Source organism: Erythrolamprus reginae, unplaced genomic scaffold (assembly GCF_031021105.1).
Source record: "Erythrolamprus reginae isolate rEryReg1 unplaced genomic scaffold, rEryReg1.hap1 H_2, whole genome shotgun sequence".
Classification (NCBI taxonomy): Eukaryota; Metazoa; Chordata; class Lepidosauria; order Squamata; family Dipsadidae; genus Erythrolamprus; species Erythrolamprus reginae.
This window is the reverse complement of record NW_027248473.1, coordinates 51,134-123,222: the sequence shown is the minus strand read 5'-3', so window position 1 is coordinate 123,222 and position 72,089 is coordinate 51,134. Positions and strand designations below refer to the sequence as shown.

Sequence of the window (72,089 nt, the reverse complement as noted above, 5' to 3'; positions counted from 1 at the left end):
TATTATTATTATTATTACTACAGTATTATTATTATTAATTGGATTTTTATGCCGCCCTCTCCAAGGAATCTGAGGACTTGGATTGCTTTGGGTCTGTTTTGTCCAATACACAATAATACACAACGAAGGTTATAGAGGATATAATCAGGTAGAATGTATTAAAGGGGGAATAGAGGAGAAAATAAAGGAGTGAAATATAACTATGAGAGAATAGCAGAAAAAGATATAGGTATAGAAGAGAAGATATAGGAGGGACAATAGGACAGGGGATGGTAGGCACTCTGGTGCACTTATGTACGCCCCTTATTGACCTCTTAGGAACTTGGTGAGGTCAACCGTGGATAGTCTAAGGGTAAAGTGTTGGGGGTTAGGGGATGATACTACAGAGTCCGGTAGTGAATTCCACCTTTCGACAACTCGATTACTAAAGTTGTGTTTTTTACAGTCAAGTTTGGAGCGGTTAATATTAAGCTTGTATCTGTTGTGGGCTCTTGTGTTGTTGTGGTTTTAATCAGTATTAATACTGATTGTTTCCTGATAGCTTATTTGTATCCTATGACAATCATGAAATATTAATTAGTAATCATGTAGCTCATGATTCTTGACAAATGTAGGGCGTATGCAGCTATGACAAATTCCTTGTGTGTCCAATCACACTTGGCCAATAAAGAATTCTATTCAATTTTGAAAAAATTGACCCTCACCAAAACCATGCTATAAGGATTACATCAAGATTATTCTGAAACTAGAAAATGATCCTATGAATTCTCTGCGCACTTGCCCAATATTTTTGTTAAAGATTGGCGCCAAGTTTTTAACAGGTACTTTCGCATGATGATTACGGAAGGTATTAACTTCAATAACTCATTCAGCACAACCTATTTTATAAAGGTATGTCAAGCATCGGATAATGTTAGATTACCGATAGATATATAAGTGTTCCATGCCGATAAAAATGGAACAACTGTTTTAGCTTCATAAAATAAAGAAAAGTGCTTTGCTATTCCGTTAATTACATTTTTGTATTAACATGGATTTCCAGTGATATACTTAGTACCAATATTTGTTTATTTATTTAAAAAAATTACATTGCTGCCCACAAAGATGACTTCCAGTAGGAATTCCATCATTAAAATTGATTAGACATAATCAAATATTTAGGTGTTATTGAGGCAAGAAATTAAAAACCTTAAAGAATGTTAAGTCGGTCCTGCATGGTTTCAAAATGAAATTAATTCAAATATAATCTTTGATTTGCCAGAAATTGTTTTAAAGAATTTGGGTGTCAACTTCAGTTTGCTGAAGTACAAAATAATTATTTGTTCATGATTTTTCTAATGTCTGTAAGTTGTTAGAACAGTTCAAAATGTGAATGTAATTTTGAATTACAAGTTGCAATGTACCATTATATTAAGAGTTATGGATATACAGTATGTCAAGAATGGATTCTATGCAGTGTGATTCATATGGAAAGATAATGCTATTATAGAATGTTAGTACGTATGGTTTTCTTATATAGTAGTTTTTGTACTGTAGATTTTATTGATTTTTTTAGTTTTTAAAAAATCAGTATTATATTTATAACTGTTGTTAGCGTCCCAGAGTCCGTTTTGGAGTGAGCAGCATATAAATGCGACAAACAAACAAACAAATAAATAAATACTGCACATTTATGGACAAGGATTATTGATATGTGTTAATTCTCTGCCTATGAATTAGCATTTTATGAATGCAATGGAAGGATTAGCCAATGTACTCAAACTTTAATATATTCTCTCTCTCTCTCTTTTTCTGTATGATAAAGCAGCAGAATTAAATTGGTAAAATATGCCATTTAAAAAAAAAATTAAATATATATTTTTTAAATCTTTTGTCTATCTTATATTTTTCCATCAAGACCTATAAAGCCCTTCATGGCATCAGACCAGAATATCTCCGGGACCGCCTTCTGCCGCATGAATCCCAGCGACCGATTAGGTCCCACAGAGTTGGCCTTCTCCGGGTCCCGTCGACCAAACAATGTCATTTGGCGGGTCCCAGGGGAAGAGCCTTCTCTGTAGCGGCCTCGACCCTCTGGAACCAGCTCCCCCCTGAGATTAGAACAGCCCCCACCCTCCTTGCATTTCGCAAACTCCTTAAGACCCACCTCTGTCGTCAGGCATGGGGGAATAGAAATATCTTCCCCAGGCCTATACTGTTTATGTATGGTATGTTGTGTGCATGTTTTTTAAATTATGGGTTTTTAACTTTCTAATTATTGAATTTGTATTTTACACTGTTTTTCTGTTGCTGTTGTGAGCCGCCCCGAGTCTGCGGAAAGGGGCGGCATACTAAATAAATAAACAAACAAACAAACAAACGAATAAACGAATAAACGAATAAACGAATAAACGAATAAACGAATAAACGAATAAATGAATAAATGAATAAATGAATAAATAGATAGATAAATCAATCAATCAATCAATCAATCAATCAATCTGTGCAGATACTCAAAATCTGACTTTTCTTTCTCTAGTTCAGCTTCCATGTTGTGGGGGTAGGGGTGCTCACAGAATTCATAGGATTTTTTCCTAGTTTTAAAATAATCATATATTTAAAAAGTGTCTGAAAACTCATTTATATCCAAAGAAAATGTGCCATTTTTCTACTCCATAAATAGAAGAAGCTAACCAGACATCTTCCTTCAAAACTAGTCAGGTGGGATAACTGCTTGGAGACATTTGAAAGAAATAAGCAGGCCATAAGGAATACACCTAATTCCATTATTTTCAGGCTTCATTCACTCTTTAGTTTTTCGTATGAGGCAGCTGCCTGGCTCTGCTAATTATATAATCAAAGCCAAGAAATTCTGGAGCTGTCTTGGTTCTTTTCTTTTCCTCTCTTGGGTGCTTTGTTGTGGCATCCTTTTTGGGGGGATGATGGCCTCTTTCCCCCCAAATAACTTGCCCTATAGCCCTGATTGACATCTTAACTTCATATAACAATGCGGCATCTCAGTTATGCTTAAGGGTATTTCATCAGAAAGCATCCTGCTTTTAAAAACTCTTAATGTAACCCTCAGACACGGGACTAAAAACTGGTAGAAATAAAATTTGAGAAATGACTTTTCCCGGTGTATAAGCCTATTTCCCGTGATCAATATATTTCTCACTCTGCTGCTAGGACATAATCCTTTCCATCACAAGAGGCTGGAAGATGGGTTTGAGATGGCTCTCAGATGTACTGCTCACTAAGCTCCAAGTTAGTTAGAACAATTAATCAATGGAACAGCTTGCCTCCAGAAGTTGTGACTGCTCCAACATTGGAAGATGTTGGATAACCATTTGTTTGAAGTAGTGTAGAGTTTCCTGCCTAATCAGGGGGTTGGACTAGAAGACCTCCAAAGTGCTTCCAACTCTGTTGTTGTTTCAAGGAAACAGGAGATGTAATCCAAATTGCAGATGTCCACAGGGGGCAAGAGATGAATCATGCATTGCGATATTACAACATCAACCGTTACTTATGTATTTGCACCAGATATTTCAGGCAAAAGTACAAAAAGCTGGTTTGTCACTGTTAATTGATACTGCTATAGTCTGTCTTTGATGCTGTCTCCCCATCTTCTTTTGGATTTGCCCTGTGTTCTTTGACCTCCTCTTTTAATTCATGCTTTATAACATCATGAAATTGATTTAAACTAAATGTCAACCACTCTAAACTTGATTGCAAAAAATACGACTTCAGCCATAGAGTAATCAACGCCTGGAATGCACTACCTGATTCTGTGGCTTCTACTCCTAACCCCAAAACCTTTAACCTTAGACTATCTACAATTGACCCCTCCCCCTTTCTAAGAGTGTGCGTAAGCGCACCACTGTGCCTACCATCCCTGTCCTATTGTCTTCTTTTGTTACTTTTTATCATTACTTATCTAATGTTTTATTTGTACAAATTACCACCCTATAATTGTTTGATAAAAATAAATAAATAAATGAATAAACAAACAAACAAATAAATAAAACAAGAAGCAATGGGTGGAAACTAAACAAGGAGGGAAGCAAGTTAGAACTAAGGAGAAATTTCCTGATAGTTGATAGTTAGAACCATGTGTGTCAAACTCACTATGTCACGTTGATGCCACATGATAAATTATGATTTTTTTGCCTTCACGGAACTGGGGTGGGCATGGCCTGCAGGTGATGCATCGGGGCTAAGGGCTGCCAGTTTGACAAGTTTTGTTTTAAATGTTTGGCACTGGTAGCATAGGATGGGGATGAACATGCTTTGTATGAGATTATTCGTTGTGCTGATTGGTACTCCCTTATGTTGTAGGAGTGAAGCAAGTTGTACTAATACTTGCTCTGTCTTACTGCAGTTAATCTCATTTTGTGAATAGCTGTCATCACAGCTGATACTAGATTCCTGATTCTGGAAGGCCACTAGCTATCCTGAGACATTCTCTATTAAATCAGTGTGTCAGGGCCAGCAGGAATGGAGACAGACTTAGAGGCGAACAGCAAACAGCAAACCTTTATTTCAGCACCACAGAACAGAACAGTGAACAGGCAGCTTGACAGTCACAATTCAAAGTGTTGGTTATGACCTTTAAAGCCCTACATGGCATTGGACCAGAGTACCTCTGGAACCGCCTGCTATCGCACGAATCCCAGCGACCGATAAGGTCCCACAGAGTTGGCCTTCTCCGAGTCCCGTCGACTAAACAATGTTGTATATATTTATTTATTTATTTATTTATTTTGTCCAATACACAATGAGGGTTTTAGTGGGTATATATCTATATATACATAATAAAATACATGATGAAGGTTATAGAGGAGATACTCATAGTAAAATATATCTAAGAAATAATAGAAAAGAAGATAAAGTAATAGAACATATCAATGAAAGAACAGAAGAAGAAATGTAGGAATAGAAGAAAGGTATAGGAGATATAGGAGAGCAATAGGACAGGGGACGGAAGGCACTCTAGTGCACTTGTACTCGCCCCTTACTGACCTCTTAGGAATCTGGATAGGTCAACCGTAGATAATCTAAGGGTAAAGTGTTGGGGGTTTAGGGATGACACTATGGAGTCCAGTAATGAGTTCCACGCTTCGACAACTTGATTACTGAAGTCATATTTTTTACAGTCAAGTTTGGAGTGGTTAATATTAAGTTTAAATCTGTTGTGTGCTCTTGTGTTGTTGTGGTTGAAGCTGAAGTAGTCGCCGACAGGCAGGATGTTGCAGCATATGATCTTGTGGGCAATACTTAGATCTTGTTTAAGGCGTCTTAGTTCTAAACTTTCTAGGTCCAGGATTGAAAGTCTAGTCTCATAGGGTATTCTATTTCGAGTGGAGGAGTGAAGGGCTCTTCTGGTGAAGTATCTTTGGACATTTTCAAGGGTGGTTATATCTAGGCAACTCCATTAAGTTCAGAACCACCATTTTGAGACGGTCTCAAGTTTCTCAGGTTTTCTGTTTCCTTCATATTCCTTAGTTTGGTTTCATTTTTCATTTTGTCTGCTGATGATTTTGGAGAGCTAGCGTATTATTCTCTTCTCCTAGAAAGACAATAAACTTGGACTTGATTTTAATGCCTTTTGTTGGGAAGTAACCTCACTTTATCATAGTGTGGCAAATGGAGATCCCTTGCAAGTGGTTGGGTGACAGGCTACAATAACTATGTGATTCTCCAGGGGTGGCCTGATAACAGCGTTCCAATACTTGAGGGGCTGCCACAGAGAGGAGGCGGTCAGGCTGTTTTCCAAGGACCTGGAAGCCACAGATGGAACCTGACCAAGGAGAGATTCAACCTGGAAAAAAGGAGAAACTTTCTGACAGTGAGAGCGATCAACCAGTGGAACAGCTTGCCTCCGGAAGTTGTGAGAGCTCCAACACTTGAGATTTTCAAAGGGAGATGGGACTGCCATTTGTCCTAAATGGTTTTGGGACTCCTGTTTGAGGTTGGGTTGGACTAGATGACCTAAAAGGTCCCTTCCAACTCTAATGATAATCTAATCTAATCTTGTGCTTCATACTGTTTTTTGGTATATGGGTAATTATTTTAAAAAAGGCCAAGCATAGCTGGCCATCCATCTCAACCAGTCTTCTTGCTTTTGTAACTGATTCCATATTTTATAGATTATATAGATTATTATATGCGTAGATTATAGATTATTATAGATTCCATATTTTTGTAACTGATTCCATATTTTCTCACATTTTCAAATATACCTATGAGGTCCAGAAACTTATAATCAGGAACTCCATAATAGTAGGATACTAAAGAAGCCAGCTTCTGCATGCCCTGCCATCTTTAATAACTACGTGTTATATGTACATACACTCTTCAACAGAAGAAGAGTCTATTTGGGCTCAGATTCTCCTTCCCCTAGTCTGTTGGGCCAATTGCAAGCAGGGTTCAATTAGGCAAACAACAACAAATATGGAAGCTCCTCCTTATACAACAAGGGCCGGTTTGGAATAGCTCTGCTTCCTCCATCCTTGCCTTCCCATTCTCTCTCCCCCTCCCTCCCTCCCTCCCTTTCAAGAAAGTTTTCTCACAACCCTCTTTCTCCATTTCACTACCCCATTCGTTCCTCCTATCTACATATCTTGCCACACACGGCATTTATTTCATTTTTCTGTAAAATGCACGTCAGCGATACGGCGACCTTCTTCTCCAGGCTGGGGTTTCCAGGCTTACATTCAGCCCTGAACATTGATACAGTGGTGGGTTTTAAAGCTTGCTGTTTGGGGGGTGACTACGTGTGTTTGTGTGTGTGTGTGTGTGTGTGTGTTCACGAGCGACATTCGTCCCAAAAAACCTACGGTTCATTTGTCTAGCGGAATATTAGCGTTTTATCCACCCGAGAAAATTCTGGGGTTCGGGGGCTCGCACGCGCGTGCATTGAGGATGATTACGCCTTCCGGATGCCTTCCTTGGGTCGCCTCTCTGTTCTTACCACCCCTTCCTATTTCGGCAGTCAAGCCATTTCTCTCTGCTAAGGGCAAAATTCTACTTGCGTTCGGCGATGTGTGTTCGTGTGTGCTTCTGCGTGTGTAGGGGCGGGCTCTCGCTCCGGTGCCAGGCGGGGTTTTCAATCCCCAAAGGAGATCAGTCGTTCTCAGAGAAACGGGGAAACCCACCCTCGCTCAAACGCCCAGTGGCGGGAGGGCGGCCGCGCGCGCGTACACGCGCGTGCACACACACACACACACACACACACACACACACATACACTGGTTCTTCCACTGAGCAGCACACATCTACCTTCCACCCCTCGGGAACCGTGACTTCTCACTCCCTCCGCAGCGATTTCTCCTGAGCTGCCCAAATTCTGACCGAGGGGACCCGGTAGTGTCCGTCTCCCGCAGACATTCGCACAGCGAGTCCAACCTTGACACGCGTGGCGGTGATCAGCTGGCAAATTTTCCGCGTCTTGCCCGGGCATGATGGGGCTCCTTGCGGAGGGCTGGGGTCACCGATTTCGCTTTCCGGGAGGCTCCAAAGCCTTTGGATTCAAGGGATAATAAAAAAAGAGAAGGCGAGGGGGGGGGGAGGGAAGGAAGGGAGAAAAGCCGCAATGCCTGTTGCTTGGACGGGGAGCGTGGCGGATTCTGAAGACGCCCCTTCCACCCATTCGCCTTGTTTCTTCGCCCCTTGGGCTGCAGGTTTCCGGAGGACCGAGAAAACCAGTGGCTGGAGGCAAAAGGCGGCAGCAGGTGAGTCCCATCTTTCCTCCGCCCCGCGCGTGTGGAACAGACGAATGAGGCGAGCAAAAGGGGCTCTCCGAGGGCCCGCGCTCCCGAAAGCCAGAGACAGTTTCAGAAAGGCGGCGGAGGCGCTAGGCTGCAGTATGAACCGGCTGCTGCAACTTTCCCGCATCCGTGAAAGTTGCATCTGAGGACAAACTCTTCCCTCCCCCCTCCATTCCCTAAGCCCCCACATAGACAACCGTGAACCTGAACCGGTATTTACTCAGAAGCAAGCCAGCCTCGGGCACTCTTCCCTGGGAGCCGCTTACTTCCGAGGAAAATCGCAGTGACCGGGGCTGCACATCTCAGACCGCTGGGAATCCTGCAGAGGAGCCATCGCGGGGCAACGGGGTCACGCCGCAATCCGAGGCAGCTCTGGCTACTCAGACGGAACCTCCCCCGTGGGCCTTGTGGCTGGTGCAGGCAGCCCAGGATCGCATCTTCCGCGATCTTTGGAAAGGAGTGGGAAGCTCCGAGGGGGAGGGCTGTCGAAGGGCCACGGTGCCTGAATTTTCCGGAGGGGGCGGGAAGGGGGTGTGTGATTTTTCGACCCTACTTCAGGACCCAGGTAAAAGGCCGCCAGCTGCGGAACGCAATCCTGAGCCTGATCCAAGCAGGCTTCATGCTTCCGCCTTTCGTCCCGCTCCCTGTGCTTTCCTTATCTGAACTTCTAGGAACGACGTAGCTTATTGTGCTATTGTCAACTAAAGCTGGGGAATCTCCTTACACTGAGCTAGCGGCGAGTGTGTGCGCGTGTGCCCCGCGCGGTTTCTATTAGGGAGAGAGCTGCTCTGGTGCCCCCTTGTGGCTACCTTTCATATAAAATTATTTTATTTTATAAATAAAAGACTATGGCTTTTTAACCTTTATTTTGAGGAAGAGCGGGCAAGGGAAGGAAATCAAGATTTCGACCGTGAGAAAGCTGATTTTCACCTTCATTCGCACTTGGTCTGATGGAAATCATTGTAGCAACATGATTTAAGTTAGTGGTTTTTCACAGGGGGGTTAAGAGTTTTAATCACCCTCTGTTGTTTGATATAGCTTTTCCACATTCTGGCAAGTTGTGCTTATATTTAAAAAGAAGCTAAAGGCACTGCTTTGTGAGTTATTTCATAATAGCATACTAGAGAGTGGCCAGTTTGTAGCCGTTCCTCCTAGCTCTTCATCAAAGTATCAGGAACATGTGCATGAATATATAGACACAGAGAGAGCGAGATTTACACACACACACACACACACACACACACACACACACACACACACAGAGTCTTACACACACACACATACACCAATCCTCTAAAATAAATAGACTAAATGGAATAGCAAGAATAAAGTACTGAAATGCCACACCATTTAAAAAAAATGAAACGTAACATGTTTTTCTTTCCTTCAAATTTGATTCTCAGCGTAGCCTTCTCTAATGACTTTTCCCTTCCCAGACGTGTGGAGCCACATCTCCCATCATCCACATTCTGAAAACCATAATGCTGGAGGTAGAGGTGATAGCCCCATGCGCGATGCAAGGTTGAAGAGAAATGATGCATTTGTAAATCACATGGTGCAAACCTCATTCAAATTTTCCCCCATTCATGTGTGCAGGACTTTCTCCCTACATAGGCATATACATTACAGCATTAGCTTGCTGTACCAGAAAATGTACTCATACGTCTATCCCTGTTTGTAGATGTACTCATACTGTACATCTTGGAGATGTATGTACAGATGTATGTATTCATACATCTTGTATGACGTACTCATGTATATACAGATGTACAGATGTACTCACACATCTATCCTGTTTAAGAGCAATATTATACTAGGTGGTGTTTTTTAAAAAGAAAAATACCTCCTTATTTTATTGCAGAGGAGTTCCATTCTGCAGATTAGGGCCAACAAGAAAAAACGACATCAGAACAGCCACAGCATCAAAAAAAGGAAGGAAAGAAAAAAGGAGGAAAAGGAAAAAAGGAAAGAAAAATAAAAAAGAAAAGGGTGTGTGTAAGAGATGGTTTTGTTCTGCTACACCAAAATCTGCAATTCGATACCTTTTGAACTTAGACTTAAAAAAATTATTAGCAAAAGAAATTGGCAGAGATGTGCCTGCTGCAGTCTGGAAATGTCACAGGACAAACACTCCAGGAGATACGGATGCTTTTTATATTGGTTCCAATGGAGCTGTGAACAATGTCTATTTCATGTAAAAATAGCATCCTTGCACTGGGTCAGCTCTTCCTGACAACACTCGCAGAAATAAGGGGTTTTGCGTATTGTGTACATTAAGCAAAGCTCATGTCCCTGCTCAGGGGCTTATTAAACAGCCGGTTCAAGACAGTAAGAATTTAGGGAAATTCAAAATGTTCAGTGCAGCCTATCTAAAACATTTTAATTGCCTCTCTTGTTCAAAAAGCTCCCAAGGCAATTTGCAACATTCATAAAGATACCAAGGCTGGCACCGGGTAGTACAAATGAAGTAATTAGGTTTCAATGCTTCGCATCAACCTCCTCCTCCTTCGCATCCTGTTGGGACTACAGCTCCCACAATCCCAACCAGCACAGCCATGTTGGCTGGGGAATTCTAGGATTGCAGTGATATAACATCTAGTAGGCACTAGATTGAAAACAATGAGATTTATTTCTGAATGAAGTTGCCTTTGCCGTCATCGCTTTGTCAAAACATTAATTCAGGTGCATCTTACATGGAATCCTAGAAAAAGCTTGCAGGAGACAAGGCTTGACAATGAAAGAACATTAATGTAGCAGACAAAAGTTTTCTTGCGGAAGAATGACACATAAATCCCAACTTTATAAACGCTACTGACCTACTACAGGTTTGGAAGAAGAAGGGCCTCATATTTGAGCAGGTTCACATGAGAAAAAACGGTCCTATATACATCAGGATCCTGGTCGTCTCATACGATTTAGACTCACTCGCAGTTGAAATGATTTGGCATTCCAATGTTCACTCTACCATGTGCCCATAATTTTCAGACTTCTGATTTGGTGTCTTCAAAATGTTATGGTGCACTCCTCATTCCTAAAGGCCCAGGCATGGAGGGCCAATCTCTTGAGTGTATAATGCAGAGGATATTCCAGAGGGTAAGTTCTGATATGTCTCAGTGCACAGATAATTATCTCCATCATTCCTTCTCCCTATTCTCCATCATTCCTTCTCCCTATTCAGCAGAATTCTGAAAGAAAGGAAAGAAGCAACAAAATTGCTCCTTCTATAAACCTAGCTTGCACAATTTTCCCATGACAAAAAACCAGGAACTACTACTACTATTACCTACTGGGAGTGCCTACTGCCTTTAGTAGGTGTAAGGTACAGGCATCTTCCTCTGTGTCTCCAAGAAGAGAGTGGAGCGAGGCAAGGTATCATCAACACTGTTACCTATAATAGATGGCAGAGGTGTTACTGAAGACACTTCACATGATGGCATCAAGTAGGGCATCAGTAGCTATTTGGACAGTTCTGCCCTTCTTTTTACCTACTGCTCTTCCATTTTCATACGTAGTGCTCTGCCTTTGTAGTTTTGTGTTGCTCAAATAGGATGCTTGCTAGATTTGTATATGTTCTGACTCTACTGCTGCTGTCTTCAGGGATTCTGGGCTCCTGCCTTCCCAGTGATGACCTTCCTCCTTTGGGACAGCTTACCCCTGCATATCTGGACCACCCCCTCCTACCTGTAAAAACATGGCTCTTCAGGAAGGCATTTGGAGATGAGTAAGATCACGCTACCCCCAATATGATGAGACGTTGGATTATAATTGTACTAATTGCATTTTGCTTTTAATCTTATTCTTTTGATATGGAAAGCCACTCAGGAAATGCAGCAGCACACCATTTGTTACAATAAACATTATAAATAAATCTAGTTAAATGTTTAGAACTAAATTATTAGAGGGTGTACACATTTAATAGTGGCTTCAAAGAGATAATATCAGCTGCTGAGAGACAAAAGTAACAGTCACTTATGTTTGTCTTAAATCCCAGAAAAATAAACCTATTTTACTTGAATGTCTATTCACCTGACTACAAAATGTAAATTAAAATTTAAAATCTGGCAGCTGCACCGTTACTTATTTGTTGCTCACCTTTGAATAAGTACATAGAAGCAATTTGCTGATTTTCTGCCTTTCCAAAGTTTGTGGCACACCAAGGCTCTGAAAAGGTTAAAAAATGAACCAAGTTCAGATTTGATCTGTCTCATTTAAGTATTATTACCTGATTGTGTGGAAAACATTTTGACTCATCACTGCTGATCACAAAAAGGCTACCAAATACAAGCTGCAAAAATTCGGATGATCCCAAAAGGGCAGCCAAGGGGTTATATGGTAACCTCTTGGTCATCAGGTATTTAGTAGCTCAAATCTTGTAAGCTTTGTTACTGGAGGTTGTTCTACCGTTCCTATTTATGCCAACCAAAAGTAAAGGGCCAGGCTAATACTCTATTATAGTTGAAATGTTGCTTTGAAAAGAAAAAATATTTTAATAAAGATTTTTTGTTTGTTTGGCTAATCAAAATGAGTAAAGTCACAGAAGTGTTTCTTAACCTGAGCAATTTTCAGATGTGTGGACTTCAACTCCCAGAATTCTCCAGGCAGTGTGTTGACTTGGGAATTCTGGGAGATGGAATGGACACATGTGAAGATTGCTGAAGTTGAGAAACACTGATGCACAGAATACTCCCCGTTTCTCCTTTGACACCGGCAGCCACTTTAGCTCTCAAGTCCAGCTCCTGTGCTCTTTTCTTGATAACAAGGCTGTGCCTCCACTTACTTCCTTACTCTGTCAATAGCTTTAGTTCCTTTACTTCCTGAATTACATCAGAGCTTTGCTGTAAATGGCTGCCCTGGCCCGCTAAGGTCTCTTTAGCTACTGCCTTGAAAACAAGGAAGTACAATATACAATATGTGTGAAAGCCGTAATTTCCTAGACCTAAAGCCCCTTAATACACATTAATTTCAAAGGGGCGTGCTCCAAGCCTCCTTAGTAACCAGAGTGGTTAATTGGCCAATCTATTGTAGGCAGGGATTTCCTCACCACTCTGGGTGCTTTTAAGCACAGCAATCCATCATTTATAAGGACTAAAATTGAATCTCTTTCATCATTTAATGGGATTGCCTTTTTGGCAAAAAATGAAAGGGAGGAAAGACCCAAACAACTTTGCTTGGCTCCTTTGGTGGAATTCTAGACTCTTAACCTTTTATAGTTCTGCTTGCAAGAGCTCTCCCTCTCTGGCTTCGTGGATTGGGCACAGATCCATCGAGTACATCTGGGGAAGCCACTAGGCTCTTCCACTGATTGCAGAGTATTCATTTAAAAAGTACAGTACGTGCCATAACATTTTGCTTCCTGACTGTTGCACGCACCTTCTTTCCTTCCTCTTTCGGAAGAAAAGTTACAAATATTCTCAGCGTTCTTAAAGGCGAAAATATAAAAATATGCAAGCAGAAGCTAATATTCAATAAGGTGCATTTGAGAGGGAGTTTTAGCCACTGATTCCTGATTACAAAGATAATATGCAGCATTAATCGTTAAGTCTAATTTATCAGGCTTGAGTGTAATGTATTATAGGAAAACAAAAACAGGCGGTCCTCAACTTGTAATAGTTCAATTTACAAAGCCTCCCAAAAAATGAGTTATACAGTGATACCTCATCTTACAAACGCCTCGTCATACAAATTTTTCGAGATACAAACTCAGGGTTTAAGATTTTTTTGCCTCTTCTTAAAAACTATTTTCACCTTACAAACCCACCGCCGCCGCTGGGATGCCCCACCTCCGGACTTCCGTTGCCAGCGAAGCACTCGTTTTTGCGATGCTGGGATTCCCCTGCTGGGATTCCCCTGCAGCATCGCAAAAACACAGAAGTCCGGAGGTGGGGTTTCCCATGGAGGGGAGCCTCAGGGGAATCCCAGCAGTGCAAAAACGGGCGCTTCGGCTGGCAAAAGGGGTGAATTTTGGGCTTGCACACATTAATTGCTTTTCCATTGATTCCTATGGGAAACATTGTTTCGTCTTACAAACTTTTCACCTTAAGAACCTCATCCTGGAACCAATTAAGTTTGTAAGAGAAGGTATCACTGTAGTTGTTTTTCATGCTTATGACCACTGTAGCACCTCCATATTAATGTGATCAACATTTAGATGCTTGGCAACTGATTGATATTTATGGTGGTTACAGTGTCCAGGGTTATGTGATCTGCTTTTGTGACCTTCTGATAAGCAAAGTCAAAGGGGAAACCAAATTCATTTAAAAAACTGTGTTATTAATTTAAGAACTGAAGTGATTCACTTAACAAATGTGGCAGAAAAGTAATATGGGCAAAACTCACTTAACAAATCAGCAACAAAAGTTGGGCTCAATTGTCATAAATCAAGGACTGCCTGTATCATAGTTGCTAAATTATACTTTCATACAAGTTTTCCCCATTAAATTTTCCCTTTTCAAGGCTAAAACCTATGGCAATTTAGGATGAAGTTGGATCAGTAGATATTACTTTCCACGCCTTTTTAAAAAATAATGGGAGGAAACAACTTCTGAGATGGATATGGTGATTCTTTTTTGTTTATTATACTTATTATTTTATTTACTTGCTAATTGTAAAAAAAAATCTGAATGATGCTGACATGACAGATATTTCAATCTGATTTGCAGTAGGGAAATTGTTTTGGACACATTAATGAATGACTCATATTCAGAACTGGAAAGGCAAATGCCTGCCTCTGTTGGTTCTGCTGTACTATCTTATCTGTAGGCAATTTAACATACTGTATTTTTTCAAAGACGCATTGGAGTATAAGACGCACCTAGATTTTAGAGGAGAAAGCAAGGAAAAATATATTCTAAACCAAATGGTGTAGTAATATATTATTTAATAACATACCAGTGTAGCAGAATACTTTTTACAAACATGTATACTTTTTACAAACTTTAAACTTGACAGCTTCAAGACTGGTGGATTTCAAGACCCAGAATTCCTGCTCCAGTCATGCTAGCTCAGGAATGGGAGTTGAAGTCCACAAGTCTTGAACTTGCCAGCTGTAAAACTAGTGGACTTCAATTGCCAGAATTCCTTCTCCCGTCATGCTAGATGGGGTAATTAGAAGGGAAAAACAGCCCAATTTTTGCGAAAAATGTGCCGTTTTCCATCTTTGCCCCCGCAAAAATTGGGTAGGCAAAGGATCTTGGAAGCTTGCAGGGAATATCTGGGTGCTGGGGGATGGCAAAAACATCCCCATTTTCCCAGACCCTTTGCCCACCCCATTTCTGTGAAAAAGTAAATTACCTTTTTTTTTTTTTTGCAAACGTGGTGCCATTTTTGCCATCTCCGAAGCACCCAGGAGTTCTCTGCAGGCTTTGGGACAGCAAAAATGGATGTATTCGGTGTATAAGATGCACTGACATTTCCACTCTCTTTTAGAGGAGGGTGCATCTTATACTCTGAAAATATATGGCATAGGTGAAATCACTTGGAGAGTTTGCAAGCCATTCATATGGTAATGACAAACCCCCAGTTATTTTTCTCTTTCCCACTGAAATCCAATAAAGTTGTTCCAATGTCTGAACCGATACCTGGTGTTTAAAATAGCTCGAAAGAGAGTGAACACATTAAAGCTTAATCCACAAGACAAGAGAGATGTTCTTGGAACTTGATAGGCAGTGACATTTCTGTCCAAGACAAAGGTTGAAACTGCTCCGTGGGTATATTTCACAAACAGCTGATTTGATGCCAATAGAACTGGGTCTACCTCTCAGCAGATTTTTATTTCCTGCTAATGGTTATCTTCCCAACCTCAAACTCACCTGATTGGTTTTTTTCCCTTTTAGAATTTATTTTGGGATTTACAAAATATTGTATGGATCATCAAAACTTTTCAAGTCTACTTTTCAAGGCTGTCTTACAGGGGGGTTTTCCCTTCAAACTACAGTCTTTTCAGACCAGCAGTGGGTTTCTCCCAGTTTAGCCTGGTTCTGCGAACTGGTAGTGGTGGTGGGAAGCATGTGCAGAAGCATTGTGCACACACATGAGTTTGCACGCAAACATTGTGTGCACACATGAGTTTGCACGCAAGCCAGTAGCAACGGGTTTTAGAACTCACTACTAGTTCAGACAGAGTGGGATTGTGTTCCTTGGAGGGCAGGAGCTTTATTCCTTATTTCTTTGTTTAAAATATGTTGGAATAGGAGAAGGAAAATATTCAGAAGCAATGGTCCAATCTTTATTTTCTTATATAACATATCATCTGTAAGCTCCCAAAATAAAGGACGTGCCTTTTCAGCAGGTCTTTCCATTTTAAATACAAAGCCTACTCCAGAAATGGTGCTTATAGAAAATGTTTCTCGCCAGGCTCCCGTGCAACTGATTTTTTTTTAAAAAATATTTTTTTAATTAAATAAAGGTTAAATGGGAATCTGACGTATTGCAAAGCAAAGTGGCAGATTCGAACCTCATTCTATTTCCAAGAATGGGTTTTTTTAGGAAATAAAAGTGGTAAGTAACTGCCACCTACTCAGGAAAAAAAAAAGATGGAGCTAAATTGTAGTGGTAAACATTTTGTAGGACCAGATATGATGGTGGAAAATATAACCTTCTGTTTCATAACTGATGTGATCTGCCATGGGAACCATTCTGTGAAGTGTACCCATGATAGACCTTTGGAAAAAATCTGCTCACAAAAGGCTCTCGGAATTCCGAGTTAGTTTTTCTCCAACTTGTTAAAAGTCTTCTGTTTCCTTTCAGAATGATACTTAGGAGTATGCCCAGAGGGATGATGATAACAGTCCCTTGTACCCAGTTAGAGAGTGGAATGGATAACTGAAGCTTCCCAACAAAATATGTTCTGGATATTATAGAGAAAATCTCTACAGTGACTGTGAAATACTTTACATCCTGGTCGTTATCGTAATGGATTTATGTTGTAGTTACATTGTGCTAATCTTTGGCTGTTCTAACAGGCTGCCTGCGCTATGCTTTCTTCAAGCCAGCTAATTCTCCTGTCAAAAAACAATTGAGATCTCTATAGCCTGAACAAAGAGTTGATGGCTGATTCGCATCATGTTCTCAATTCCTGGTCTAGTCACCTGAGCTGATGTAGGTTTCACCTGCAACCAGGACAGGGTTTATCCATCTGCTAGGTGGTGGAATTCAATACTCTGGTGTGGCATTTAGGAGTCGGTGATCTTGCCAGAAACTTGCTTTTCACATTATGACATTGTGAATAGAATTATAGCCTTGCCTCTATCTATCTGTGTATTTATCATCTACCTCCCTCACTTCCTCCCTCTATCATCTCCCATCTTTTGAACAGGAATTGGCATGCATTGTGTTCTTTCCTTTGTTATTCCCCACAACAACAATCCTGTGAGGTAGGTTGGGCTGAGAGAAAGTGATGGGTCCAAAAGTCATCCAGTGAACCTCAATGGGCAAAATATGGAAGGAGGCCCTCTTAATATGTACATGGGATTCTCAAGTTATTATTATTTATTCGATTTTTTATGCCGCCCTTCTCCTTAGACTCAGGGTGGCTTACAGCATGTTAGCAATAGCACCTTTTTAACAGAGCCAGCATATTGCCCCCACAATCTGAGTCCTCATTTTACCCACCTTAGAAGGATGGAAGGCTGAGTCAACCTTGAGCCGATGATGAGATTTAAAGCGCTGACCAAGTTAAGTTGGAAAGTGTTCATTGGGTATATTTTTTTTTTAAAAAATAGCTAATATCTGGGAGCGTTTTGCTGGAAAAGTGTAACAGACAGATGAATTTATTTATTATTTATTTATTAATTGGACCTACATGCCAAAAAACAAATAAATAATAAATAAATTGTCTGCAAATTAACATAAGTACACGGAGGTGGCTCCTATGTACCTAGATATATATTTTAATCATCTTACTTACTGAGTGCACATTAAACTAAGTCATCTTATTCAATGAATGGGACAGTGCTCTTTACTATCTTGGTCCTGTCCCACAAGACCTTAGTCCCATCAAGGTCCTAAGCTTGCCTAAAACTCCATGTGTCTCTCAAAGTAGGAACAGTCACTTCACTCTCCCTGGTTAGCAGAATTTAGAATGTGAACCCATATTTGAAATGATAGTTAAACTTCTGCTAACAGAAAATGGGTTCATATAGCAAGTTCAATTTTGGGTAAACCTTGATCACAGCTCCAACTACCCAATTAATTATGGAAGGTGACTTAGCCTTTATGTGAATGTAATGAGATTCATTCCGGTTGATGAGATACACTCTTGCACTTCAGTTTTGTCCAATGTGAATCAATTCTGCGTTAATATAGAAAATATACCTAGACCACATACCTTTTGTTTGGATAGTGGATATTCTAAAGTGTTGGTTCATACCTAGCTTTCCCCCGCCTGTTCTGTCTTCCACAGATAGCACTCCCTAAGTCATAATCTCCAGGACTTCCTAAGAAACAGAGAAAGCACTGGAAGGAACAGATGACAGAGTGGATACACAGTCACCTGGTGCCCCAATATGCCTTTTCTGGACTGGTTCCTTTACCACTCGGTTGCCATGTGGTTGCTCCTCCAGAGTTTTGTTTTGATGGCCTTTTGTTTCCACTCAGCCACCACGTTTCCCAAGGGGTGTTACCCCTCCACCGAAGATGGCTTCAAAACTTTTCGCTGCAGTAAAGCTCAACTTACAGTTATCCCAAAAGATATACCCAATGATACCAACAAGTTATACTTGGATTTTAACCAGATTTCGTTCCTTCCCAATGACGCCTTCCAACATTTGCCACTCCTAGTAGAACTAGACTTGTCCCACAATGTCATAAGCCGCATAGAAGTTGGAGTCTTTAGGGGCTTGTCGGAGAACCTGCATTTACTGGACTTGTCTTCTAACAAGCTGGTGTCGATCAACAGAGATGTCTTCAGTGCACTAAAAGCCAAAGTCAACTTATCCAACAATCCTTGGCTCTGCGACTGCACACTCCAACAGCTCGTTGAAAGAGTAGAGCTGGTTGCTGGTACCTCTGATGGGATTGTGTGCGATGCCTCTGCGCGGAAGGAGCACATTGGCAAGCCTTTTCTGCAGTTGATTGGAGACATAGATTTCTGCAACATCTATAAAAAGACCACAGACATCGCCATGCTGGTCACCATGTTCGGCTGGTTCGCCATGGTGATCTCATATTTAATCTACTATGTCCGGCAGAATCAAGAGGATGCCCGACGACACTTAGAGTATCTCAAGTCCTTGCCCAGCAAGCAGAAGAAGTCAGAAGAGTCATCTACAATTAGCACTGTAGTGTGACCAAAATTAATAATCCTTTCACCCTCACAAACCCCTAGGAAATTATTGTCCATTGGAGTAGATAGGTTTTACATCTACTTCCGGTGGATCGTGTCTGCTAGATGCTTGAATGCACAATGGCTGAAAAGACTGTTATTAAACAAAGAATGAAATTTTTAAAAGACTCAAGGAAGTAAGGCCTTGCTTATATAAAAGGCCTCTCTCACTTTCATTCCTGAGCAATGAAAAAAAAACACAAGTAATCATAAATCATAGCCATGGTTGAATTCACTGGCACAATTCAATGTATGGAATAGTGCCATGTTATGTATCAGTTATTTCTCAGTGCTGCAATGGAGGCACTGTCACACCCAGACTTTGCGAAACCTCCCAGCTCTCAACTTGTATTATTCTGTGGAGGAAGTTCCCAACATATAATGTTCTAGAAATGCCAAGAATTGGGAATGAGATGATTCTGTTGTTTTCTCTTGTTGTCCCAAGAATTTTGCTGCAACCCTAACTTACTGGAGTCAAGAGCTTGCCCAACCTGGTTTCCATTAATTGTGTTGGGTTTTTAGGAGCTGTCCTACACAGTGGTAGCATTCTAAGTTTTGGGAAGGCAGAATAACAACAACAGTAGTAATTATTATTATCACTATTATTACTATTATTGTAATAATTACTACCATCATCATTATTAATATAATATTAATAAGAATTAAATATTAATATTTATTATTATTATTATTATTATTGTAATAATAATTATCACAATCATTAATAATATAATATTAAGAATTAAATATTAATAATATTTATTATTAATAATAATAATCAAGTACTGTTATTCATGTGCAAATAATCCCAAATTCAAATACTGATGCTACTCCTTGAACACAGAAGTTGATAATCACTTTGAGTTTCCTCTCCAATGCTCCATATCAATATGTTTTTAAAAAATTCTTATTTGCAGGAATCTTAGTATATTAAGTATAGAGGGAGGGAGAGAAAGAAAGAAAGAAAGAAAGGTCAAAGAATATTTTAAGCCACTCTTGCCATTTTTACTGCTCTTGTAAGATTCTTTATGGGGCCTATTTAGAAATGAAAAGTGATGCAGCAAAAATTCAGAAAAGGACACAGAGAAAACATTCATAATCAACTTGGTTGAGAGAATATCAGGAACAAAAGGAGCTGCAGACAAGGTACAGTATCTGCTTCTGCAACCAGGTCAGCTAGCTTTGAAGTTCTGCACACAACTGTTTTGTGTGTAGGGGAAGGGGCAGCACGTGGGTTCAGCTGCTTCAGAACTTCTTTGCCCAACACGTGGCTTGGTGAAGCCTTGTGTTAGGTAAGAACCTTGTCTGCCAGCCTGGGTTGTAAGAAAATAGAATCTGCCTTGACTTCACTTAATCAAGAGGTGATTATGCTTTTCACTCATTTTCTTTCTCGTTAAAAATGGTTGCATCACGACACCCGTAAGAGAGGACTTCAAAAAAACCTAACAGTTGAGAGCTTTGTTCATTCTGATGAAATAACTTAGAAAACTAATGATTATTACACAGAAATCATCAACCAATAGCCAACATTATTTAGCTGGGCACCTATAAGCAACTTATGTCACACGACCAAGAAATGTATAGCAGTTGTCTTTTTTTTTTTTCTCCTTCTCTCAAGGGGAACACTGCACACTTTCTTTGGCTAAATTTTATGGACTTAAAGTGGAAATTCAAACACATGTCATTAGTTTTTAAAATGGGTCAATTTTTAAATATAACCTGTAGCAATAGCTGGATATCCATTTTGCTGGAATGCTTCACCTGCTCATGAATATGGACTTATGGATCACTTATATAAATACTTTGGATAAGTAGTCAAACATGAACTGGAAGATACACCTACAATATATGTAAGGTATAGAATAGAATAATGAGGGTTATGTTCTTCAATACCTTTTTTTAAAAAAACAAAACAAAAACAGTTCTAGAATCAAATATGAGAATAACTTAACTGGATTCCAAAAGAGCATTGCATTCTTTCCATTTGTCAGCAACAGAAATATAAACCTGTGAAACAAAGGAAAGGAGGGTGGGAGGGGAGCCATTCACATCTTGCATTTTGTTATTTCTTCCCTCCTAGAAATGGGCCTCCTTGTGTGAATAAGAATCCAACACTTGAGCAATGATTAAAAAAAAAAAGTTTTTATAACAGCTTTCCTCAAGCCAGCATTTTCAAGATGTGTCAGATACAACCCCCAGCAGTCTCAATATGTAGCAGGATTGGGGAATATTAAGAAATACAGTCTTACATGGTGCCTGTCTGGACTGTGGCTCATACTGGAACTCTAATACAATTCACCCTCTGTGGTCAGCATTGTTGAAATAGGGCCACTCTCAGTATGGCTAGTGCTTGATGCCTGTCTATTCTTCCTACCTATCGTCATGAATGTAAGCCAGATATTCTCACATCTCAGCTGTGACACCCTCCATAACTCCAGTTATATGAAATGTGGTCAGAATTGACAAGGTTGAGATCCTTGCATTGTGCTACTCGCATAAATAGGTTCTTTTTAAAGGAAACAAAATTATCGAGGAGTAACACTTGGAATGGCTCCAACTAAAACGTAATGTCAATAGAAAATGTAAACAAATCTGATGTCTCCTGCTACCCAACTTTGCCCACCTTTGTGTATCAATATCAATTATATATATATAGGTGGTGCCATTAGTTAAGAGTTCCCTAAATACCGGAAGAAGCAAACAAATATGGAGAACTTTAGGGAAGTTTGCTTGGAGACTGTTTTTATTTAATCTGGATATTGAGGTTCTTAATATTGGAGATGGAGCTGTGGGCAATGAAACCATCTATGTGGCATATCATTCAAAACTGCCATTATGACCTGGAGGTCCACCTGTATTCCTCATGTGCCTACCTGGTTTGTACTTGAGGGAATTCTACCCTGCCAGGTTACTAGACCATCTTACACTCTGCTCTGGCCCATGAGGGTAAGAGGTAGAGATTGCATCAACCTGCCATACTCTCAAGTGCCCTTTATTGAGAGCTTGCCTCCTCAAGAGCTTTATGGTCTAGTTTTTCAAGGCAGAGCTTTTTGTGGGTGGACAAGTGTTGTGGGTTTTTTGTTTTTTGTTTGCAAGTCCTACCTACTTTGTAACAAAATTCTTCCCTTGATTTTCAAGAGGTTCCGTCTTCTGTTTCCTTACCAATAAAAGCCAAAACGCCTTCATTGGAAGAAAGAGATTGTGCTGCCATTGTGTACCATCAAACAGAAGGGGCACTGGTCACCAAATGTCCAGACGAGAACTGACCTGCTACTGTGACCAAGTATCGAGGAAACACAGGATGAGAAGAATGTACACGCTCTCTTTCTCCATTGATAAGCAGCCTTATGCCTTGAGCTTTTCAAACTTAGTACCTCTTCTCTACATTCCCAGTATGCAGTTGGACTCCTCGAATGGGATGCTGGTAGTTTACAAAGAGCTGCGCACAAAGAAAACCTTGAGAAATCAGAATGCTCACTGAAAACCTTTACACATGCACAAAGGGGAGAAAACAAAGAAGCTATGTAATAATCAAAATATTTCCTGTTTTCCCTTCCCCAACAATGTTATTTATTTAATTTTCTTTTCCCATGAAAAAAGATAAATAAACAATAATTAAGCAGGATGTATTGGATGGTGTCATGTTCTCTGGAAAGAAATCCTTGTTTTCACACAGCTGAACTGATGGGATGGACCAAGATACGTGGGTCCCTTTAGTGGGCAAAATCGATCGATAGATGATTGATGGATGGATGGATGGATGGATGGATAGATATCAATTTTGTAGTCCACTTAGATATAGCCACATACCAAATAAAAAAATAATACTAAATATTAATATAAATGTCTCCTGTTTTTGCTACAAAATTAATTCAGTTTTGAATCTGAGAACCTAACATGCTATTGGAAAGGTATGGATCTTCTGATTGCGTCCAAAAAATTCTGCAAAGGGAAGTGCATACTAATTCGATAAATAAGAAAATTAACTGCTTTTGTGTTGGCATTATGAAATTAATATGAATTGTTCAAATTAGTAGTCCCCCAAAAAATCAGCTTAGAAAATTGGCTAAAGTACAAGGTGGATGACGTACATGAGATGAAAGAGGTCTTGATCTTTGTTTCCACTAAAATAACTTGTCAACAGGAAAATATTAATTAAAAAAAATAAAATTGCTGAGTAACAAAAGAAAAATGGAGTAAAGTTGCATACATTCCACAACAAAAATGAAAGAACAGTAACATAGATGACAGCAACACCTGAAGCTTAAAATACATGGCCTTTTTGGCACTTCTTATTTCACCTCAGGTTACGGGTTATATGCTTTGTACTGTACTCAAATTACTGCATTTATCATCATCTTTTCATGTGTATGCAAAACACCAGCTACATCTTGGAAAATTACTGCCATTGAGAACATTCTACACACAATAGTCCAGAGCTTGATTCTTCATTCTCTTACTAGTATCATGTATATAAACATTGTTATATCTTTGTGTACTACCAATATGTACTTGACAAAATAAATAAATAAAATAAACTCTACTTGATATTACGGACAAATCATAAAAACATAAGAAGAGCCATGCTGAATCAGGCCAAAACCCATCGAGTCCAGCATTCTGTGTCACATAGTGGCCCACCAATTGTCCTTGGGGATCTTGAGCAGAAAGAGAAGGCAAGACCCTCCCTTTCTCCTGACCCCCAACAAATGGTACTCAAGGGAATCCTGCCTGCCTCAACCAATATAGAGGCGGCACATAGACATCATAATATCATCAGACAAGAAAATCACTTTGCTACAAAACCCAAAGCTTCTTTCTGGAATCGCTCCCTTAGGATTGGGATAGGATGTGCCCAGAGGTGGGCTGCTAAGGTGGAATGGTGACATGTGCTCACCCCCATGGCTCTGAGTGCTAGCGGAGTCCATGGCAATTATACTACTGCAACAGCCTGAGGCACACCTGCGTGTCTGCATGTGATTTCTCTATCTGCCCAGGTGCAGTAGCATAATTGCGCTGGACTCCGCTAGCACTCAGAGCCATGAGAGCAAGTACACATCACCATTCCACCTTAGCAGCCCACCTCTGGATATATATATATATATATATATATGGTGCAGAGCTGAAGGAATTGGATACTGTAGCCTAGAAGATAATTCTCTGCCTTACAAGGCAAAGGTTGTAGGTTCAAGTCCCAGTGGGTATGGCTAGCTGATCAGGCCAAAATAAGGCCGAAATAGATCTATCCTAGTCTCCCTTAATTTTCAAATTCAGCAAAAAAACATGTGACATACACACACACACACACACACACATATACATTAATTAATTAATTCAATTTTTTTTTATGCTGCCCTTCTCCTTAGACTCAGGGCGGCTTACAACATGTTAGCAATAGCACATTTTAACAGAGCCAGCATATTGCCCCCACAATCTGGGTTCTCATTTTACCCACCTCGGAAGGATTGAAGGCTGAGTCAATCTTGAGCTTATGATGAGATTTGGACCGCTGACCTGCAGATCTAGCAGTCAGCTTTAGTGGCCTTCAGTACTGCACTCTACCCACTGCGCCACCTCGGCTCATGCCTACTACTTCAGAAATGTTCAGGACTTATCCATAGAGCTTATTTCCTAGTTCTCCTGAGAAGTGCAGAGATGGGTGGCTTCAGTTAACTAGTGGTAACTGAATAATTTTGGCCTTGACCCCTCATAATCACAACTCCAGGGCCTTATAACTGTCTTGTGGCAGGAATGAGAATCAGGGTAAAATAATCCCTAAAACATATCTTGTGTTTAGCTGGACTTTAACAAAATGCATGACTAATTAGGTCCTCAATTTTAGAAGTAGCCAAGCAAGGGTAACTACTTTACTGAGTCCTTTTTGGATTAAAATACATGATACCCGAATTTCAACTCTTGGGTTTGCAAAGATACTGTTATTCTTCTAAATTACTAAATGACTCCCTGGCTCCCTTTTTATAGCGTTCAAGGCTTAGAAACAAGATATTACTATTTCAGTCAAGAACATGTAATACTATCTTATCCTTGAATGAATAAAAGAAGCCTTTGGGGATTTGTGAATTGGAGAACAAGGTCATATCAGAGCCTTTGTGATAAGGTTACCATCTTCCTCGTTTCTTGTGCCTGCAGAATTCCCAGTGAACAAGGTTCAAGTCATGCCGGCTTGAAAATCCAGGAACTGTAATTTCAACATATTTGGAGAGCAACAGGCCCAATAAATCAATATTATGCCTTGGCTATCAGATTAATTTATTGTTATCCGTGCAATAAATGGGACAAATGTATGAGGATCTAGCAAAGAAAATCTTTTATTTTAATTACTGGTATTACTTTGCAAGGAGCTGGTTGCACAACCCAGCTTTGTTTCTAAGGGTTTGAAAAATAATTATTTTTGAGAACAAACTGACGTGGAAAGGAATGGCATTTGTATTCTATACTTTTGAGATAACGAAGGTGTGTCTTCCAGGATTAGTTTGTCTTTAAAAACCCACTGTAGCTATAGCAGTGGGATACATTTTGCTTCCTTTCTCTAACTCTTCTTGGAATGTTATTCAAGTACAGTGGTACCTCATGATACCAACTTAATTGGTTCCAGGAGGAGGTTCATAAGGTGAACAGTTCGTAAGACGAAAAAATGTTTCCCATAGGAATCAATGTAAAAGCAAATAATGCCTGCAAATCCTTCAGGAAAATCCAAACTTTAGAAGGGAGGCGAACAGAGGGCAGGGAGGAGCAGCTAAAGGGGGCGGGTGGAAGAAGCAAGGCTAGGCTAAAGGGTGAGTGGGAAGGAAGAAAGGCAAGGGGAGTGCGCCTCCCTTTTCTTTCTTCAAAAGACACCCTTTCAGTGCCTGTGCAAGCACGCTGTTCTCCTACTTTTTAAAATGCAAACTCTTTCCCCCTCCAAGCCGCCCCTCCCTTTTCTTTCTTCAAAAAAGGGGGAAAAAAGAAACCCCTTCATCCCAGCAGCAGAGGCTTGGGTTCGTAAGGTGAAAATAGTTCGGAAGAAGAGGCAAAAAAATCTTAAACACCGGGTTCGTATCTCGAAAAGTTCCTTAGAAGAGGCGTTCGTAAGATGAGGTACCGCTGTATCTTCTGGATCCTGTGAATGCGAGTATTCCCTGGACCAAGAGGCTGGAACCAAACTGATATTTTGAAAGCTGAAGGAGATTGTGTGCTTTGGGTTCTCCATGATGATCTGTGACTAAGCTTCACATCTTACAAGGGTGTATCCATCTACCTTCTGTAGATCATCCTGTTCAATTACCCTCCATTTTTCTTAACATTAAAGTTTTTTCCAGACAGCATATTGTGTCTGGAGTATGATCATTGGATTATTTGTGTCAAGAGTTTATGAGTTGACCAAGCAGACAATTCTAAGTTGTTTGTTTGTTTTCTTGGATCTCCATGATATTCTCAAGACTGAGCCCCAACACCAAATTCAAAAACATCAGCATTCTTTCTATCTGGTTATTATACCATGTGTGTGTGTGTGTGTGTGTGTTTGCGTGTGTACCTCAGCCCTTCTTTGAAGAATGAGTGACTAACACAGGAGGGGAAACATCAGTTGGGCTGTTGCAATAGGGGAAATTTGTGCACCAAATTGTTATACAGTGGTCCCCCGATTATCGCGAGGGTTCCGTTCCAGGACCCCTCGCGATGATCGATTTTTCGCGAAGTAGCGGTGCGGAAGTAAAAACACCATCTGCGCATGCGCAGATGGTGTTTTTACTTCCACCGCAGCAGCGAGGAGCCGAAGATTGGGGTTTCCCCGCCACCTCGCTGCTGCTGCTTGTCCGCGCGCGCGCCGCCCGCCCTTCGCCCGCCCACGCCGTTGCTCGCGCCGCTTCCCAGCTGGGAAGCGGCGCTGGGGTCTTACCGGGGCAAGAGGGGGAAGACCCAGGGAAGCCGCCCAGCAGCTGATCTTCCGGCGGGGAAACTCCACCATCTACGCATGCGTGGCCATAGAAAAAAAGGGCACGCATGCGCAGATGGTGTTGTTTACTTCCGGGTTGAAAACTCGCGATATAGCGTTTTGCAATAATCGAGATCGCGAAACTCGAGGGATCACTGTACAACAATTTTTAATCTGAACCATGTCGACCTAAGCAATATTTTAACCCATTGTATTTTAACTATTTTAAGGGTTATTTAAGGTCAACTGGAGCCACAGGTATCTATCTATTAATTTGCTTTCAAAAAATATTAGGTTTAAATCCTTGGGCATTGAAAATTTGGGGAACACACATCACTGGAAATAGCAACTACAATAATTTCCTCATAAATGAAGGATAATTGGGTAACTGAACGGAAGTCAAGAAACAATTACTTTAGCTTTTTTTGTCAAGAACATAAATATTTATTAGGAAAGATACAATTTCTCAACTGCCATGAATATAAATGTATTTTACAGTCATTTGATGAATTAATAGCTAGTACTTTTTTAAAGCTACAATTCTAAGGTAGAAATTATGATCCTTGCTTCTATAAGAAGTAACTATAGAAATAAAATTGGATTCTCTGTACATACATTCTAAGAACAATGTTCTCTAAATTATACTGTCTGGGATTGTCTTCTGTTAGACAGGCTTATATAGAGTGTCTTGGCATTAAATAACTTTCTCCAGCTTTGCCCCTTCGAGATACTGGTTGTGGGTAAAAGAGTTTAGGCCAAATATTTGGAGGCAACTAGGATGGGTTGTCTCAAGCTAGATTCCTAGACAACTATTGATCTTGTAATTAATGTGTTGTGGTTAGCTCTGGCCCAGCTCCTGCCCCAAGGAATGTGCAGGTGGATGTGGGGGAGACATCCACATGTCTCAGGCCTGTTTTGCTCCCGATAGAATCTGCCGATGAAGCCTCCTCTGACCAAGGAAGCATGAGTGACAGGGAAGAGGGGAGTTTGGCAGACAGCCCAGGAGGAGATCAATCATCTGTATCATCCTTGGATTCTGAACAAGAATTAATGACACATCCACGCATGCGTAGAGTGATGCATAGGATACAACAACTGAAGGATTATTACAAGAGAAAATGAGGCCACCTGTGGTTGGGTGGGGCTCCAGTAATTAGGGCTGCTGCTATAAATAGCAGCGTGTGGGTTTGGCCGTTGTGAAAGAGTATCTGATCACAGTTCTTCAGGAATTGTGTGTTGCTGTTTTCTGGACTTTGTTGATTTTTCACGCCTTTGAAACTAGAGCAGAGCAACGTGTGTGTGTGTGTATGTGTCTCACTTCGATGGAAGAAGAAGGGGTGTGAAGTTTCTTCACAGCTGCTAGCTAAGTACTTAATGACTGCTTAAGGGAAATTGTACAAACTACCCGGTTGTTTTGGGACCAGTGCTCTTTGCAATACAAAAAGAGTGCTTAGTTTATTTTGAATTTTGTGATAAAGAAAACTGTTTTGAATTTTCAAATGTGTGTGTGTCTGAAATTTGTACCCTTGAATTTTTGGGAGGCTCCTACCAGAGAGCCCGGCAGAACATAATATGTCTATTCTGATGAAGAATCCTGAAACAGTAAGTGTAAAAGAATATAAAACTAAGAAAATGGGGCAGGGTGGTAGATAGTCCTTAAAAAATACAAATATTAGGAAGAGCTAGTATCTGATGGAAGACCAACATATGAAATTGGATTGTACAGATACTGTACATAAAATAAATCAGCATTGAAGTCTGCCTTATCACAAAGGTTGATACGATGAACTAAATTTATATCATGGTTCTCACAATACTCAAAACTAATAATTATAGTTTAGGGTTATATTTAAGCAGACCACTAATTCTTGTATAGATCTTGGTTTTAGCATATCTGCATTATAAGTGAATACCGTGATATATTTTTATCCTATTTTATAATTATTCTATCATGACAGTTCCAGGATTCTTTAATACACTGATTGTAATAATTTTCAGAAACTGACTGAAATTGTGCCTGTTTTAGAAGATCGGTTTCACAATACGCTGACATCAGATACCTTAACAGGCAGCAATGCTCTGAAGAAAGGTTCTATTTAATACGATAAAAGTTCAATGAAGGGTGGTCTTTTTTTAAAAAAAAATTGAAAACCATAACAGCACTGCATTTGACAAATGGCTCCCCAATCATGACATTTTGGATCATACTGTATCTCTACATTGCCCAACTTTCAACATTGAGATTCATGCTGTATCTCAACATTGCCCAACTGAATTGCACTACAACTCCCATAACCCCCCAATCACTATGGCTACTTCTGAGAATTCTGAATGTTAGTTCCCACATCAGGAGAGCATTCAGACAGGAGAAGTAACCTCTTCGTGACATCCTCTTGACCATATCAGCCATTTCATCAAGGGGCTACCTTTGAGAAGTGTTCAGAAACTTCAGATCGTGCAGAATGCAGCTGCGAGAGCAATCATGGGCTTTTCCAAATATGCCCATGCTACACCAACACTCCGCAGTCTGCATTGGTTGCCGATCAGTTTCTGGTCACAATTCAAAGTGTTGGTTATGACCTATAAAGCCCTTCATGGCACCGGACCAGATTATCTCCGGGACCGCCATCTGCTGCACGAATCCCAGCAACCAGTTAGGTCCCACAGAGTGGGTCTTCTCCGGGTCCTGTCAACTAAACAATGCCACTTGGCAGGACCCAGGGGAAGAGCCTTCTCTGTGGCGGCTCTGGCCCTCTGGAACCAAATCCCCCCAGAGATTAGAATTGCCCCCACCCTCCTTGGCTTTCGTAAGCTCCTTAAAACCCACTTCTGCCGCCAGGCATGGGGGAACTGAGATACTCTTTCCCCCTAGGCCGTTACAATTTTATGCATGGTATGTCTGTATGTATGTTTGGTTTTTATTATAATGGGTTTTTAATTGTTTTTAGTATTGGATTATTATTATATGCTGTCTTATTATTGTTGGTAGCTGCCCCGAGTCTTCGGAGAGGTGCGGCATACAAATCCAATAAATAGATAGCTAGATAGCTAGATAGATAGATAGACCATGATAGCGGTCACTATAAAACAATTATGCAACTTTTATTAATACACAAGTTTGCTGATTTTCTTCCTTCTACCTCTTCCTTGTTATCTTTTTGTGTCATTGTTTAGACTTCAAGCCTGGGGACAAGAACTGCCTTACTTTTCTTATCAGCAGTTAAGCTGGTTATAGGAGTCTTTTTTTTTAGCTGAAGAATAAAGTGTCAACTTTATTATGATATAAAATATTTATAGCCCATCCACAACCCAGTGGATTTGTACGGGGTGAAAATGCCTAAAGAAATAATAACACATTAATCAATTATAAACATGCACTCCGCATTAATTGGATGCTCTAGGATTCTCAAAAATAATGAATCTTGGGGTTTGACAAGTGTGACCAGTAACCCAGGAAGCCAACTGTGAGAGTTGCAAAACAAGCAGTGTGTTTCATCACGGAAAGGAAAGCCTGCTTTTAATTACACCGCTCCTTCCTGTCGGAGGGGTGACCCGGTCAAATCATCAGTCTTTGCACAATTTCTTTGACAATTTGGAAAAAGCCTTTTGCAAAGTTGGCTGGGGTTATTGAGGGTACATTGAACAAAATTAGAAAACAATGCAGACAACCAAGGGGTACAGAGTGCCAAAGGGGTTGTTTTCATACTGAGGCAGAGGGATTTCCCCACCACTCCCCTATTCAGGAGTTCATAAAAGAGAGATTCTGCTGGCGTGTTTCAATTGCCCGTAATTACAGGGTAATTAGTCCAGGAAGACACACACCAGAGGATAAAAGGAAAACCCAAAAGTTTTTATAAATAGAAAAACAGAAACAGCTCCCTTTTTAAATGTCAAAGGGATTTTCTGGTACACACAAGGCACAGGTTAAATGCAATCCAATTGCTCACCCAATAACTGGGAAATTGAGTCCAATTCTAAAGTCCAGAGAGTCCACACACAATCTTGAACAGCACAAAAGCCACAATCTTGACAAAACAATGAATCAGATAAACTGCCATGAGGCTAAAACACCAAGCTGCACTTTTATCTGTAGTACTATATTACAGCAGCCCCACTCAACCACAGCTGGCCTCATTTTCTTTTGTAATAATCCTTCAGTTGTTGTCTCTTATGCATCACTCTACCCATGCGTGGATGTGTCATTATTTCTTGTTCAGAATCCAAGGATTACACAGATGATTGATCTCCTCCTGGGCTGTCTGCCAAACTCCCCTCTTCCCTGTCACTCACGCTTCCTTGGTCAGAGGAGACTTCGTCAGCAGATTCCATCAGGAGCAAAACAGGCCTGAGGCATGTGGATGTTTCCCCCACATCCACCTCCACATTCCTTGGGGCAGGAGCTGGGCCAGAGCTAACCACAACAGAAAGGGGCAGATTCTTCTCTGAGATTGTGCTCATTTCATTTGTTCACTTCTGGGGACAGGGAGAGGCAGTATTTACTGAGTCTTCGGAGAGGGGTGGCATACAAATCTAATAAATAAATAATAAATAATAAATAATAAATAATAAATAATAAATAATAAATAATAAATAATAAATAATAAATAATAAATAATAAATAATAAATAATAAATAATAAATAATAAATAATAAATAATAAATAATAAATAATAAATAATAAATAATAAATAATAAATAATAAATAATAAATAATAAATAATAAATAATAAATAATAAATAATAAATAATAAATAATAAATAATAAATAATAAATAATAAAATTTCCGCTAGCAGTTCTCCAGAAATGATCAGAACCTGCTGATACCCACCTCTACCCTGATCTATAATAATATGCAACTTCTTTGGCCCCTTCCCTGGTCCCTTTATCCTTTTAAAAATCTGCCACCAAGCTCAGGCAGCAAACCATCAATTTACACAAGGAGCCAATTTTCATCCCCTCCCTCCAATATACCATAAAATGAAAGATGAGCAAATCTCTTTCTGTTTTAACATGACCATTTCATTCAATCCCCCAAACTAATATGCCCCTGAAGGGCCAAGAATACTAGGCTTGCTCCTTCCACTCTTTATTTATTTATTTGATTTTTTTATGCCGCCCTTCTCCTTAGACTCAGGGTGGCTTACAACATGTTAGCAATAGCACTTTTTAACAGAGCCAGCATATTGCTCCCACAATCCGGGTCCACATTTTACCCATCTCAGAAGGATGGAAGGCTGAGTCAACTTTGAGCCAGTGGTGACATTTGAACATTCCTCAGGCAAAAGCTAAACAAATCAGTTTTTGATCATATAAAGTTGTGGTCCAGCCAATGGATGGATGGAAACATGACAGGAATTTCAGTTTTTTTGAGCCTGTGCAGTTTTTAACGTCACCACGCATATCCTCTGGTTGGCATGATTGTCATGGAAAATCAGATTTAGGTCAAGGGGAACTACTGAGGTCAGGTTGACCTTGGCATATTTGAACTCCCTCACCCTAAAATAAACCACATTCATCCCTCCTTGTAATCTCCTGCACAAATGAATACTAGCCTTTTGTGTGAGTCATAGGAAAAGGGGAAGAAACTATTATGGGTGTTGGAAGCTTTAACTTCCTCCTCTTATCATAAAATAAGAGGCCAGCATTTCATTTCATAATTCATTTCGATCTGTGGTTGCACCTGAAAGATAACCCTGCACGGATTCTGCTAAATTCAACATCAGATTTATTCCTATTAAACAAAGAGCACTGGTACATCTAAGAAGAAACCTAAAGGCATCAGAGTTTGGGTAAGTCAACAATTATTCTTTAAAAGCCATTAAAGAAGGTGGCTTCTGCACGCTCTATGATCTAAGACTGAAAAGAGTGACTGAGAAGATACATGGCTTTAAGCCATGATCAGGTTAACCATGGCTTCTTCCATAAAATACAATTGGTTCAATTTGCACAAACTGCCAAAGTAAACCTAGATGCATGTACCTCTCACCTTTTTCGAGCAAAGGCAGAACATGGAGCATTTGGAGGAACATTTTGGACAACAGTACAGACATGATCCTTGTTGGTGAGAATATCCAATTTATTAATAAGTGGGAAGCTGCACAGGTCATTTGTATTTTTTATATTGTTGTAAGCCGCCCTGAGTCCTTCGGAATTGGGCAGCATAGACATATAAATAAATAAATAAATAAATAAATAAATAAATAAATAAATAAATAAATAAATAAATAAATAAATAAATAAATAAGTAAAATAAATAAATAAGAATGAATAAATGAATGAATGAATGAATGAATGAATGAATGAAAGAATGCCTATTTCTGGAATTAGTTTCATTGGGTTTCTTACCTGCCATTGGTGATCTTATAACTCAGTGATGTCAAACTGGTGGCCCATGGTTTGGATACATCATATGCAGACCACATCTACCCAGCCACACAAAGGAAAAAAAAATATTGAGAAATGTCACGTGACAGCAACATGATGCTGTGAACTTGACACCCATGTTGTAACTAAAGCAAAATGGTAATACAATGGCATATAACTGCATTGACAGTGTGTACTTTAAGAAGAATTCTATGAAGGTATTCAAAATAGCATAAAATAGCAAAAAGGGAAACAAGAGACTAATTTCAACCATAAAATGAGTAAATTTAAAGATCTTCAACAACCATTTCTTTTGCAACAAATGAATTAAGTGGTAATCATTAGTGAAGTTGTTTATATGCTATTTTCATCAGCGTAAACCTCCAGGTGTAAATTCTTCACAAATATTGTTTGAAACAATATTTCAGTTTTAGTTTTTCATTCCAAGAAAATGAATGGAAAACTTGTTTTGAAATTGATTAGGATAATAGAAGGGGCTACAGTCCTGTGCACACCTATGAAGACTAAACTCTTTGAATATAGTGGGGATTCTTTTTGTCTCCAATTCAAACTGGCAAAGGTCTTTAAATAATTCCTAATGGGACTTGCTATCTCTCCATTTGTTACTTAGACGCATTTTCATCATCCAGCAATAATTGAAGGAATCTAAATATTGTCTTTGTGATAATGATTAGATTTTAGAAGTTACCAATTAATTGGAAGAGAAATATTTTTTAGCTAAGGAATAATCTTACCTGTTCTATATATATATCCCAAATACTAAATATCTTGAATAGCCGAATGTCAAACATGTTGGTTCCAGATTTAGTCATCTGTTGATATCATGACCACCTTTAATATTTCAATATTTCTTTCTAAATATGGTTAATTCCAAATCCAACCCATATGATTCATAATTTTGTTATTAACTGGAACTAATATTTGATTAATTACTTTTGAATAATTATTAATTATACTCCTTTTCTTTTCATCTTGCCTTCAAGCATTGAAAAGAAATGCACTTGACTAAGAAATATTTTTAAATCAAATATCCTGCCTATTGCTCAATGTTAGGGAATATAACCATTTTGACAGATTTAATGGAATGAACTTAACTTGGGGAAACTTTCAAAAAGCCCAGAAACTCTTCTGTGCAATTCCAATCCAATAGCAACCGATATTAGATGACCAGAATGCTAACAAGGAACTGAACAAATCAATTTCATTTATGGCCCAAAGGCAAGTTATACATATGTTTGAATTCGTATTAGATAAAATAGCCTGAATAAAATATTTAATAAATATTACATACAAAATTGAATCAAAAACTAAGGCATATTTATTTTTGACAGATAGCCTTTCTGTTTCCCAGTCAATGGGAATTCCCCCCCCCCCTCTAAAGTCTAGTAAGATTAGATACGGGCCTATTATAGGAACAATCTCAAACAACAATCTAAGAGTAATATTGACGTTAATTATCTCCACATTTCAAGAGTTTGGCAAAATCACAATAATGGTGGCATGCAAATTTGATAGATCATACGTAAGATAGATAGGCAGACAGATAGACAGTAGATAGATAGAGCACTATATGGTGATTTTAAAGCCCAGATTCCAGACTTTATGCATAATGAGCACATTTTCATTGTATATATTTTGCTATAGCAGTGTTTCCCAACCTTGGCAACTTGAAGGTATCTGGACTTCAACTCCAAGAATTCCCCAGCCAGCATTCGCTGGCTGGGGAATTCTGGGAGTTGAAGTCCAAATACCTTCAAGTTGCCAAGGTTGGGAAACACTGTGGTATAGTACTGTATCTTACACCCAAGAATCCAGGGAATGCATTTGGTGACACTTATCAAAACTCATATTTTCCCATAGAGACATAACTATAGCAACTTTTCAACTGTGTTGCAATAATAACTGAGCCATTGTGAATAACGGTTTATAAGTTTAACTCAATGGCGGAAATTCTTCACTCTCAAAGGTGATATTCAGAGCAGCTTTATATTTGAAACAAACTCCTGTCGGATAAGCCCCCTGTCAAATCAGCATATTTACTATGGGCAGTAAGCTATTGGGAAGCAACACAAGAGCCATCTGCTATAAAATGATTGTCATTGTACATTGTACATTGTTAATTGTACAGACTACCCAATTGTTTTGGGACGAGTGCTTCGTTTATTTTGAATTTTGGGATAAAGAACATTGTTTTGAATTTTCAAACGTGTGTGTGTGTCTGAAATTTGTACCCTTGAATTTTTGGGAAGCTCCTACCAGAGAGCCCAGCAGAACAACTTAAGGATAGAAATCCACAATGTTATGATACCTTTAACCATGGATTGTATAACAATGTCAGGGTAGTTTCCTGAAGATGAGAATGCTTGTAGCTATGGGGGAAATGAAATGCCTTACGTTTGTCCCGAGGGAACTAGAATTTTCACTATTTCTCCACAACCAAGAGGAGAGGTGTGTTTCCGCCCTCCCTTTAGACAAAAACAGGAGGTAAGGAAGCAGCATTGGACAATAGTATGTGTACCTAGAAGAATACAGTATATTATATCTTTAAAAATGGATAAAGGTAAGCTGATGTTGGAATGAATTCAGGGTTTTGGATTGCTTGTCTTTAAACCACATAACAGATTAGGATGAAAATTACTCAGGAAAGGGAAAGATTGAGGAAGAGGAAGTAGAAAGGAAGGGGAGAGAGGGAGGACGGAAGTAGGAAAGAGAAAGAGAGGGAGAAAGAAGGTAGAGGGAGATAGAGAAGGGGGAGTAATATAAAATATAGAAGGAAAACAGAGGGGAGATAAAAATATAAAAGGTGCAAATTTAGGACCTTTGTTTATGACATTTTGAATAAATGTATAAGTATGAAATGTTTTGGTATTATGGTACATGTATGGATGTAAAGTTTATGAAAAAAATCAAAGAAAAATTATATATAAACTAGAATTGACTTGTTAACAGCTATACTGGTGTTTTCCTGTGCAGTCTTTGGAGGGGGCGGCATACAAATCTAATAAATAATAATATTTATTAGATTTATTATTATTATTATTATTATTATTATTAACTGTTAAGCAATTCTCTCCTCCTGAGCTCTACTAATATGGAAAATTTGGGGAAACACCCTCCCCCCCCCCCGTGTCTGCATGTGTGTAAATGTATCAGAAGTAAGTTGGGTAACTTTGAGCTAACTCCATCTTACAATGGGAAGTTTAAAAAAAGTCTTACCAACTTTTACTAGATGAGGGTGATAGATTATGATCTACTCAATGAAGATGACTTCATGCTGCTATGGATTGATTCAGGGTGATGACGATGATTTCTTTTGTTCCTTCTTCCAGGTTGTTTGAAATCTCCTTGCCAATACCATTCCTGTCCCATTTGTCAATTGGTGGGGGGAAATGTTTAAAAAACTGGCCAAGCAGCTTACCCAAGAACTGGATTCTGATGGGAAACTGATTCCCATGAGCAGTCTGGCACAAAATGATGGCTTTCAACTTCTCTCTTTGGTGACTAAAAAACCATATAGATGGCCTTGGAACAGCAGAAAGTATTCCCCAATCTCTTTCAAATTGACAGACATACTCCAAGAAGAAGCAATAATGGAAATAGGTATTCTTGTTCAAATTAATCAATAAAGATCTTTTTATATAAACTCTGCCTGGACAGTTTGGTGGGAGCCTTAGGACCAAAGGAAAAACATAACACTTTCTTAGAAACCACATCTAAATTGTGTATAGATTTTGTACAGTCTATGTAGATTTCTCTTTGAAGACCAATCCTTTGCAGAATTTTCCCTGGTTCAGGGATTGTAATCCTACACGCAAACATTGTTCTAAGACATGAGCTTGAATTTATAAATCACAGTGGTAAGATTAATGGAACCTGCTAAATCAGAACCAGTGTTAGATTAGATTAGATTAGATTTATTGGATTTATATGCCGCCCCTCTCCGCAGACTCAGGGCGGCTCACAACAATAGTAAAAAAAAGTACATAGTGACAAAATCCAATGCCCACCAATCCAATTACAATTTTAAGTTAAGAAATTCATAAAACAATCCCAATATATATAAAAAACAAGCACACAATCAATCAAACGGCAAAACAACATGGGCAAGGGGGAGATGTTTTAGTTCCCCCATGCCTGACGGCAGAGGTGGGTTTTAAGGAGTTTACGAAAGGCAGGGAGGGTGGGGGCAATCCTAATCTCAGGGGGGAGCTGGTTCCAGAGGGTCGGAGCCACCACAGAGAAGGCTCTTTCTCTGGGTCCCGCCAGACGATGTTATGTACTTTATGAATTCAGTAATTTGGGGTTATTTCTTATTTGAAAAGAATCCGAGCATACAAAAGAGAAGAAAAAAAAATGTTCAAGTTTTTTGCTCCAGTGGTTTTGACTATGGTAAAACGATCAGACTGTATTTTGAGCATTGTCTTTTGCATGTTTTCAATTTTTTAGAGCTGAAGCATTCTGAGCCACTCTTGTTTTCTGCTAATACGTGTCAAAAATCTGAAGGAAGGCTGAACTTTAAGATCCGGTCTACAGAAGTAGACGTTGGTGGATTGGCCTTAGCTTGCTTGAATGCCTCTCCAGTACATCTCCAAAAAACGTATGTGGACCCAGGAGAGCTGTGGTAAATATGGCTTTGCTTATTATTATCACCCAAGAGTTGGACAAGAATGGAAGAATAGGAGCTAATTACTAATTAGGTAGCTTTCTTGAGAATTGTGCATGGAAAAAAAAATACCCCAAAAACATTCATAATCCAAGCAAAAGCACAAAGGGGCAACTGAATTTTGCTATTATTAAAAGCTGAAGAAAGGAATAAACAAATGGCTTTGACCTATCGGCTGCAAAACATTTGGAGACTTTATAGATTGCAGTGAAATGAGTGGTACTTATGGTACTTACTTACAATCTCTTGAGACTCATTCACGCAAAAGTGCCTGGAAGTATAACATTCATGCCACTTTGTGAGAGGGCTTCATTTGAATAGTCTGTCTAAAAGACACATCAAAGCCCCCACTGTACAGAGGAAAGTTACTGAAGATCAGTCAAGAGAGTTTCCCACAGTATCTCTGTGGACTTAGGTGGTGGGAAGATTCAGAAAAGAAAATGGGAAGTTTCGCCAGTTCTCTCAGATTTAAGATTCTAGCTTCCAGGACTTAATATAGCTTGTTGAAAATGGAGGTGAGATGTGCAAGGATTCTGTTATGTAGGGCAATAATCTTTATACTTAGGATAGGGAATGGTAGAGAAATGGCTTTGATCCTAATTTAGAATCCTGCCGAGTCCCCTTTTTAATGTTTTGCTTAAGGCAGAGCGTTCTCACCTCTTGTCTTTCCCAGTCACCTTCTTTGTAGTGGTTCAAGCCCTGTACTGATCTCAATCTGCTGGAAATTGTTTCTGCCAGCCAATAATGACGATTCTGCTTACTGTATTTTTCGCAGTATTAGATACACCAGAGTGTAGCACATGCCTTAGTTTTGGGAGAGAAAAATAGGGGGGGGGGGGCGATCTGTCTACCAGGTATTCATGTGGCTGGTGTCCTTAGTCTGGTCAGCTTCAGCACATTTTATCCCCTGGTTAGGGCTTAAAAAAACCTTATTTGGAATGAGTAGCAATAAAAAACAGCCTGCAAACACTTAGGGCTGGGAAAAACATTCTTTGGAGAGAGTAACAATGAAAAAGCCTGCAAGCCTGTAAGAGCCAGCAAAGTCATTGGGGCTGAGAAAAAAGGCTTTGAAAAAGCTACATTCAGATTATGAGATGCACCCAAATTTTGAGCCTCTTTTTGGGAGGAAAAAGGTGTGCCTTATACTCCGAAAAATACAGTACGTAAAAGAATTGGGAAATAGAAGGAATTGAGGACAGGTAGTTAAGCATGGAGCTGAGCTTAAGCTCCAGCTTGTTTTTTATAGGGCATCTAAAATGTGATAGTTTATTATAGAAAGGATAACTTTCTTATCCATTATACGCATTACTGCAGATAGTACAGTGATGGGCTACCAAAATTTTCACTACCACACTGTGGGTGTGGCTTATGCATTTTCTTTCAACATCTTTCAGGCGTTGTGGGGTGGAGTTCATTTTCACTACCCCACTGCATTCCCCACTGTCTGAGCAGTAGCCCACTCCTGATTATCTACTATATAAAGTATATGTACACACACACAGAGAGAGCTCTTCTGAAATTATACACATTCAACCTCATTTACGGTGATAGGAAAAACATACCCAGAGCCCAGAAGGGAAAAAAATTAAAAAAATAAATTTTTTACTACTGGTACTGTGCACCTGTTCTGCCGGCGTGTCTCAACTGCCCGTAATTACAGGGTAATTAGTCCAGGAAGACACACACCACACGATAAAAGGAAAACCAAACAGTTTTTATAAATAGAAAAACAGAAACAGCTCCCTTTTTAAATGCCAAAGGAATTTTCTGGTACACACAAGGCACAGGTTAAATGCAGTCCAATTGCTCACCCAATAACTGGGAAATTGAGTCCAATTCTAAAGTCCAGAGAGTCCACACACACAATCCTGAACAGCAAAAACCACGATCTTGACGAAACATTGAATCAGATAAACTGCCATGAGGCTAACACACCAGGCTGCACTTTTATCTGTAGCATTAATTACAGCAGCCCCACCCAACCACAGCTGGCCTCATTTTCTCTTGCAATAATCCTTCAGTTGTTGTCTCCTATGCATCACTCTATGCATGCGTGGATGTGTCATTAATTCTTGCTCAGAATCCAAGGATGATACAGATGATCTCCTCCTGGGCTGTCTGCCAAACTCCCCTCTTCCCTGTCACTCACGCTTCCTTGGTCAGAGGAGACTTCGTCGGCAGATTCTACTGGGAGCAAAACAGGCCTGCGGCATGTGGATGTCTCCCCCACACCCACCTCCACATTCCTTGGGGCAGGAGCTGGGTCAGAGATAACCACAACAGTACCTGATCTAAATTTTGCTACCGGTACTGCATACCTGACTATATCCGTAGTAGCCCACTACTGAGATAGTAAAACGCTTGAGGCCATGTGGAAGGGTTTCATTCTGAAGCCTTGGATGTATAAGGATAAAGCTTCCAAGAATTTCATGAGAAGTTCCATAACTCTAACCTCATTGTAAGAACTGCAGCTGTGATCATCTTGCTTTTTTTTTTTTTTTTTGTAGGAAGAGAGATATCCCTCTCAGTGTTGTCCAGCAAATCTACCCTAAACTCAATGTGTACATTGTGACAGAGGTTTTGGAGATAACAGAGCCCTTTCTCATCGAAGAGACTGTCCAGGCTGGTGGGAAGGGGGGGAGTATCTGCAGTGAACATACTTAACATCCAGGTGTGCTTATCATTTCTGGCTTCTTCTTTTTTGCCATTTCTTGCTTTTTAAATGAACAGGTTAATGGTTAAAAGCTCCACCATATCATTCCGTAAGGAGGGGTTGATTTCCAACTAACAGTAGTGGGTTTGCTGATCAAGTATTCTATCTTTTTCATAGGAATAAACACAAACTAAACTTCTCTGGACAAAACATGAGCTCAGTCCCAGAGTCTCTATAATTGCCATCAAACTTAATTTTAAATGTGAGATTAGGGGGGAAATGGGTTATTTAAGCAGCAGCAGTTTAAATGGGTTGACCTTGAAAAGCTTGAAAAAGATCCGACAAAACACACACACACACACACACATATGTATTTCCTGCCTTATAGCACAGAAGAAGTCCTTGATTGACAGCTTTTTGGAGTGTGCAATAGTTTTATGCCACTAAAGCACAATCAATAATGTGGCAGACTATAATGTAAGGAATAGGGCAAAGAGAATGCATAAAAATTCACTGCAGAAAGATTACTATGCCTGTGTAACAGCATATTGTTAGCTTTATTTTTCATGTGTGTGCGCACAGTGGACTTGCAGGATAGAGAGATTTTGCAAAAGTACATGTCATCATAAGCAGATGCACTAAGTAAAGAAAATAGAACGAACATTTATTTCATTTACTGTACTCCAAAGTGAATATAATGAGGTCTGCTCACCACTTATGTTTAGATCAGGGGTGGGCAATTAATTTTGCCATAGGGCAGCATGAGAAATTGAGATGGTTTTAGAGGACTGGACTAATATAATTAACTCAGTTCTATCCAATACTACTACTACTACTACTACTACTACTACTACTACTACTACTACTATTATTATTATTGGGTAGAACTGAGTTAATTATATAATAATTATATTATATGTTATTGTATATTGTATGTTGTATGTTTTATGTTGTATGTTTTAGGTTGTATGTTACAGGTTACAGGTTATATATTATATATATAATTATATATATTTGTTTTCGTAAATTTTCACGGGTATATGTATGTAGATTGTTCTGAGTTCGGGTTTTGCCCTGTGTAATATTTTGCATGTCTATGCGACGTTTCGGTGAAATCACATTCACCATCATCAGGCTGAAGTTTCCAAGCTTTGCTTGGAAACTTCAGCCTGATGATGGTGAATGTGATTTCACCGAAACGTCGCATAGACATGCAAAATATTACACAGGGCAAAACCCGAACTCAGAACAATCTACAATTATATATATAATTATATATTAAATCTTGAACACCCGGTTCTTATCTAGAAAAGTTGGACCGACCTCCACGGGCCGGTCACAGACAGCGGGCAGGCTGCATCTGGCCCTTGGGCCACATCTTGCCCAGGTCTGGTTTAGATGAAACTTCTTGACTGGCCATAGCTGTCAATAAGATGAGTGGGATGCATTCCCATTACCTTCGGCAGAACCCTTTTGTCTCTATTTGGTAATCTTAGGGCTACAAGTTTCCAGTTAGACAACTTATGACTGATCACCAGAGCGTGGAATCATCCCAGTCTGTTTTCTGTGAGATGATGAGAATGCCTATGGTTTGCTAGCTTGCTTCTTCCACAATCTGTGACTTGGTCATGACCTTCTTATCATCCTGCGCTCAAATCTCCAGGGCCAGCACAAGACGATGAAAAATAAGTCCATGCTAATCCCTTTTGGTACAGTGGTGGCATATGGAGTTGAGAAACTCCAAATCTGTGAAGAAGACCCAGGTGAGTGAAAAATTTGTTTCACCGATTTATTTGCCCTAATAAAGGTCAGGCATCTTTCTGTTCTAATTTTTTTTGTGCATGTTTATTTTTCTATAGTTTATCTCAACCAGAGGTTTCAAACAATATTGGATCACTCACTCAAGTATGACGGTATGTTTAATATTTATGTTTTCAAAAAAACAAAACAAAACAGTGTGTATAAAAATTAGGAAAAGCACGATTGTGGAGCAATCTAAGCAAATAAACAACCCAAGATCACACGGGATGAGTTTCAGCTGTGAGTAAAAGATGAAGTTTGTAAAAAATAAAAATAAAAATCCTAGACTACAATGTAGCTGGCTAGTTTATGGCTCAATATATGATTGTGAAGTCATCCAACACGATTGGCTTATAATTCAGTAACCTGGGTTAACCTAGAAAACTGGGGTAATTCTAGCAACCATGTTCTGCCGGACTCTCTGGTATGAGCCTCCCGAAAATTCAAGGTTACAAATTTCAGACACACACACGTCTGAAAATTCAAAACAATGTCTTTTATCACAAAATTCAAAAGAAACAAAGCACCCTTTTTGTATTGCAAAGAGCACTCGTCCCAAAACAACCTTGTAGGCTGTACAATTCCCTTAATCAGTCCCTAAGTACTTAGCTAGCAGCTGTGAAGAAACATCACAGCCCTCCTTCTTCCAACGAAGTGAGACACACACACTTTGCTCTGCTTTGGTTTCAAAGGTGTGAAAAATCAACAAACAAAGTCCGGAAAACAGCAAGGCACAGTCCTGAAGAACTGCGATCAGATAATCTTCCACAACGGCCAAACCAACACGCTGCTATTTGTATCAGCAGCTCTAATTACTGGAGCCCCACCCAAACACAGGTGGCCTCTCTTATCTCCTGTAATATGTCCTCAGTTCTGCATCCGAATCAACCAAAGATAATGGAGATTGCCTTCCTGAGCTGTGTGCCAAGGCCCCCTCTTCCAAGTCACCCCCACCTTCTTCTTCGTCCGAGGAAACTGCACTACCTGCCTCTGTCGGCAATAAAACAGGGCTATGACATGTTGATATTTCCCCTGCATCCACCTCCACATTCCTTGGGGCAGGAGCTGGGCCAGAGCCAACCACAACAAGCCATAGCTAAATAAAGTAGATTGACATATACAGTGTTCCCTCGATTTTCGCGGGGGTTGCGTTCCGAGACCGCCCGCGAAAGTCGAATTTCGGCAAAATAGAGATGCGGAAGTAAATACACTATTTTTGGCTATGAACAGTATCACAAGCCTTCCCTTAACACTTTAAACCCCTAAACTGCAATTTCTCATTCCCTTAGCAACCATTTAGATTATTACTCACCATGTTTATTTATTAAAGTTTATTAAAAAAAATATTTATTAAAGGCGGACGAAAGTTTGGCGATGATGTATGACGTCATCGGGTGGGAATAACCGTGGTATAGGGAAAAAAACAGCAAAGTATTTTTTAATTAATATTTTTGAAAAACTGTGGTATAGCCGTTTCGTGAAGTTCGAACCCGCGAAAATCGAGGGACCACTGTATATGAAGTTTGGCTATGGAGGAAAGAGACAGAAAGATGTCTCCCCATTTAGCCACCCAAAGGCAGTGTGGCACTACAGCTTCACAATTGCCCAGCAGTCTACAATTAAAGAGAGATAATGTGCAAGTGTATTTTAAGAATAAGAAAACTATAGTCTTCCACTATAGCTAGCTTAATGAATGAAACTGTTAAGTAATATCGTAAGGTTTGTACTGATGTCATCACAAATATGTAAGAGGTGAATTTTATATTGAATATTATATTTTATTTTTATCTCTTTCCTCTTGAGACACTAATGGCCATCCAAATGTTGCTGAACTAAAATTCCTAGCATTTCCCATTATTGACTATACTATAAGGAATTTCTGGGAGTTGTAGTTTATCAGGATTTGGAAAATCAGAGGTTCTCTAATTAATTTGTGTCTCTTTGTACAGAATAACTACTGGTATTTTACGTGTCTCTGTTGAATTTCCAAACGTTGTGCAATACTAAATTAGTAAACCTTCTCCATACATGGGTTGAAGCTTGAAGATTTTTAATCTTTTGGTTGTTGGTAAATTAAAAAAAAAAACTTTGAGTAAATTGTGTGCCCTAATGTTCCTCTTCCTTCACCTCTTCCAAAGAAGGAATGGTTCAGTTGTTTCTTCTGCTTAATTTCAATCTAATATTTATTTTCCTCTTCATTTTAGCATTCCAGAGTGAACTGGGATCTTCACTTACAGCAAGTTATGACTGAATTTTGATTCACTCTTGGGTTTAGTCTCCTCAATAGTGCAGATCAGTAATGTCTCTCCATCAGATGTACCAATTAGGGAGTGTTTTTTAATTTTATTTATTTTATTTTTTAATGCCACCCTTCTCCTTAGACTCAGGGTGGCTTACAACATGTTAGCAATAGCACATTTTAACAGAGCCAGCATATTGCCCCCACAATCCAGGTCTTCCTTTTACCCACCTAGGAAGGATGGAAGGCTGAGCCAACCTTGAGCCGGTGGTGAGATTTGAACTGTTGACCTGCAGATCCACCAGTCAGCTTTAGTGGCCTGCAGTACAGCACTCTACCTACTGCGCCACCTTGGCTCGTAACAGAGACCCAACAATATGAGTTACTGCAGTTGTACAAAGTGTCCTTTAAAAAAACACACTTAAAAATTCAGTTGAAATGCTGCTGCTCATAATCTTAACCAAACCTATAATTTTTAGCTGTCCAGCAAGTGCAAGATTCAGTTAAAGAAGCTTATGAGCCATTGTTGCACCAGACCCAACCTTTGAAGAAGAATCTTTTGGAATCCTTTGAGATTTTCCTGCAGAACAGAAATGTTTCAACTGTACGGTCCATGGTATGTTCCTTTTCTCTCTTGCTCTTCTTGATGGCTTAGAGGTCTTTACCTCTACTGTAGCATCCTGAACAAATATGGATTTGTTTATTGGACTTGTACCTTGCCTTTATTATAAGTTCGGAAACTTCAGATCGTGCAGAATGCAGCTGTGAGAGCAATCATGGGCTTTCCCAAATATGCCCATGTCACACCAACACTCTGCAGTCTGCATCGGTTGCCGATCAGTTTCCCGTTACAATTCAAAGTGTTGGTTATGATCTATAAAGCCCTTCATGGCATCGGACCAGAATATCTCCGGGACCGCCTTCTGCCACATGAATCCCAGCAACCAGTTATGTCCCACAGACTTGGCCTTCTCCGGGTCCCGTCGACTAAACAATGCCGTTTGGTGGGACCCAGGGGAAGAGCCTTCTCTGTGGCGGCCCCAACCCTCTGGAACCAACTCCCCTTGCCTTTCGTAAGCTCCTTAAAACCCACCTCTGTCGTCAGGCATGGGGGAACTGAGATATTCTCTTCCCCCTAGGCTTACAAAATTTATGCATGGTATTTCTGTGTGTATGATTGGTTTATTAAATTAGGGTTTTTAAATTAATTTAAATAGATTGAATTAATAATAAATAAATAAACAAAAATAAATAAATAAATAAATAACTCAAACCAGGCAAATATTTGTAATAATCCTTTCTATTTTTCCTACAACAACCACTCTTATTCCGAACTCTTCCCTAATATTGCAAGCAGATTGCTCCAAATCTAAGGTGACCAGATTTTTGCTTTGGTAAAGCAGGACACCATTGACGGACGACTGAAAAATCTCTACAGACTTTTGCCTCAGTGTTTAGATCATTTCTCCCCTCTCCCCACTTTGCTGCCCAGGCTGAAGGAAACTTCGCTCCATGCGCTGCAGCTTAGTTTGCCCTTCTTTGCGGCTTCCAAGTTTTTTCCCAGGGAAAAAACTTGGAAGCCATGAAGAAGCTCAGCTCCGCATTTGCCGATTTCGGACAGTGCGGGAGCTGAGCTGCCTGCCAGGCGATTTGTTCAAGTCAAGTGATTGCCCAGCATCAAAGGATGAAGAGCCAGTCCTTCTGGCTCCAATGTAATCTCCAGCCAGCATTCCAATTTTTTAGAATGCTGCGGGACGCGGGACAAATAGCTTAAAATCGGGACTGCCCCACCAATATTGGGACATCTGGTCACCTTATCCAAATCACATGTCTTCCAGATGTGTTGGGAGAAAAGGTGTCCCAATTCTCAGATAGTCTGCGAAATACAGTTCCAGCACATTTGGAAAACTGTTTAGATCACTTCTCCATGAGCATTTTCCATCCAGCCAGCCATTGGGTTAAAATAACAATAGTGAGAAGGAGCTTTACACCAGTTGAGGATGGCTGGATGATGATCTGAAAGTACTTAATATATTTTGGGATGTTGCCCATGGAGAGAAATATCCCAAGAGCTGCACGTGCGGTCGAATGAGGTGGCGATATTTGAAGGAAGTATGTGGCATGCACTGTTTTTGGGTATGAGTAGGAGATGTAATTTTTGAAAATCAGCCTCTTTCTAAGGTCAGAAAGAGTTCTCCACAAACGGGGTTTGTTTTCATGAATTTCTAGAACATTTGAGAGCTTTATGCAACAAAATTTCATTCTAATGCATGCTGATTAGTGTACATTCAAAGTGACAATAAGGTTATTCTAACTCTATTGCGAGTTGCAGGTGCTAGGGTCAGGTAAGCTAAACGCACACCAGAAAGTACACTTTTTGCTAGATTGTGTATTGTATTGCTCCAGAGAAAGATCTGGCCTCTTTCTTTTTGGCCTTCCAGAATACCCTAAAAACTCATTTTTAAGTGAATTGATGGTAAATGAGGAAGAATGTTTATTTATATTATTCGCTCATAAAAAACTTGGGTTTTCATTTATGGATTGTGTGTGTGTGTGTGTATACACACACACATGTATATTCATTGCTTACCAGCCACAGTTGATTGATTAGGATATTATTAACATGATAGATAAATAGGTAGATAGATAGATAGATAGATAGATAGATAGATAGATAGATGGATGGATGGATGGATGGATGGATGGATGGATGGATGGATGGATGGATGGATGGGTAGGTAGGTAGGTAGGTAGGAGGTAGATAGGTAGATAGGTGGGTAGACAGAGAGAGATATATAGGAAGATAGAATAGAATAGAATAGAATAGAATTTTATTGGCCAAGTGTGACTGGACACACACGGAATTTGTCTTGGTGCGTATGCTCTCAGCGTACATAAAAAGTACATAAAAGATGATAGATAGATAGATAGATAGATAGGTAGGTAGGTAGGTAGATAGGTGGGTAGACAGAGAGAGAGATATAGGGAGATAGATAGATAGATAGACAGATTATAATAGAATAGAATAGAATAGAATAGAATTTTGTTGGCCAAGTGTGATTGGACACACAAGGAATTTGTCTTGGTGCATATGCTCTCAACTTACATAAAGAGTACATAAAAGATGATAGATAGATAGATAGATAGATAGATAGATAGATAGATAGAAATTATGAATTGGAAAATGAGGTACATAAATCCTACATATCATATAAATCCTGCATACCAATCCTGCATAATTGTGAAACAGGGAGAAAGGATGTAGATAAAAACTCTCCCTGCTAAGTTTACTCTCTCTTTTTTTTAATTTTCAGGACCAGTTTTACACAGGGAAGGACAGGACCCCTCCTCGTGCCGTTTGAAGCGGCACAGTCCGTTCCATTATCTCAGGTCTCCTCTCAAGTTCTTTTGCTGCTTCTGTAGATTATTATGTATGGAATCCTGTCCAGGTTAATTTCTGCTTGAATGTTTAGTCTAAGACTTTATCACCACTGCTACCTTTTTGCCCCAACTTCCTGTTTAGCTTTTGCCTGTTTACTCGATTCTACCCAGATGCATTTTCTCAGTTCCTGAGAAAATATGTTCCAAGAACCCTTGACTGCTAACATAGCAGGAAATAATTATTTTCAAAATTTGTGAATTTAACTCATTTCTTTATTAAATTTAGATCCTTTTTTTCTCTTGGAGCTCAAGGTGATGTACCTTGTATACTCCCCCTCTCCATAATTCTTTTCCTACAATATCCCCATGGGCTGACCTAAGACATAGTAACTGGCCCCCAATCAACTATCAAACATTCATGATTGAGGTCAGGTCTAAATTACTACATCACTTGGGTGCAACCATACTGTCTTTATTCTATAGCAACTCTCTATTTCACCTCTATCTGACTGACCACTTATACATTTTTCCCACCAGCTGGAGCTTTCCATGGCAGGTGACAGTGCTGACCGCTCTATGTTGGAGTCGTTGAATGAGGACCTCCGAGTTCCAGTAGAAATGCTGCTATCCTACTTAGGAATTTTCCAGGACACTAAAAGAGGAGAAAACCAAGATCTCTGGGGACCAGTGCACTTCTTTTGCTCTTCTATAGATGGTACAAGAAACTATCATTTGGATGCAGATGTACTTATACTCTTTGCTTTCTCAAGTTTGGAAAGTATCTCTTCCAAAATACCCCTTCCCGGGTCAGAACTTAGCAGTACATCTCCAACCTTCCCCAATGAGCAGAATTTATTGCAGAGAGAGATTGTGACTGAAGTGGGGGGTAAAGCTGAGAATCCTGGAGCAAGTGGTGGGAGTCAGGCCAAAAAAGAGGAATGGGTACATCAAACCACAGGCAAAACATCTAGTTGCCAAAATTCTAAAACAATGTTTTCTATAGAGAAACAAATCATGGTTTGAGGAGACATTTGATAGCTGGTTTCCAGCCCTCATTAACAAATGTATCCCAGCCATAGAAACTGAAACCAAACTCAGAACACACATTGCGAAACAATCAAGTAGCCTGCAAGCTCTAACTACTCAGGATATCACGCATAATCCACAATCATTAACTAATCAGCATATCTCAGTTACATCAACGATCCCAGGTGTTACCCCACTGACTCACCAGGAAGTTTCTACACAGCAGGCAATTGCTGAGCCATCAAACCACACCCAGCCACCAGTATTTATAGAAGGAAGGCAGCTCAGGTCTTGCTGTGTTCGCCCTAGTACAAGGACAGAAGCACCAGCCTGAAGATGACGAGTGGGACCTCGTCGAAACGTCGCCAGAAATTTCCAAATCCTACACGGGAAGAAACCCGAATATGCCAAGACCGTCATATATATATACGGTGTGTGTGTGTGTGTGTGTGTGTGTGTGTGTATATATATATATATATATATATATATATATATATATATATATATATATATTGTTCTGAGTCCGTGTTTTGCCCCGTGTAATATTTTGAGTGTCTATGCTTATTACACGGGGCAAAACCCAAACTCAGAACAATCTACATACATATACCTGTGAAAATCTACGAAAACATATATATATATATATATATATATATATATATATATATATATATACTGTATATCACATGTTTTTTTGCTGAATTTGAAAATTAAGGGAGACTAGGATAGATCTATTTCGGCCTTATTTTGGCCCCATCATATATATATATATATATATGTATATATTTTTTTGGTAGATTTTCATGGGTACAGGTATGATGGTCTTGGTATATTCGGGTTTCTTCCCGTGTAGGATTTGGAAATTTCTGGTGACGTTTCGACGAGGTCCCACTCGTCATCTTCAGGCTGGTGTTTCTGTCCTTGTTCTAAGGCGAACACTGCGAGACCTGAGCTGCCTTCCTTCTATAAATACTGGTGGCTGGGTGTGGTTTGATGGCTCAGCAATTGCCTGCTGTGTAGAAACTTCCTGGTGAGTCAGTGGGGTAACAATTGGGGTCGTTGATGTAGCTGAGGTATGCTGATTAGTTAATGGTTGTAGATTAGGCGTGATATCCTGAGTAATTGGAACTTGCAGGCTACTTGATTGTTTTACAATGTGTGTTCTGAGTCTGGTTTCTATGGCTGGGATACGTTTGAGGGCTGGTTTCCAGATGTCTGGTAAGTGGGAGGTATCATCCCGCTTATTCATATTTTGGGGATGTTTTTCTATCTCGATGGCTTCCATGATTATTCTTTTGCTGTAGTGTTCTGTTTTGGAAATTAATTTGGTACTGTCAAAATCAATTTCATGTCCTGTAGTTTTGAAGTGTTGGAAAAGGGAGGAAGTTTTTTCTTTTTTCTTTAATGCATTCTTATGTTCTGCAACACGTGCATTTACTCTCCTCTTCGTTTGTCCAATATATGTGGCTGGGCAGATTTTACACGGTATTTGATAAACTCCCTGGTTTTCTAGTTGGATATTGTCTTTCGGGTTTCTTAGGATGTTGGCTATTTTTTTATCTATACCAAAGGCTGTCTTGATGTTGTGTTTGCAGAGAATTTTACTGATTTTATCTGTGGTGCCTTTGATGTAAGTGAGGAGGGCGATGCCATTGTCCTGTTCTGTGTCTTGGTTCTTGGGGGGTGTCTCTTTTTGGATTAAGTTGTTGATTGCCTCTCTTTGGAATCCCTTGGAAATTAATACATTTGTGAGACTGTGTAATTCAGGTTCCAGGTGGTCTTTGTCGGCTAGGCGTTTGGTTCTGGAAATGAGGGTCTTGGCTATGGAATTAATCTGTGCGGGGTGGTGGTGGGATTTTGCGTTCAAGTAGCGGTTGGTGTGTGTCTTCTTCTGGTAGACGGTGTGTCCTAGGGAGCCATCGGTTTTTTTGTAGATTAGGACATCCAGGAAGTTTGTTGTTGGTTTCTATTTCCATGGTGAATTGTATTTTGGGGTGTAGGCTGTTGAGATGTGTGAGAAAGCTGTCCAGTTTTTCTTTCCCATGTGGCCAAATTACGAAGGTGTCATCTACATATCTAAGCCAGAGTTTGGGTTTGTATTCAGATTTGTCCCGCTTACCAGACATCTGGAAACCAGCCCTCAAACGTATCCCAGCCATAGAAACCAGACTCAGAACACACATTGTAAAACAATCAAGTAGCCTGCAAGTTCCAATTACTCAGGATATCACGCCTAATCTACAACCATTAACTAATCAGCATACCTCAGCTACATCAACGACCCCAATTATTACCCCACTGACTCACCAGGAAGTTTCTACACAGCAGGCAATTGCTGAGCCATCAGACCACAACCAGCCACCAGTATTTATAGAAGAAAGGCAGCTCAGGTCTCGCAGTGTTCGCCTTAGAACAAGGACAGAAACACCAGCCTGAAGATGACGAGTGAGACCTCGTCGAAACGTCGCCAGAAATTTCCAAATCCTACACCAAGACCATCATATATATATATATATATATATGTATGTATATGTATCAAATGTTTTTATATATATGATGGGCTTAGCATATTTGGGTTTCTTCCCGTGTAGGATTCAGAGATTTCTGGCAACGTTGCAACGAGGTCCCACTCGTCATCTTCAGGCTGGTGCTTCTGTCCTTGTTCTAGAAGCACCAGCCTGAAGATGACAAGTGGGACCTCGTCGAAATGTCACCAGAAATATGAACTTGAATCTATAAATTGTAATTCAGTAGAAGTTGTGTTTTTCAAATGAGGTCTGAAGCTGGAAGAAAGGGATTTTTAACAATTAAATTAAATATGAAAGTAACACATTAGCCATACTTTCTTCTCCCCCCAAACTGCCTCTGCCCAGCTTGAATTTCAGCAAAATCTTTTCAACCTGGTTCAAAGAGTTGATTTGCTTCTTTCCCATATTTTTAACCACCGCCATTAGCTAAACATATTTATGAAATGAGCAACATTTTAAACATGATTTAGGAAGTTATTATAAAGATAGACACTGTTTTATTTGCATTGGTTCTCATGTTATGGATAGATGGATAGATAATGGATAGATGGATAGATGATGGATAAATGGATATAGGCAGGCAGGCAGGCAGGCAGGCAGGCAGGCAGGCAGGCAGGCAGGCAGGCAGGCAGGCAGGCAGGCAGGCAGGCAGGCAGGCAGGCAGAAAGACGAAACTGCCAGCTACTTTGGAATCCCTCTAGAATTGATTTCACATTGAGCCTCCTATTTTTGTTGTTCACAGCACCTACTGCTCTATGATTATTTTAATAAACACAGCACCAAGTTTTCAAACTGTGGACTTACGTGGATGACTACTGAAAAGTAAGACTTTCCACTCATTCGAAAGTCTGACTTACTATTTTTGTTATCAAAGAACACGAATGGAGTACATTTGTAAACTCCTTGCCCACAAATACTTTCCCTCATCCCAAGTCTAAAGTGAAGAAAGAGGAATGCAACAGAAACTACAATCAGTAGCCAAGAAGTAATTAAAGAGGCCTTGAGAAGAATTTTATATTCTGGAGGCAACAAAATACAGTGATCCCTCCATTATCGCGAGGGTTCCGTTCCAGGACCCCTCGCGATAATCGATTTTTCGCGATGTAGGGTTCCGGAAGTAAAAACACCATCTGCGCATGCGCACCCTTTTTTTTCATGGCCGCGCATGCGCAGATGGTGGGGTTTGCATGTGGGCGGCAGGGAAGACCCAGGGAAGGTTCCTTCGGCCGCCCAGCAGCTGATCTGCTCGGTAGCGCAGCAGCAGCAAGGAGCCGAAGATCGGGGTTTCCCAGCCGCCCACGCAAAGGGGAAACCCTGATCTTCGGCTCCTCACTGCTGCTGCGCTACCGAGCAGATCAGCTGCTGGGCGGCCGAAGGAACCTTCCCTGGGTCTTCCCCGCTGCCTCGGCTCCTCGCTGATGCCCGCCCGCCGTTTGCCGCTCGCCCGTTCACCCGCCCGCCCGCCGTTTGCCGCTCGCCCGTTCACCCGCCAACCCGCTGTTTGCCGCTCGCCCGTTCACCTGCCCGCCTGCCGTTTGCCGCTCGCCCGTTCACCCGCCCACCCACTGTTTGCCGCTCGCCCGTTCACCCGCCCGCCCGCCGTTTGCCGCTCGCCCGTTCACCCGCCCACCCGCTGTTTGCCGCTCGCCCGTTCACCCGCCCGCCGCTCGCCCGTTCACCCGCCCACCCGCTGTTTGCCGCTCGAGAGCAAGAGGAAGGAAGAGAGTGACGTCATCATGGGAAAAATCGCGATATAGCGTTTCGCGAAGATCGAGATCGCGAACATCGAGGGATCACTGTACTGTGATGGGAGGGGAGAAAATATATCAGGAAGAAGAAAAATGAGCGTAGGTAAGTTTCACATGTGGAAACATCATGGTATGAATGATACCTGTCTCTGTTTTTGCATTAATAGAATTAGACTATGAGATGATGCCCCTGTTACAGACAATGTTGGAAAAGAAACAACTGTCCAAACCAATGCAGATGGTGAGCTCTTAATTTTTTGCTGTAAACTTTTTCTTACTTGCTGTAATATGCAATGCTTTACCAAATTCATACCAAACATGCATGCCTAAACAAGCAGGTAGCTGAAACTGAAGCCCTTCTGCCATAAGCCGCAATCCCTTTCCAAAACATTGTTTTCATTTATTGTGTTTCTAAGGACCACAGCTCCTGCTGAGAGAGCAATTAGTCAAAGGTGTGGCTGGCAATTGTCAGTTGTGAAGAGGCATCGAACAGGGATGCACATTCATGCATGTTTTGGTGAGGTATTTGCTAGGATGCATGTGCAGAAGCAAAAAACCTCGCTGAAACATGCACACATGTGCATCCCCGTGCAAGATTTTGCTACCTGCACAGGTGCAGGAACCAAAATTGTGCTCAAATCCGTGCTCACGCGCCAGAGCCATAAAACTACACTCAATTAGCCATACTGGCAGGAACCCACTACTGATTGTGTCACTCAAAATTGCCCTTGTGGCCACAATATATACCAGTTCAAGCTTCAAGCCACAATATATACCAGTTCAAGCCCCTTTATGGGGCTACCCTTTTCAGGGATAGCCCCATATAGATTGAACTGCAGTACACTGTTCCCTCAATTTTCACGGGGGATGCGTTCTGAGACCGCCCGCAAAAGTTGAATTTCCACGAAGTAGAGATGTGGAAGTAAATACACTATTTTTGGCTATGAACAGTATCACAAGCCTTCCCTTAACACTTTCAACCTCTAAATTACAATTTCCCATTCCCTTAGCAACCATTTCGATTATTACTCACCAAGTTTTTTTAAAAAAAATATTTATTAAAGGCGGATGAAAGTTTGGCGATGACATATGATGTCATTGGGTGGGAAAAACCGTGGTATAGGGGGGGAAACGTGAAGTATTTTTTAATTAATATTTTTGAAAAAACGTGGTATAGACTTTTCGCGAAGTTCGAACCCACGAAAATCGAGATGACAAGGGTGTGAGTGACTGCCCCACCAGTTGGGCATAACAGGTGCATAGCATGAAGTTGAGCAAAAGCCCTCCTAGCCATGACTGCCAGTTACTCTTCGAGTAGGAGTTGTAAGTCTAGGACAGGGGTAGGCAAAGTTGGCTCGTCTATGACTTGTGGACTCCAACTCCCAGAATTCCTGAGCCAATCATGCTATAACTTTAGCACTTTATAAATTTAACGGTTTTTTAATAATTATTCTATTAAGATCTTGAGAATAACTTAGTGTTAATTAGTATCCTATTTTAGTGTAATTGATTTTTATATTGTTTTTTAATTGAATCTATATTGAATTTTAATAACTAATAATTTAGCTAATTTCTTAGAAGGGTTTTTTAAAACTAATGAATTATTGGGGTGGGTATGATGATATGTATGAAATGAATTATTGTTATGGGTGGGCGGGGTGGAACTTTGGTATGGATGAAATAAATGGATATGGTATGAATGATTTGATTAGCCTACCTGACACAGGAGAGGCAGGAGGGGAGGGGGCACCGATGTCTGAGGTGGTAGAGGGTCGGAATATTCCGGTCCTGCTGGGGAGAGGCAGATATGGCGGGGGCCACAGAGCTAGCCGTTCCAGGGGAACAAGAGATCGTTGCTTAATAACGATCCCTTGTTCCGGCTCTGTGAACCCAATCCTGGGTGCTGGTGATGAGTGTAATTCTGGCCCTGGGCTCAAGCTGCTGCTACTCAATGCCAGGTCGGTGGTAAATAAAGCTCTCCTCATCCGGGATCTGATCCTGGATGAGGAGGCCGACCTGGCATGTGTTACTGAAACCTGGCTGGGCCCAGAGGGAGGAGTTCCTCTCTCTGAAATTTGCCCAGCCGGGTTTCAGATATGGCACCAGCCTCGACCCCAGGGAAGGGGGGGAGGAGTGGCTATTATAGCCAGGGAGAGCCTTGGCTTGCGTAGACTCGTTGCTCCAGAGATTGCGGGTTGCGAGTCCCTCCTGGTGAAGTTGGACTTAGGGGTCCAGATGGGCTTGTTTCTCACGTACCTGCCTCCCAGCTGCGTGTCACAAGCCCTGCCTGTGCTACTCGAGGAGGTAGCCGGGTTGGCGGTGGGGTTCCCCAGACTTATTGTCTTGGGGGACTTTAACCTGCCGTCGCTCGGTGAAACCTCTGGTCTGGCACAGGAGTTCATGGCCACCATGACAGCCATGGACCTGACCCAAGTAGTACAGGGTCCGACTCACGAGGGGGGGCATGCACCCGACATGGTATTCCTCTCTGAACAACTGAGTAATGGTCTGAGACTAAGGGGCTTAGAAGTGTTGCCTTTGTCATGGTCAGACCATTTTCTACTGCGGCTTGACTTCCTGGCTCCAATCCTTCCCCGCAGGGAGGCGGAACCAATTAAGATGTTCCGCCCCAGACGCCTGATGGATCCAGAGGGCTTTCAGAAGGCGCTTGGGGTTATTCCAGATACACTCGTACACAGTTCGGCAGAGTCTCTGGCGGAGGCCTGGAACAAGGCTGCAGCGGAGGCTCTTGACCGAATTGCGCCGTTGCGACCTCTCCGCGGCACTAGACCCCGTAGAGCTCCATGGTTCAACGAGGAGCTCCGGGAGTTGAAACGCCAGAAGAGACGTCTAGAGAAGCGATGGAGGAAGAGTAAGTCCGAATCCGATCGAACACTTGTAAGAGCACATGTTAAGACTTACAAAGTGGCGCTCAAGGCGGCAAGATGCGCGTATCATTCCGCCTTGATTGCATCAGCGGAATCCCGCCCGGCCGCTCTGTTTAGGGTGACCCGCTCCCTTCTTAATCAGGGGGGAGTTGGGGAGCCCTTGCAGAGTAGTGCTGAGGATTTTAACACGTTTTTCGCTGATAAAATCGCTCGGATCCGAGCGGACCTCGACTCCAATTGGAATACAGAGTCGACTGACAACGAGTCAGTTGAGGTGACTGGGGCACGTACTTGTCCACCTGTCTGGGAAGAGTTTGATCTGGTGACACCTGATGAAGTGGACAAGGCCATTGGAGCTGTGAGTTCCGCCACCTGTTTACTGGATCCGTGTCCCTCCTGGCTGGTTTCGGCCAGCAGGGAGGTGACACGGAGCTGGGTCCAGGAGATTGTCAACGCTTCTTTGGGGAGGGGGTCCTTCCCGGATCCCTTCAAGGAGGCACTTGTGCGCCCCCTCCTCAAGAAGCCTTCCCTGGACCCAGCCATTCTCAACAACTATCGACCAGTCTCCAACCTTCCCTTTATGGGGAAGGTTGTTGAGAAGGTGGTGGCGCTCCAGCTCCAGCGGTCCTTGGAAGAAGCCGATTATCTAGGTCCTCAGCAGTCAGGATTCAGGCCCGGCTACAGCACGGAAACTGCTTTGGTCGCGCTGATGGATGATCTCTGGCGGGCCTGGGACAGGGGTTTATCCTCTGTCCTGGTGCTTCTTGACCTCTCAGCGGCTTTCGATACCATCGATCATGGTATCCTTCTGCACCGGCTGGAGGGGTTGGAAGTGGGAGGCACTGTCCTTCAGTGGTTCTCTTCCTACCTCTCTGGTCGGTCGCAGTCGGTGTTAGTGGGGGGCCAGAGGTCGACCTCTAGGTTACTCCCTTGTGGGGTGCCTCAGGGGTCGGTCCTCTCCCCCCTACTATTTAATATCTACATGAAACCGCTGGGTGAGATCATCCAAGGGCATGGGGTGAGGTATCATCAGTATGCAGATGATACCCAGCTTTACATCTCCACCCCTTGTCCAGTCAGTGAAGCAGTGGAAGTGATGTGCCGGTGCCTGGAGGCTGTTGGGGTCTGGATGGGTGTCAACAGACTCAAACTCAACCCGGATAAGACGGAGTGGCTGTGGGTTTTGCCTCCCAAGGACAATTCCATCTGTCCGTCCATCACCCTGGGGGGGGAGTCACTAACCCCCTCAGAGAGGGTCCGCAACTTGGGCGTCCTCCTCGATCCACAGCTCACTTTAGAGAAACATCTTTCAGCTGTGGCGAGGGGGGCGTTTGCCCAGGTTCGCCTGGTGCACCAGTTGCGTCCCTATCTGGACCGGGACTCACTGCTCACAGTCACTCATGCCCTCATCACCTCGAGGCTCGACTACTGTAATGCTCTCTACATGGGGCTACCTTTGAAAAGTGTTCGGAAACTTCAGATCGTGCAGAACGCAGCTGCGAGAGCTATCATGGGCTTTCCTAAATTTGCCCATGTCACACCAACACTCCGCAGTCTGCATTGGTTGCCGATCAGTTTCCGGTCACAATTCAAAGTATTGGTTATGACCTATAAAGCCCTTCATGGCACTGGACCAGAATATCTCCGGGACCGTCTTCTGCCGCACGAATCCCAGCGACCAGTTAGGTCCCACAGAGTTGGCCTTCTCCGGGTCCCGTCAACTAAACAATGTCGGTTGGCGGGACCCAGGGGAAGAGCCTTCTCTGTGGCGGCCCCGACCCTTTGGAACCAACTCCCCCCAGATATCAGAGTTGCCCCCACCCTCCTAGCCTTTCGTAAGCTCCTTAAAACCCACCTCTGTCGTCAGGCATGGGGGAATTGACATGTTCTTTCCCCCTAGGCTTATAAAATTTATGTATGGTACGTTAGTGTGTATGATTGGTTTTTTAATTTGTGGTGTTTTTAAATTAATTTAAATATTGGATTTGTCTTATTGTATTGCTACTGTTGTGAGCCGCCCCGAGTCTGCGGAGAGGGGCGGCATACAAATCTGATTAAACTGAAACTGAAACTGAAGTCCACATGTCATAGAAGAACTTTGCCTACCCCGGTCTAGGAGAATCCTCATAATATATATTGGATATGTCTGGGACAGTCCAATTCCATCCAGTAATTAGATTATGCCTCCTTTGTTTTTAAACTATTTTTCATTATGTTGTCATTTTCAATCAAAAATATTTATTTGGAAAAAGCCGCTGTATGAGAGATCAGGAGTCTGTATCAGTCTCAGCATTTCTGAGTTGGAAACCTGGACTGTAATCATGACTAGCATGGGTTATAATGAGCTGCCCAATCCAAAATTTAGAACTAGGGGTAGGTCTCATGATTATTGCTGCAGTTTCTATTGATTCTATCTGTGATAAGCCAGTTACTTGCATTTGAAAATTGGTATTTTCATTATCTCTGCCTCCCACTCTCTCTTTCCCTTTTCTATCTCATTTATTCTCCTGTTTCATTTCAAAAGGTGGAATTCGCTTTGGAAAAGATTCTTTCTGGTTAGGAAGGTGGCACTTTCACTCTTCCTTCCCATTCCCTGATAGAGGAGGAAGTTAATCTCAACCTCGACATGCTGCAAATCTGTGGACTGGATTTGGAAGTTGGGGAAAATTCCATCACTTGCCAGTCGAATAATGATGCCTGTTCAGAATTGGCTGCTCTATATTCCAGCTTGTATGCCCTGCAGATCCTAAGTGGATGAAGGAGCAACTGAAACGGATTCTAAAAGTGACATTGTTTTTCCCACTACAAAAGATCAGCCAGACTGCGAACTGAAACTAATACAGTGATACCTCATCTTACAAACGCCTTGTCATGCAAACTTTTTGAGATACAAACCCGGGGTTTAAGATTTTTTTGCCTCTTCTTACAAACTATTTTCACCTTACAAACGCACCGCCACTGCTGGGATGCCCAGCCTCCGGACTTCCATTGCCAGCAAAGCACCCGGACTTCCATTGCCAGCAAAGCACCCGTTTTTGCACTGCTGGAATTCCCCTGAGGCTCCCCTCCATGGGAAACTCCACCTCCGGAATTCCGTGTTTTTGCAATGCTGCAGGGAAATCCCAGCAGCACAAAAACAGGCGCTTCGCTGGCAACAGAAGTCCGGAGGTGGGGTTTCCTAGCAAGGGGAGCCTCAGCGAAATTGCAGCATTGCAAAAACACAGAGGCCCAGAGGTGGGATTTCAAGGACTTCCGTTGCCAGCGAAGCGCTCATTTTTGCGGTGCTGGGATTCCCCTGCTGGGAGCCTCAGGGGAATCCCAGCAGCACAAAAACGGGCGCTTCGGCTGGCAAAAGGGGTGAATTTGGGGCTTGCATGCATTAATCACTTTTCCATTGATTCCTTTGCACAACCATGTAACGGTGACACACTTGTGGCAGTTCGTAGATCAAGGAGACCTACTCATAGCCATGCATGCTTTAGTCATTTCCTAATTACACTAATGCAATACAGTCTACATAGGGCTACCATAAGTATCTGCAAACATTTTGGACTGGTGTGTTCCTGGTGGCACATATGTTACACTTCTGCGTTGCAAGCTGCATTGGTTACCAGTTTGTTTTCAGGTCCAATTCAAGGTGCTGGATTTGACTTTTAAAGCCCTTCATGATATGGTTATTTAAGGGTTATTTAAGAGGCTTCCTCTTCCTGATTTTATCTGTCCATGCTAACAAGATCCAAGGATATATTACAGCTACCATTACCTAGGCAGGGATCAGCAATCTGTGGGTCTGGAGCCGCATGTGGCTCTTTCATCCCTCTGCTGTGGCTCCCTATCACTAATCGGCTCCACAATTGATAGGGTTTTTGGTTAGGACAGGTAGAGGAAAAAGCATGTGGTGCTAGGAGGCGGCTCTTTGGTGGGGGAGCCAACTTCTGGTTAGCAGTGGAACAAACATGCCACACTAGGAGAATATGATGTGGGAACTGGACTTCCGGTCGGCTCCAGAACTGAACAGGGGGCTTCCGGTTAGGACATTTGTGTCTCTTTAAGTGTTTAATGTTGCCAACCCCTGACCTAGGGTACTACATTTGGGTGGTGGTGCTTGGGTGGTGTACCGAAGTGAGGTTTATCTTGTCTCTATGGAGATTTTGGAGGTCCTTCAAGATGCCAGCAGGCCAGGACACCAGTGATAGATGGAGCAGTGAGATGACTGCATTATTTTTAACATACCTTTATCTATTATTCTTTGTTTTAGTTTGGTTTTTATATTTTAATGTATTTATTAACTGTTTTTAGCAATGTATGCTGCCCAGAACTTTGAGATGGATTGCTATTTCAATTTAATAAACAAACAAAATTTAATAAACAATCAATCAATCAATCAATCAATCAAATCCTTCATACTATTGTGTTTGATTGGTCTTTTACTAATGTTCACTTATGTGATTGGGCATTTTATTCATTTTATGTGATACAAGCTTGTGAAAGTCACTCAATAGATTCTCATATATCGTAGGAGGAGGTTATTGTGATGAGAAGGGTAAATGAAATTATTTTACTTCTCAAATGGTATTGACACTCAAATCCAAATAGATATTTTTGATTGCAACTGACAACATAATGATATTTTAAAACATAATTTTAAAACAAGGGAGGCAAATTTTACTTGGGAGTGATACAATACAGTAATAATAAATACAGAATAGGAACTGAGATTAGAGACAATGTCTGGGGCCAACTTAGAGATAGACAGACAATTCTTTAACTTATTTGTGTAAAAACATTGTATTGACCTCCCAGGTTTCTCAATAATGACATACCTACATATTCTCTGATCCAGCTTCAAGAAAGTTCACCTCACAATTGGTTGAAAGAATGGGTATAAAACAGATTTCCCCCCTTCTGAGGCTGAAGTCAAATGAAGTTGATTCAGCCAAAAAGTGATGTTTTCCATTAGAAAATGGATAAAAATTAGCTTCGGTGAAAACTTTTCCATGGAGGAGGTGTCCTATGAGGTTCACTTTGCCCACAGAGGGAATGGCCTCCTCCATCTGCTAGGAGTTTTTGTCCCTCTGTGGATGGGGTGTGTTCTGTCGAGCTCTCTGGTAGAATCCTCCCAAAAATTCACAGATACAAATTTCACACACACACACACATTTGAAAATTCAAAACAATGTTCTTTATAATGAAAAGTCACTTAAACTAAGCCCTCTTTTTGTATAGCAAAGAGCACTCGTCTCCAAACAAACTGGTAATTTGTACAAGTCCCTTATCAGTTCTGAGATACTTAGCTTGCAGCTGTGAGGCAATTCACAGTCCTTCTTCTTCCACAAAGTGAAACACACTTTGCTCTGGTTTAGTTTCAAAGTGGGGAAAAATCAGCACACAAAGGTTGAAGTCAGTAAAGCAGTCACAAAACACAATGATCAGATAATCCTCCACAATGGCCAAACCCACAGGCTGCTATTTATAGCAGCCTCACTAATTACCACAGCCCCACCCAACCACAGGTGGCCTCATTTTCTTTGATAATAATCTCTCAGTTGTTGCTGCCTATGCATCGCTCTCTGCATGCGTGGCTGTATCATTAACTCTTGTTCTAAATCCAAGGAGGAGCTAGATAATTGATCTCCTTCTGAGCTGTCTGCCACACTCTCCTCCTCCCTGTCACTCATGTCTTCTTGGTCAGAGGAGCATTCATCAGCAAATTCCACCGGGAGCAAAACAGGCCTGCGGCATGTGGATGTCTCCCCCACGCCCACAGTCCTTGGGGCAGGAGCAGGGCCAGAGCTAACCACAACAGGATGTTTGTTTGTTTTTTTGCTTTGTCTTAGGAGAGAAAAGAAACGCAGCTAGGAAATCTCTCTCTGTCAGTCAAGGAAATAGTGATCTCATGGAAGACCAACTAGGGAGACCAACTGATTTCGTGGAAGACCAACCGGGGAGTATTATGACTGTCAAATGCCAGAGACAAAGTTTAGGCAGGAAGAAAATTACTGATTGCTGCTCTGATGAGCAAAATAAAATGTGATTCCTTGGGCCTGATTACTTGAGGAGGAGGAGGACTCTGCTGACTTATTGCAACATGGTCTTGGTGTGGCTAGGCTTTCATATGGTCAAAAAGAGATTTCTTTGGAAGGGGAGATGCAGACTAAGCTGCTTGTTTGTATGCAGTGACTTGACCAGTCTCATTCTTATTTATAGTAATACAAATCTTGTAAGGACGTAGTTCTTCAAGGAAACATACTTTGCTTCCTTTTTAAAGAAGGTAGAAAGCACACCAGTCTTCTGTGGGTGTAAGGATGTTTGTAGATGTCTCTCAATTCTATGTGGTCTCTATAGATTTTAATACAGGATAATTAATGTTGCTGATACAAAGTCTTTTTCCAAAGTAACAACCAGCTGATATATGGATAAGGGCTTCCAAGTTCCCATTTTTGGGAATAGAACATTATTCCTTATTCATAATTAAGGCATTCAGATATGATCTGTAATAATATGGATGTCAGCAAAGAGATACAGAAAATTCCAATTCTTTGCTTCTATGTGACAGTTTATAAGTTTTTTTAGGTAATTAATTCTAGTTCAACCAAATTAAGAGAAGTTTTCAAAAATATGGGAAAAAAAGATTTAAACATCTATCCTAGAGGCAATATTTTTTGCCTGAATATATAATCTTTAAAAATGATAAAAATATGGTATTACAATTGGTCTTCAAATTGACTATTCGGGTATGTTCTGCCTTTTCAGCCCAATAATGGCCCTCGACCTCTCCTTTCAGAATGGATTTCCTCTGTGCTTCCCATGCTATCTACATACTATTTTATAAAATAGTAAACAAAACGTACTATTTAACATAGTACTATTTACTAATAATGTACTATTTACATTATTAGTATTTTAATTTATTAAACAAATTTATACGGGCATCTATAAAATTCACCCAAATTGATTGTGGGCAGCAAACAATTTTAAAAAAAGCCAAAATGTAAAACTTCAGCTGAAATTCACCCTCCTTCCGTTTCCCTGCAGTCATGACTAACACAATTATTTTATTAAACAATTTCACATGGCTGCCCAACCATGTGAGCCAATGTTTTAGACCAGCATTTTAAAATCTCAGTCTCTCTCTTTTTCTCTTTTTCTCGCTTCTTTTTTTTACCACATTGTATAACTGAAAATAAAAATGCCTTTCCATTTTAAACCCTTCCATTCTTTGACAACTTTTCAAAATAAAGGGATTTAAAGTTAAAATTATCCAAAAGTGTGCTCTTTGTTAATACTTTTGCACATAAAGTTCAATAGTGTTCCTTCATTTTTTCAAAAATTGGAACAAGACTAATGCTATTGATTCTTGATTATTAGAGCTCTGCTTGCAAAGTTTGATAGGTTGGAAAACTCATGATTTTTTTCAGCTGATTTTGGAGGAGGATTCAGGTGAATCAACTCCCCCCATGTCCGTACTGGTCCCACCCTATTGGCCTTCCATAAGGCCGTGAAGACCTGGCTTTGTTGACATGCCTGGCGGCCATGAACCAACAATACCAATGGCCAAATCGTATGAATGTTTAGTATGCATGTTGGATTAGTTTATGTTTATTAAGGTTTTTGATTAATGGTTTTATAGCTTAGTTTTTATATTTATTATTATTATTATTATTATTATTATTATTATTATTATTATTATTAATTATATTTGTATGCCACCCGTCTCTGCAGACTTGGGGCGGCTAACAACAATGATAAAAAACAACATGTAACAATCCAATTTAATAAAACAACTAAAAACCCTTATTATAAAAACCAAACATACACACAAACATACCATACATAACTTGTAATGGCCTAGGGGAAGGAATATCCTAACTCCCCCATGCCTGGCAACAAAGGTGGGTCTTGAGTAATTTGTGAAAGACAAGGAGGGTGGGGGCCGTTCTAACCTCTGGGGGGAATTGATTCCAGAGGGCCGGGGCCGCCATAGAGAAGGCTCTTCCCCTGGGGCCTGCCAAATGACATTGTTTGGTCGACGGGACCCGGAGAAGGCCAACTCTGTGGGACCTTATCGGCCGCTGGAATTCGTGCGGTAGAAGGCGGTTCTGGATGTATTCTGGCCCAATGCCAGGTAGGGCTTTAAAGGTCATTACCAACACTTGGTAATTTGACTTATTTTTACTGTCTTGCATTTTATATTGTTGTAAGCTGCCCTGAGTCCTTTGGGATTGGGTGGCATAGACGTTGAATGAATGAATGAATGAATGAATGAATAAATAAATAATACTCTCTATTCTCTATTTATGGACTTCCATGGACAAAGGACAGAAAAAGAAAAATTCTCTGTTTCCTCTTTATTTCTTCCTTTACCTGTTGTTTGTTTACAATATTTCTAATCTTAGCATCTTCTATATTGCCTTTGCTCTTTCCAACACAGGCTAACTCTTCATAGATGTGAGACTTTTCTGCCTATTTTCTGAATTCCTGCTAAATAAGCCTTTCTCTTAGTTACCATACCATAACCTTGATTTGCTTTTCACTTTCTAGAGGATGCATTCGAACTGATTATTCCATTTTTTTGCTTTCTTGGGGTTATTTTGCAGATCGTTCAAAAATTGTGCCTGTGCAAATTTGATAATATTCAGAGACTTGCTTAAGACAATGGAATTACTGAATAGTGCATAGAGAACTAGATCAGAGTTCAATTAGTGCATGACTAATTAGCTGTTAGCTATGAAAGACAACTACATTTCACTTCTTGTTCAGTGATCATGGCAACTGATATAATTTATGTTGTTTATATATTATGAAATTTGGCATTTTTCATACTGTTATCCGTTGGCAATAATATGGGATGTAAATTCTACTACATAATTCTACTACTAAATGCACAACTACTGTTTTTCAATTGGAATCTTGGATGTAGCATAACATCTAAACCTAACACAGATGTAAATGGTTGAGATAACAAGATGCTTTGCAGCAATTCTCCTTTTCCTATTTTGATTTTATTTAGCAAGATTTTGCTCCATAGCGTTTAATTCGTATGCTTGTACAAATCTGGCAGGTTATGTCATTGTTTGGGCTGTAGCTTCCAGGGTCACAGGCAACTGCAAACAAAATAAATAAACAGTCTGTCAGTTAGACAAAGGAAGACATCAGCTCATTGTTGACATTTCTTAAATACTTGAACCTCATGGGACATATAAGATGAAATATGCATGAGTTTGAATTATATAAAATGAATTAATAATACGAATATAAATAAATAACACGGGAAAGATAATATTGTGTCTCGGTGAAACTTGAAGAGATGAGAAAGATGCAATAGATATGAATGGAGGTGATGCGATCTTGTGGAGTAGAGTTATCAATGCACGCAGGGGAGTAAAGGTAAAGATTTAATTTTGAGTGAAAGGGGTGAAAAGTATAACAGAAGGTATGAACCGGTGTGATCTAGGTCTTTGTGAGTGAATATGAAAGTAGAAAGCTGTAAAAGAGGATGATGACTGAAAAAACAGGGATGAGCTGGAAATAAAATTATGCAAAATTGTGAATCAATCTGACCTTGGGGGAGGGGAGTTTTTTTGCTGGGTGACAGGACTGAATGGTAAAGATGAGACAAGAAGTACAGAATAAATGTTTGGGATTGGGGGGGGGGGGCTTTTAAAAAAATCTTTATTTCATTGTTGACACTTGATGACTGCTGGGACAAATCTCTATGGCTTCCTTGGGAAAGTTTTTAGAAGTAGTTTACCATTGCTTCCTTCCTCCTAGGGCTGAGGAAGTGATTGTCCAAAAGTCACTGTTATGTCTAAAAAAACCTAGATGTTTTTTTGTCTATAGTAGGACTAGAACTCAGTCTCCTGCTTTCTAGCCTGATGCCTGAATGCCTACACCAAATGAACTTTCCTGTCTTCTTAGTAACACTATAATTTTATTTACATAATTTAGAATTAAGATATTTTATATGTTAGTGACATAATAATGTGAAGCCACCGTTTCTGTGGCTCTCAGCAGTTTTATGTCCTATTTGATTAAAATAAAGGCTGCAGATAAGGCAAAAATGCATATGTGAAGATAACGGCTACTAAAGTGGACCAGATTATCTCAGGGACCGCCTTCTGCTGCACGAATCCCAGCGACCAGTTAGGTCCCACAGAGTGGATCTTCTCCGGGTCCCGTCAATTAAACAATGTCGCTTGGCGGGACCCAGGGGAAGAGCCTTCACTGTGGCGGCCCCGGCCCTCTGGAACCAACTCCCCCCAGAGATTAGAATTGCCCCCACCCTCCTTGCTTTTCGTAAGCTACTTAAAACCCACCTTTGCCATCAGGCATGGGGGAATTGAAATCCTCTTTCCCCCTAGGCCTTTACAATTCCTCCTAGGCCTTTACGAGTTTTCGGAGAGGGGCGGCATACAAATCCAAATAATAAATAAATAAAATAAAATAAAATAAATTCTATGCATGGTATGTATGTATATATGTTTGGTTTTTATATGAATGGGTTTTTAATCGTTTTTAGTATTAGATTACTATTGTACACTGTTTTATTGTTGCTGTTAGCCGCCCCGAGTCTCCGGAGAGGGGCGGCATACAAATCCAATAAACAAACAAACAAACAAACAAATAAATAAATAAACAGACAAACAAACAAACAAATAAATAAAGTAAAGATGAGAGAACAAAGAGAATCCTTCAATCAAGAGGAACATTAAAGGTTGGAACTTGACAAAACAATGATACCCAAAATGTCTGATGCTATAATTGAGCTCCTCCTCCTCCTCACAATACTGGAAGTTCAATTGCACACAAGTCCAATCAGGAAATAAAAGGGTGGGAGAAGAGCCCAGGAAGCCATCTGAGATATATGGAAAGCTTTCAAAGGACATGTACAGGACACGGAAGCTGGGAAACTACTAGGAGGAGGTAGCTGATATTGGCAGGAAAATAGAAAAGCTAAAACACACAATGAGCTGGCTCACAAAGGAAGATAAAGATTAACTAGGCTAGATAGTAAGATTCTGATAGGGCTCCAGGAGGTCAGAACTTCTAAATTCATGCGTAGAGAGTCACACTCCACAAAGAGAAGCTGTGTTCAAATGGAAATAAGCAGATTGATTGACACAAGGGTGATAGTTTGGGGGGGGGATAGGATATAAAGCCTAGATTTAAAAGGATGTTGGTACAGTGGAATAATCTTCTTAGTGATGAAACTGAGTAAAATTCCAGAGAACCTTTCATAACCCAGAATAGTATTTGAAAACCATTTGTAGCAATTTAATATAATTCCTCTTGGAACATTACACTGGGCAGCTATATAGACTTTTTTAGCACGTGGCAGTAAACTTAAAATCAAACCCTAAATCAAATTCAGTAAAAATATTTTTTCCCTAAAAGGGTTTTTGCCAAAATAAATGAAAGCCCTTGCTTGATTTAAACAACAAACTAAGAGGAGTTAACCACTCCAATGCAAACTATGACTAATCACAAATGGTAAGTAGATTGTGAGGATTAATCAAAAGCAGAGTCCTTGAGAAAATAAGTAGGGGGGATAAAATAAATACCACAGCAATTTGCACAATCATTGTGGATGACGTCATTTTTCCCAAACCCTGGACGACAGCTGTCTAGCCGAGTGACTTGGAAACTGTGATCTATGTAATGGATTGCAGGGATGTTCACAAACTCATGTTTCAAGATGTACCATTGTTCATGGAAAAACTTTTCAATGAGCTCTCGAGCCTAAAACATCAAAACAAGAACATTAATAAATGAAATCATAGGAATAAACCTTTGATACCCAGTGACATAAAACATTGAGCACGCAATGCAAGACCAATCAAAGGGTAAGTTGCCTGGGGAACTTCTAGGCCTCTTTGTAGGTAAATTAGAAACATAGAAACATAGAAGACTGACCACAGAAAAAGACCTCATGGTCCATCTAGTCTGCCCTTATACTATTTCCTGTATTTTATCTTAGGATGGATATATGTTTATCCCAGGCATGTTTAAATTCAGTTACTGTGGATTTACCAACCACGTTTGCTGGAAGTTTGCTCCAAGCATCTACTAATCTTTGAGTAAAATAATATTTTCTCATATTGCTCCTGATCTTTCCCCCGACTAACTTCAGATTGTGTCCCCTTGTTCTTGTGTTCACTTTCCTATTAAAAACACTTCCCTCCTGAACCTTATTTAACCCTTTAACATATTTAAATGTTTCAATCATGTCCCCTTGTTTCCTTCTGTCCTCCAGACTATACAGATTGAGTTCATTAAGTCTTTCCTGATACGCTTTATGCTTAAGACCTTCCATCTTTCTGTAGCCAGTCTTTGGATCTGTTCAATTTTATCAATATCTTTTTATAGGTGAGGTCTCCAGAACTGAACACAGTATTCCAATTGTGGTCTCACCAGCGCTTTATACAGTGGGATCACAATCTCCATCTTCCTTCTTGTTATACCTCTAGCTATGCAGCCAAGCATTCTACTTGCTTTCCCTATTGCCTGATTGCACTGTTCTCCCATTTTGAGACGTCAGAAATCACTACCCCTAAATCCTTCTCTTCTGAAGTTTTTGCTAACACAGAACTGCCAATACAATACTCAGATTGAGGATTCCTTTTTCCCAAGTGCATTATTTTACATTTGGAAACATTAAACTGCAGTTTCCATTGCTTTGACCACTTATCTAGTAAAGCTAAATCATTTGCCATATTACAGACGTCTCCAGGAATACCAACCCTATTGCACACTTGAGAGTCAGCGGTAAATAGGCAAACCTTCCCTACCAAACCTTCCCCTATGTCACTCACAAACATATTAAAAAGAATAGGACCCAGAACAGACCCTTGTGGCACACCGCTTGTAAACCTGTCTCTATTCAGAATACTTGCCATTAACAATAACTCTCTGATGTCTATGCTTCAGCCAGCTGCAAATCCACTGAACTATCCAGGGATTAAGTCCAATCTTCACTAATTTATCTATCAGCTCTTTATGTGGAACCGTATCAAAGGCTTTGCTGAAGTCCAGATAAGCAATATCCACAGTAAATTAAACTAGAGAGCTCATGAGGCCAATCCCACCCTTCCCAGATTTCCAGGACGAAAGTCCGTTTCTTATCCAGTCCATTCGCAACTGATTATTTATTTAAATTTATTGGGTACCAAACTGTAACGGACTCTAGTTGTAAGGATACACCAGAAATACTCTCCCAAGAATCCAAATGGATAAAATAAATCCCATAAGAATGTATATGTTTTTAGGTCAATCCTGTCTGTTTTTTTTTCTCTCTGTTTATGGGGGAATCCTGCCAGGCACATAATTTTTATTGAACATTTTCATTATTACAAAACACAAAAACACATAAGGCAAACAGTTTTCTTGACTACAGCGACTTTGTACAGGTATCACTAGTATCCATAGTCTAAATTCTTATTATTTACATTCTACTATATTATTAATACATAATATACATTATGTAAAATATACATTAATACATAATATACATTCTAGTATATTATGATATACTACCGTGTTTCCCGAAAATAAGACACTGTCTTACATTAATTTTTGCTCCAAAAGTTGTGCTATGTCTTATTTTTTGGGGGTGCCTTATATTTCTCAAATAAGACAAATTCACAGGCTGAAAAGCTGACACCCCAAAGAAAGTGTACCGTACAGTACACTGATTACGGTACGGTACCTGTCAGTATGGCACCCACACACACAAACGATGGCACTTATATAGTACAACAGTATACTCCCGCTATTGCAGCTTCCGGCCACCAGAGGAACTACAGTCTACGCACTGTAGTGGAGACTGTAATGGCGGTAAGACGGTACAAAGCGATGGAAGGGGCCAGCAGGGGACGCCACATTATTACGGTACGCTATGAACAGCTTTGAATGATACCATATGTTTTCCCACCGTACCGTATGTAAACTTGACTACACCTTATTTTCGGGGGGTGCCTTATATTAGCAAATTCTGCAAAACCTCTGACATGCCTTACTTTTGGGTTACGTCTTATTTTCGGGGAAACAGGGTATATCATTGTAATCAATTATAAATTGCATCACTACTTACACACATACATTTTAATTCATTCTACTATGTTATTAACTCATTGTAATCAATTACAAATTACATTATTTCTTACACACATACACAGAGGTATTCATATATTATTATCCAATTCATATTTCATATTCATCTTTCTATTTTCTAATCAGGTCTACCATCTACTCCAGACCTGATAATACTCTAATTCATCTCTCTCCTTCAGTTCCATTGCCATCTTATCCATCTCAGCGCATTCCAGTATTTTACTAATGATCATTGCATCTGGCAGGTATCTGGCAGGTATTTAGCCTGTTTCCAATTTTATGCTAGTGTAATTCTAGCAGCTGTCAGTATATGCATTATTAAGTATTGAGTTTTCCTGTCCATTTTCACCTCTAATATACCAAGAAGAAATAGTTCCAGTTTCATTTCTATTTTTTGTCCTCTTTTGTCCTCTAGAGAAGGACAAAATTCTTTACTCCTGCTTCTCACCCTTGCCTCTGTGAAATCTCCATGTTCAAAATCCAAAGTCCATCATCCAAAATCCAAGGTGTCTGCTTCCATTCATTTTGCACTGTCACTGTCACTATCACTTTAGTCTTTACTGCCAAACTTGGACCAGTCTGTTCTCCGCAAATACCTTTTCCAGATCTGTTCACACCCACAGGCAAAATTACCAAACTAAGTATCAACAAGTTCACTTTCGATTATCGGATCTGATGTCAAATTCCCTGAAATAGCTGCCATTCATGTTCTCCTCCTTTCTCTATGATTGCTGACTCCTTTACCATCTCTCGCTCACATCGCTAAATTGCCACTTTTCTCAGATTTAGAGTCTCACTAGCCTCTCAGCATTCAGTTTTGCCAGTTTAAAATTGCAATCTGGTTAATCAGACAACAAGTGGTCAAACAGACAACAAGTGGTCAAATTAGGAAGCACCATATCCACCTCCGTCCCAGTTAAAAGCAGTGTTCCCCAAGGTAGTGTACTGGGACCAACGCTCTTCATTCTCTACATCAATGACCTTTGCGATTACATCACAAGCAACTGTGTCCTCTTCGCCGATGATGTAAAACTCTTCAACATCACCGATAACACAACTACTCTCCAAAAGGACCTGAATTCTGTTTCTGAGTGGTCTAACACATGGCAACTCCAAATTTCAACTAGCAAATGCTCTGTCCTACACATTGGGAAGAAGAATCTGAACGCCAAATACGAACTGAATAATCAAATTATCACAGATAACCCCCACTCGGTTAAAGACCTTGGTTAAAGACCTTGGTATAGTAATAACAAAAGATTTAAGTGCCAAAGCCCACTGCAACAACATAGCCAAGAAGGCTTCAAGAGTTGTAAACCTAATCCTACGTAGCTTCTGCTCTGGAAATCTCACACTGCTTACAAGAGCTTACAAAACTTTTGCCAGACCCATCCTCGAATACAGCTCATCTGTTTGGAATCCATATCGCATCTCAGACATTAACACCCTTGAAAATGTCCAAAGATACTTCACCAGAAGAGCCCTTCATTCCTCCACTCAAAATAGAATACCCTACGAGACTAGATTTTCAATCCTGGGCCTAGAAAGCCTAGAACTAAGATGCCTTAAGCAAGATCTAAGTATTGCCCACAAGATCATATGCTGCAACATCCTGCCTGTCGGCGACTACTTCAGCTTCAACCGCAACAACACAAGAGCACACAACAGATT

General features: G+C 40.5%; 2 protein-coding genes and 1 pseudogene across 2 annotated transcripts in view; 2 read left to right on the top strand and 1 right to left on the bottom strand.

Moving 5' to 3' along the window:
- Window positions 1–18,247: 18,247 nt before the first annotated feature.
- On the top strand, window positions 18,248–19,059 carry LOC139155447 (leucine-rich repeat-containing protein 3B-like). The gene has a single exon (XM_070730585.1). The coding sequence runs from the start codon at window positions 18,248–18,250 to the stop codon at window positions 19,028–19,030; it is 783 nt and encodes a 260-aa protein (XP_070586686.1). The 3' UTR covers window positions 19,031–19,059.
- Window positions 19,060–36,772: 17,713 nt separating this feature from the next.
- Window positions 36,773–59,067, top strand: LOC139155466 (gasdermin-D-like; annotated as a pseudogene).
- A 6,225-nt stretch (window positions 59,068–65,292) lies between these two features.
- Window positions 65,293–72,089, bottom strand: part of LOC139155465 (zona pellucida-binding protein 2-like) — a 28,847-nt gene continuing 22,050 nt past the window's right edge. The window contains exons 7-8 of the mRNA XM_070730604.1: window positions 67,871–68,048; window positions 65,293–65,413 (exon numbers count right to left, since the gene is read on the bottom strand). Coding sequence (XP_070586705.1) covers window positions 65,316–65,413; window positions 67,871–68,048 — 276 coding nt within the window. The 3' untranslated portion in view covers window positions 65,293–65,315. The remainder of the gene's footprint in view (window positions 65,414–67,870; window positions 68,049–72,089) is intronic.

Bases quoted from the DNA above. Each gene is read 5' to 3' on its own strand.
- LOC139155447 (XM_070730585.1), top strand. From the start codon at position 18,248: ATGCCTTTTCTGGACTGGTTCCTTTACCACTCGGTTGCCATGTGGTTG.